The sequence below is a fragment of the Antennarius striatus genome, chromosome 14 (assembly GCF_040054535.1).
Source record: "Antennarius striatus isolate MH-2024 chromosome 14, ASM4005453v1, whole genome shotgun sequence".
Lineage (NCBI taxonomy): Eukaryota > Metazoa > Chordata > Actinopteri > Lophiiformes > Antennariidae > Antennarius > Antennarius striatus.
Window position 1 is genome coordinate 7541064 of NC_090789.1, and position 72089 is coordinate 7613152.

At 39.0% G+C, this 72089-nt stretch overlaps 1 protein-coding gene across 1 annotated transcript; it reads left to right on the plus strand.

Moving 5' to 3' along the window:
* The first annotated feature begins 2437 nt into the window (after positions 1-2437).
* ptp4a2b (protein tyrosine phosphatase 4A2b) lies at positions 2438-25879 on the plus strand. The gene is made up of 7 exons (XM_068332651.1): positions 2438-2592; positions 21029-21316; positions 21644-21752; positions 21835-21927; positions 22029-22159; positions 23723-23797; positions 24725-25879. Exons 2-7 carry the CDS (start codon positions 21312-21314, stop codon positions 24834-24836), a joined length of 525 nt encoding a protein of 174 aa, XP_068188752.1. The 5' UTR covers positions 2438-2592; positions 21029-21311; the 3' UTR covers positions 24837-25879.
* The last annotated feature ends 46210 nt before the right edge of the window (positions 25880-72089 follow it).

Genomic DNA, 72089 nt, shown 5'->3' on the forward strand with positions numbered 1-72089 from the left:
GGGTTTTTCACACACACAATTTCAAACAGTCTAATAATTGTGCCTCTGCAGCAATGTGAATGAATTACAACCATAAGTGAAAAATGAATGTAATAAAATAAACAAAGAAGGGTGACAAAGAAAACTGAAATTAAATAAAAAATAATGAGATAAGAAAAAAATTCATACTAGACATTAATATCTGGTTACCATTGAACATTTTGACGTGACTATAGTGCATATCGATCCAATGGATAGCATAATGGTGTGCAATAATTTCTGTGCTGTACCAGGTCATGAAAAAGGACATTATAGTGAAGTGCGCAACATATTTTATTAATGGGTGAAGTTAAAGAAGAGTTTGGATATATTTAGAAAACAACTCAGTCAAGATTTAAGACTACCTTACACCTTGATGAAATGTCAAAGTATAGGAGGACTGTGCCAAATCTTGAACTTGAGCTGTATGCTGTTTAACGGATGTGTGATCGTTCAAAACAATCATATATTTTACTCTGTTGCTACACATTAACAACTCTTCAAGTTGCTCTAGAAAAGTAGTGCCTAATCAGTATTTTATCATGTGATATAAGCAATGCACTTGATGTTGCCCTTTCAGTCAAATAACACTTAGAATTTCAATATATAATTATTGTTATGTGTCTAGAAGACTAAGGCTGGTTACGTACTGTATGTTGCCCCTCCTCACACTTTTTTGTAGCCTTCTATTTTCAGACAAATGAAACAATGATGTGAGACACATGTGGATATATCTCTCTGTCCTAATGTTTTCAGACAATGTGACTTGCTTGCAGACTTTCCATGTTTGCAAATCATTTAACAAGCGTCAGTAGTATCCATTTACCGCATCAACCACGAATCGGTTGAAAGCGTTTTTCTTAAAAATAAAAAATAAAAAAAATAAAAAAGCATTGCTTCGGTTCTTAAGGGATATTTGTTTTATTTCAATGAATACAAATGGCCATTCCCATTTGCACATGAAACAAATAAAGATGTATTTATACATTTATGATAATTTAATAGGGATGCCAAAACCGACCGACCACCGAAGCTTAGAAAAGTATAAAAGATATTTAACAACTTTGATAACTTACAAGCATTTACAACATGTAGTTAGCATTCTAGAGTTGTTTGTGAAGGATTATTTGTGAACTTGTATTTTCTGTTTGTGTAATGTTCCTTGTATCAATTTAGGATTTTTGCCATAAAAGGCTATTACATTCACTCTATGCAATAGAATTTGGGTATTACATGCACACTTTTGTCTCCTTATACAAAATCTACAGTACTTGATTGTATTGATACCACATCAATAAAAACTTTCTTTTATGTTGGTGTCTTGCTGCCATTTCTGTCTACTGTATTTCTGTGTGGACATCATAAAGAACACATGTAAACACTGGAACATTTAAGACAATTTGTCTTATTATTTGTATGACTGTAACCTATGAGCTTGTCTCAAAATGTGTGCAGATTGGATTTAGCCGAAACCACTTACTTCTAGAAATCAACACTAGAGGGAGATGTACAGTTATTCTAAAACACATTTGAAGATCAATATTTAAAAAGGTTCTTGACACATCTAAATGACAGTCCAGAGCTGCACTCATCAGCTTTAATTTACCAGGGGATATTACTTCATAAGCAATATTTTTGTGGCAATAAAATGCAACTTAAACAAAAAGAGCTGACTTCAAAGTAAAACCGAATGAAGAATACCAACATTTGCTTTGGTTTCCATATTAATTTGTGACCATTATTTAATCACATTCACATAATTCGAATTGCAAAACAACTTCGGGAGGGGAATTACGTGTTATTCTAGAATCTAGATTAACTGTTTTTTCCTCCCGTCTGACTTAATTGTCCTTTTTTATAGTCCTTATAGAGTATATTGACGTACCATACAAATGGATACAGGAAATAATAAATAAGTAATAAACTAACGTTGGATAAATGTAACTAATGTAGACTCACCCTAGCCAATAAAATGTGTACTTTTCCCTCATTCTGATTGGCATAAGACAATGAACATGTCAGTCAGTCCGTGAGGGAAGGGATGATACCGTGCGGTTATTTTCTGGAACTGTCGTCACGATCGTGAGCTGTCATCGTGCACCCGGATTCTTCTTACGTCGTACTGACGCCAGACCTTCCACAATGCATTCATGGGCACCTGATAAACTCGTACATTTGTGAAGTACTAAATAATTGACTTAATGTTTTCGTAATCTGTTTATTTGTAATGGATGTAAAACATGTGTGACGCAATAATAAGGTATTATTCACTAGTATTGACCTCCTTACAAGCGCCACTTCAAAGAATATAAACTCAGGTGCCGAAAGGATAGATTTTCATCTCATCCACACTCTTTTGAGTTGTCACATAGACAAGGAAGTTTCTGTTTTCCCGATGGTCCTGAAGGTGTAGACAAACTGAAGAGGCTCCTCCCCGACAGCAGTTCCCGACCTACGACGAGAATTCAAGCTGCCACATTGAAGAGGAACAAAAAGTCGATCTGGCAGCGGTTTCTACACTCCCTCCACTTTCTCTGGGGTAGTCACGGGATTTCAATGTTCAGCCTGCTGTCTGTGAGTATATTTCAACCTAACTGAATATAACGGACCTATTTTAAGTTCACTCGACTATACGTTGCTATATAATTATAACAACACAGATCTAGTAATACCCGGTTAGAGTTATGGCTACGTATCGTCCGTCGTTTAGGACAACACAAGGGAGCTAACGTAGGTTAAGCTATATGTGTCGTTGTCTTGTCATGAATAGTACACGGAACCAGTGATATGGAACGTTAGCCATGTTTAGGATAGCTCGCAAAGCAAGTCATGGACTGCTGTATTATTGGTTACGTACAATGTGTCAAATTGTTCTGAGAGATATTTTATCAATGCTTACATCAATATTTTCGTACTTCCCAACGTCTACGTAGTCATTCCAAAAATCTGGAGTTATTAGATACCATGGAATGTTGTAAAAATGCTGCTCTGAAATGCAGTGTCGGGGCTGAGCTAGCGTGCTAGCTACGGTTAGGCTATTTCCTAGCCTGTGAAGCAACACATTATCAGGCTAACGTGAGGACCACTTTTCTTAAAGTAAGGACACGGACTTAGATTTTAATTTCGAAGTTCACCATATTGTATGTAGTACAAGGTCGTGTTGCTATTGAAACAAATATACCATCGAATAAAGCCTAAGCTAACTACGTTACTCGTAGCATTAAGCTTAAGAATAAGCTCATGGATATCGAGTGTAGCACTTCTGTAGGGAAGCATCTAGTTTGATGATTCAGTTAATGCTCTAAACCGTGGCTTTTGTTTTTGGTTGTTGACAGTTGTACATTTTATTCATTTAAACATTAATTTGTTTATATTTTCGAATATTTTCCGCCTTCTTTTGGAAAATAGCGCTGGATCTCAGAAGTCTGCAGTAATAAGAAGCTTGGTTAGATATAGATGGCGACTAAGCTAGCTGCCTGCCGCCCTTTGTGACAAATCATTCCCCACAGCACAGTTGACTAATTTTAAAAGCTTTTTGGTGATATAACATTTTAATAACAACGAACTGTTTGACATGTTATTTTTTCTGCGATCGGTATCATATATTATGTCCGTTTATATTGTCGAAACTGTCGTTATTGCTAGCTAGTTGTTTGACTGAAATTCGTCTGCCTTCCATGTGAAAAAGCGCTAACGTGGTTTTAGTTCGGGTGTATTATTGTACAATGTCTGGTAACGCAACCAACCATGTAACTATGCTGCATGAAATGATATGAGGAAATATACTTGGGGAGGAAGTTGTATAGAGCAGCTGTGACACTAAAGGCCGCAGCACATTCCCATGCCTCTCAGTTTTCAATTTATGACCTTCCACTGGTTTCAGTCCCCTCTGAGATAATAAATTCTAGTGGGTAACTAATACAAATGAAAAGCTTTGAACTCCGGTTACTTATTGACTCATCCGCGCGTGATGGCTGGATGAGTCAACGTGCAACAGGTAAGTTAATTCTAAATTCCTGCCTGAGTAAATACAAAGTGACCGCCTGTATAGGTCATTAGATGTCTTAATCAGTTACCTAAAAGAAACCCCCCCCCCCCCCGAGGCAATGCATAAAGGACGTAACAGAAAAGAAACAGAAAAATTCCAATTTTATTCAGGGAGGTAGTGAAAGCAGTTATAAAAGCCATATGAAAGCGTGTAACGTTTTATAAGGAGTAAATAATTGCTTTTCCTTTACTCTTCATCGACTGAGGGGTTGTTTGCTATACTGGTGCACCCTGTTTTGGTGGGGTGAAAAAATTAAGCATTGAAGCTGTGTATTGAATCATGAGATATGTTTTGGTTGTTAAGGATCCACACATGCATCCTTTGCAGCCCAAAGTAGAAGGCTACATGTATTTGAACCAGTTGATACAGTCTTTTGAAATGGGGTGGCCTTGTGATATTCTTGACACATGTTGGTCTACCAATGTATTCTTTGAAGGTTCCAGTCCCCGAATTGAGACAAAGATTAGGATTTCACATTGCATGTTTTGTTGTGAAAGCAGGTCACCCATAACTGGTGGCCTGCTTTATACTATAACTAATTGACACGTGATATACAGTCCAGTCTAGAAATAGCACAGCCGCTCTCTGTCCACTTAAAGCTCAGCCTGCAAATAGCAGCCAGCCCTAACTCATGAGATACCACACTATAAGCCAAACTCCTGCTACCTGTTGGTCCAGTCAATCAAGAGCAATATAACTTGCAGAACTTGTATTTTTTATTGAAATTATAACAAAACCCGTATCCATATTATAAGAACATCATATTGTGTGTAGGATATGTTTTCGTTTTGAAACAAGTGGTCCTGTGCGCTCTTATATGGTGGCATCAAAATTTTAAGTGTTGTTGTGAGTAATCTATCTGGATGCTTATGGGATATTTTATATGAGGAAAAGGGTAACTGTACTGTCTACAGGTGCAATAAACACAGTGCGACAAGTGGGGAAGTTCTTAGTCTTGGTTACTGTAACTGAAAAGCAAGCCCAGTGTACAATAACATAAATCCATTTAGCAAGGCTGTTACTGGGGGAGAAGAACACCTATGTTGTAGCTTTCTGGCTTTCAGCCAATCTAACCACAGGGTGGCAAGAAATGTTTAAAGGTAGGGTTGAAGAGGTCCATTCCACAGTGACTGGCTTAACAGATTTGGCCAATTTAGAATCTAGTTATGTCCCTGAATGCTGGACTGTGGTGAGAACGGAACCCAAACTTTGGTTTTACTGTGTGTTCACTTTCTAAAATTCACTTCTACAGAGCAGTTTTGTTGTGCTGCAGTCAGTCTTAAATGAAAAGCTAGGATTATATGTCCACAATGTTTTTTTTTTTAACCATTAAAGGGGAAGCCATATATAACTATGCATTAGTAACCGTGGGCACTTGGTGTGTTTCTTGTCCTGTGTATTGGTTAATGAATCATGCTGTGCTCCACACAGTGTTCGTTTACTGTTGTTGCCACAGCACTGGGATAAAGCAAAGACATAGTAGCAGGAGCACTGCCGGTGTCTAAAACCATTGACACCTCTTCTAAATGCTGCAGCAACGCATCTTTTTAGGTCTGTAGCAACAGGTAGGAATAAGACTTTTGTTGATTTGCATTTATGGCCACTTTATTTCACCAGAAATAAAGGTAATAAAACAGCTCTTTGTGTTAAAACTGTTGTTTGGTGGTGAAGCGGCTGTCAAATCCAGAATGTGTTTTAATATTGAAACAACTAGTCTTGAAAATGCTGAGTTATCAGACATGAATTAACATAAGTGTTTATTCTGATTATTCTGATCAGTAGAGTGTGGCTTTCTTCTCAATATCAACAAGGCTGTCAGAGACTGCAACATCCTGTGACTTACCCTGACCTACTTCCAGGGTAGGTCTTTTGACCATAGATCAAAGCTAGTGCATAGGTAGATCAAAGCACTAGCTTTGATCTATGGTCTTACTCACTGTGGTCTTCTCCCTCATCTTTCAATCTTATCCGGTTCCTGAGTGTACAAATGTTGAAATTTGACCTTGATTTACTTTTCTCAAGGTCAAGGTCATCATGTCATTTTCATCCCCTTTGCCGCACGAGTAACACGCTTGTTGTTTCATCTTTCTTTCTGCAATGATTGTGAAGATATTTGGTCGACATACTAATGGACGGACAACGGATGAACACACAAACACTGACAATTACAATACATCACCGCTTTGAAGCGGGATGTAATAAACAGCTAATTATTGCACAACTTGACCTCAAAATATTGTGCTGATGTGGCCATACAGTTAGTTGCTACCATGAGGTGATCAATGATGTATTTTATGTCTCTGGTATAGAAGTTGGATTTCTTAGGTTAAAATGTCAGTGGATGTGAGTATTTCTATACTCCGAACCCTGATCCTTTTTTTTTTTTTAAAGTTACATATTTGGATTTGCCGTGTTAGTGTTTTAAGAGAGGACTGTTGTTCTCTGATCACTTCACAGGGGATGCCAAAAGTCCTTAGAGGAACACTCGTTGCTACTGCTGAGATAATTGTTGGTATGGCAACAGGCATCCCCTGATGCTGCTGTCAGAGGACTGAGTTAATCTCCAAATGTCAGAAGAATTGTTGTTGCAGAGAGATTATGCACCTCTTGGCAAAAAAGGTGCGTGAATGTGAGCAGACATTCTCCTGTCCTGGTTGGCCTGTTGCTAAGTGTCAACCTTGTGTTCTGAAACATTAAAAAAGAAACATTTTAGGAAAATTTCTGGTTTTCTTTTTCCCAAATGCAGGCTTTTCATCCTAAACATGCTCAAAACAAACTAGTTTATGCCTTCTGTCTTAGTAGTTAAATGAACTTTGAGTGCATGTGCCAGGGATGTCAGTGATTCATCAGTGCCAGATGGAAAGACAGGCTCAAAAGCTGATCAGTGCTCTTATTATCTTAAATCATGTATTTTATGTAATTTGTCCTTTTTTTGCTCAAAAAGAATTCCAGGAAGCCTAAGATGAAACAGAAAACCAAAGTTTATATATTCTAGCCACACAAATGATTGTAAAGCTAGTATATCCTGTTATACACAGCCAAAAGTGGCCGACGGTTGCAAGAATTTAAAGTCCCGTAAATTTGACACTTCAACATAAAGTGAATGCCCTGTGTTCCCATTGATTTGTCGGAACTGCAGGTGTGCAGATGTTTGCTCTGTCTTCAAAATCTTGTTTAATGACAGTTATGCTTTCTACTAATGTTTATCATGTGGCCTGCCATCATTTTTATATATTTGTATCCATCTTGACTAGGTGATGTAGCCCTAGGGCCTTTTTGAGTATAGTGACACAAGGTTGTGATTTAACAAAGCGTTTGCCCAGAGATGGGTCAGTATAGACATGCGGGAGATTGAAGATTATTTGGGTAGATGTCAGAACAAAAATAATTATGATACACATCCAAATAGACAGATTCACAACAAGCACAGTTAAAGCCTTTTGTATGTTTTTGTGCGTGTGGTGTGTGTGCGTTTGTGTGTGTGTGTGTGTGTGTGTGTGTGTGTGTGCGTGTGTGTTTGAGGATCCACATTTAACTGTGAGCATTTAGAAAAAAGGAGGAGGAGCTGTGACTTCATTGCGACATCTGGCATTGTTGTTCTGAATGGATGAGTTTCAGCAGCATGTGGTGATTCATTGAAACATTTGGGAAATATTCAAACAAATATGAACCAAGCAGGTTAATTTTTAAGTAACTTGTTTTTTGATATGGGATCTTAAATGCATGCAATAGTTTCATGCTAGATCAAAAATTAAGGGCCTATAAACAAAACAATTGATCTTAATATTTAACAAAACAGTCTTTTATGTTGTGTTAATTTGTTAAACATAAAATAATTGTCTTCTGTCTTGTCAATTGTTGGCTTATTGTTATTAACACTAGTTTCCAGGATGTGATTACACCTCAACATAGTCCAGCATTTGCAGTTTATAACCACATGAGCATCGTCCAGAAGATCAGCTTTTGACTTGAGGAAAAATCCTTCACATAATTATCGAATATGTTGAAATAGTTGTTGTAACAATACAGCTGTATGTTATGTTTTGAAAACACAAAAATTCTGACACTTGTCCATATTTGTCCAGCTATATTTGAAAACTGATCCTGTTGTGAACAAAGGAGTTTTCTCATGTTGCACCTCTGTTTTTATTGAAATTACAATCGACTACTGTATGCGCTATGTGTGTCTTTGTTTGTCTTTCACAGATTTGCATTCAGAGTCCATAGCAAAATTTGATTTTAAAGTGTAACTGAAACTGCAACTAGGCCACAGGGAGAACAGGACAAGGTTTTATTTTGATATATTTTTTCATTATCATTCCCCCTTCTGAGGTCCTGAGGCCTGGGCAGTCCTCTCCAGAGACGGAGCAGTCCATGTTCCTCCGTTTCCCTTCCTCGAAGCGCTATCAGAGGCCTTTGATCGTCACACTGTTTATCTGTGCTCACTCAGAGGCTGCAAAGCAGTGTGATAAGTGGGCTTTGACATGTGGAAGCGCATGCGTAGGGGGTGTTGCTCTGTTCGTGGAAAAAGGGGGTTACGTATTCTCTCTCGGACACTAGAGGCCAGAACAACAAGTTCTCTGTTAGAAGATTAGCTTCTGCCCTCTAAGAGCTTGAGTTAGACGGATGATATAAAGACAATGTCTTCTGACCTAAAGGATAAAATATTTTGAGTAGCAAATAAATAAAATTTGGGTTGTCATCTTTCCGCCTCGCAGCAGTCAGCAAAGATGGGTACAGCACCAAACTAATGTTTGCAAGTTTGGGAGGCAGTACAAAGTCTAAAAGCTTTTTACTCTGTGAGCAAAGGACAGGATCATCTGCATTTAGGACTCTATGTTATGAGGCTCTTGAGTCAATTTCAAAAGCAGCTCTATCCGTACACGGGAGCCTGTTCATTTTCGGGGTGTTTTATACAAATCCTCTGAAATAAACAACTTCATATTTTAGAGCAAGAACAACCGCAAATGTGTGTGAGTCATACTGTCTTTACATGGTTCCACCTTGACACAGGTAAACACAGACATGACCAGTTATGACTCATGTCCCAATTATTATTACTACTTGTAGTTGGTTCTGTCCAAAGGGAAGGTAGCCAAAGGTCATTCCTCTGTCCTGTTTTTTACTCATAGAAAATGTGTTGAAAAGTACGCAAGAAGCTACTGTAGAGCAACAAGTTCTCTATGGAAAGATTAGGGCTGTTCTTGGCAGGTCATCAGTATTAGTGATATTTAGTCAACATATTCAAACCAGTGACAAAATTTGGTATTGAAATAAGCAATTTAGCCCTCTAGATCATATAGAAAGAAGAAATGCTCCGCTAAACATTTTTCCCACCTTTAACGTAATATTCTTACCTGTTCTGCATTTTAATGACATTTCCAATTTCTTTTTAAAATTTCTTGATCTTGACTGGCTGGATTATAAAAGCAAATACAGTAGTACCTTGGGATAAGAGTTAATTCATTTTGTGACTGAGCTCTTAAGTCAAGCAACTTGTAAGTCAAACAAATTTTCCCCTTTGAAAATAACTCGAATCATTTTAATCCCTTCCAAACTTTTAAAACAGCGGTAGAGTGGGCGGTATAGCGGGTCGTCCAATGTGCCCAAGATCGGCGGTTCGTTTGCCACTCCCGCCCAGTCACTTCGGAGTGTGAGCTGGCAAGGGGGGGCGTCAGTTCACCTCCCTAAGCACTGCCGAGGTGCACTTGAGCAAGGTGCGGTCCCCTTTACAAGTTCTCATTGGAGGCGCATGCATATACAGTATATATATATGTATATGTATATATATCCATATATGTGTGTGTGTGTGTGTGTGTCTGTGTGTGTGTTACAGGCTTGTACACACTATATACAGTGGTATGAAAATGTTGGGGCCCCTCTGATAATTTTCCAAATTTTCCTTTATAAATCACTGGTGGCTTGGATCAACAATTTCAGTTAAATATATCATATAGCAGATGAACGCAGTGATGTTTGAGAAGGGAAATGGAGTTTATAGGATTTACAAAAACTGCAATAATTATTTAAACAAAAGTAGGCAGGTGCATAAATTGGAGCACCCCAACACAAAAATTACATCAGTATTTAGTAGAGCCTCTTTCTGGAGAAATAACAGCCACTAAATGCTTTCTATAGCTTCCAATGAGGGTCTGGACTTTGTTTGGTTATTTTTGACTATTTGTCTTCACAACACTTCTCCAGTTCGGTTAGTTTGATAGTCGCCAGCATAGTCAGCCACCTTTAAATCACACCAAAATTTTTTGACAATATTCCGGTCCGGTAGTGAGATGGCTATTCCAGAACATTGTACTTGTTCCTCTACATGAATGCCTTAGTACAATTTGAACAGTGTTTAGGGTCGCCATCCTGTTGATGTATCCAGCCCCGGTTCAACTTTGTCTATGATTCTTAAACATTACTTGCAAGAATCTGCTGATACGGACTAGAATTAGAATCTATGCGACCTCCAACCTGAACAAGATGGCGAGTACCTGCACTGGACACACAGTCCCACAGCATGATGGAACCACCACCAAATTTTACTGTGGGTAGCAAGTGTTTGTTTTGGAACACTGTTTTCTTCATCTGCCATGCGTACCACCCCTCGTTATGTTCAAATAACTCAATTTTAGTTTCATTAGTCCAGAGCACATCATTCCGAAATGAAGCTGTCTTGTCCAAATGTGCTTTAGTATACCTCCAGCGACTTTGTTTGTGGCATGTGCGCCAACAAAGTTTTTCCTGCACCGCTCTTCCATAGTGCATCCCTTTGTGCAAAGTGTGTTGAACCGTGCACAGTGACACCATCTGCAGCAAGATGATGTGGTAGGTATTAAGAACTAATCTGTGGGATGACTTTGTTCTTATCTGGCTTTTTTTTTTTGGCTTGCCACTTCTGGCTTTAACTAGAACTGTTCCTGTGTTCTTCCATTCCCTCACTACGTTCCATACAGTGGAAACTGACAGCTGAACTCTTTGAGATAGCTTTTTGCACCCTTTCCCTAAACCATGATGTTGAACAATCTTTGTTTTCAGCTCCTTTGAGAGTTGTTTTGAGGTTCCCCTGTTGGCACTCTTCATAGTAAATGCAAAGAGGACAACAACTTACAACTGGCCACTGTAAATACCCTTTCTCATGATTGGCTTCACCTTTGTATTTAGGTCAAGGGTCAATGAGCTAACTAAACAAATTTTGTGTACCAATAATTAGTGCTAAAGGTATTCAAATCAATAAAAAACAAGAGTGCTAAAATTTATGCACTGGCCTACTTTTGTTTCAAAAATTATTGCAGACTTTCTCAAAATCCTATAAACTTAATTTCACTTCTTGAATATTACTCTGCTTGTCAGCGATATGACATATTTGACTGAAATTTTTCATCCAAACAACCAGTGATTTATAAAGGAAAATCTTGAAAATGATCAGGGGTGCTCAAACTTTTTCATACCACTGTAGATGCATGCAACTACTAACCTGTGTGTAGAGTTGACTTCTGATTTCCCTTTGGGGTTTAATACAGTTAACAAAAAAAGAAAAAAAAAGCTATGAATGAGAGTGAGATGAGAGAGTGAGAATTGTAAAAAAAAAAAAAGGTTTCTACTTCGCGGATTTGGTTATCACAGGTTCTTTTTGGAACATAACCCCCGCGAAAAACAAGGGATTACTGTATGTATATATATATATATATATGTATATATATATACACACGTATATATATGTATATATATATATATATATATATATATATGTATATATGTATATATATGTGTATATATGTATATATGTATATATATAATATATATGATAATTGTATGATTCAATTTTCAGTCAGTCATCTTCAGATTACCACCGCTATATCCACCGCAGCGGGTCATGGGGAGCCGAAGCCTCGGCGGCATAGGGCGTGAGGCTGGGGACACTCTGGGCACGACGCCAGTGTACCGCAGATGATTCAATTGTTTGATTCTGAAAATAACATGAACTGCATAAACAGTTTTATGAACAGTTTGCAGTCGACAAAAATAGTTCTCATAATCAAAATAATACAATTCACTTGAGGTTATTGGTTTGCGGATCAAGGGCGTTGCTGGGGCCTATCCGAGCATGCTACGGGTGAGACGGTGGGTACGCCCACAGATGTGTCGACAGCAAATCGAGGAGCAGCACAAAAGACAAGTCACACACACGCACCCATTCAGGAAGACAATTTAGAGTAATCAATTCACCTAAACTGCTTGGTTTTGGAGGTGGAGCCACTCTTACTTACTTGCTAGGATTACCAATCTCTGCAGTACGCAGTTTTAGAGTCTGTTCTTGCACACTTAAATGGTAAAATGAAGGAAGGGTTCATGTGAAGAGCCTCCCATGAGCGAGTCCTTCCCGTATTGACTGTGAAATGCATCTTATGTGTACTTCTTCGAATGTAACACTGTTCTGTATAAATGGTGTCACATGATTAAAGTGCACCCTCGTTACTCGCGATTAATGCATTCCAGGTACCACACACAATTAACTAATTCCGCAATATAGCGCCAAACTATTTATCTTACTACTTACGGTAATTTAAAAGTTTATGAACCCTCCCCATACTGATATTAAACCACCTTCTATCTGCATTACTTTTTCCCACACTCTTATTAACTGTTTATAGCCCTTTTGTGTCCCACGCAAGTCCGAGACTCACGGAACGTAGTGCACTTCCGGTTGCTGTCAGCCAATAGAATGTGCATACAGTATCATGTGAACGCCTACCAAAAATCCATTGTAGGGTGAAGTGGCGACTGTTGATGCGCTAATGCGCAAGGGATTACATTTTGTGTGGTGTTGGTGGCACCAACCCATTTCTATCTCACGGTGGGTGAAGTAAGTTCACTGTTCTCAGACAGGTTTTGATGATAGAACGGTGATCTAGACCTACATTCAAAGAAATCCAATGAGCTAACTAAACAATCCTATCAGCATAGTGGGAAGTCACACAGAATCTCCTAACTTGATGTGTCCCTTTCAGCAGGCGGCTGACATTTGCAAACCTCAGAAGTGTGCAACATGTGGGAGGTATGGAATCAAATTAAGTTTTCTGTTGAAGTTCAGGTTTGCATACTTGTCTTCATATCTCAATGCCACCTTGTCCTGACATGCCAGTGTATTTTTATGTCTTGGTTGTTACATGAGATAAACTAGTAAGTTTAACCCATTTAGCAGATTATGCTTTTTTGTTTGTGTCTTGCTTGCTTGGCTCCCTTTTAGCTTTTACGAGCTTTGTTAATGGTAACTGAGACCTGTCCGTATTAACTTTTGTGTGTTTATTGTTTGCTGAAAGTTGTGGTGACTTGTCACAGCACTCCATTGACATTATTCAATCAATAGCAGGCTTGTGTTTCTATTGACAATGAAATTCTCTTTAAGGGTTTCAGATGTTGCACAAAGACAATTTTCAGACTTACTATCCAAATACGTTAATTTCTAACCAATGTGTGCTCGGGAAATGTTGGTGAAGGATGTTTTCATTTGCAAGCGACCCTTGGATTTGATTACAGAACAAGTATTTATTGCACAAGAGTATGTCAACTACTTTACACTTGTAAACTGTGTGTGTGTGTGTGTGTGTGTGTGTGTGTGTGTGTGTGTGTGTGTGTGTGTGTGTGTGTGTGTGTTTGAGCTGTACCGTCACAATACAATGATTTTGTTTTTTCGAGCAGTGCAGGTCTTTACCTGATATGCGCTGTAGGTTTTGGCCATAGAATCACACGTTGAGACATTACCTCATTGTAGTGATTATTGCATGGTGCTGTAACCATTCTTGACGAGTGACCACCCTTAACACCCTTTTGATGTGTACTAGAGACTTTTCTGAAACTCTCCCAAATTTTACACCAACTTTTACTTGACCGAATGTACGATTGTCTGCAAACACCTGTTTAAATCCCAAATAAAACCTTGTAGTTCTTGGAGAGGCCTGAAAACCCTAAAGGGAGGCCGATTTTGTAGGATGGCCTAATTTCTGTCAGTTACCGGTAGTTCCCACACCTACCTCCAGTCCCAGCACTTATTTGAAATGAATGAATCATATTTGTATGAATAAACAGTCTGGCTGCAACACAAATTTCTGTTGATGGCTGCTTATACTGTCCACAACAGTAATGACGTTGCGAGGAAGCATCTGGACTAGGTGTGAACTTCTGTTTTTAGCTTCCATAGTTTACCAACCTCTTGACTTTTTTGGGTTTTTACATCCCGCGAAGTAGATGTTTTGTAATTGTCAGTGTCTGTGTGCTTGTCCGTTCGTCCGTTAGTATGTCCACCAAATATCTTCGCAATTGTTGCAGATAAAAAGTTGAAACAAAAAGCAGATTACTCGGGCGGCAAAGGGGATGCAAAGGAAATGATGACCTTGACCTTGAGAATATTAGGTCACGGTCAAATTTCAACTTTTGTACACTCAGAAACCGGCTAGGATAGAAAGACTAGGGAGGTCAGTGTGATTAAGACTATAGATCAAAGCTAGTGCTTTCATCAATGCCAGTAGGTCAGAGCACTAGCTTTGACCTATGTAAGTAGGTCAGAGGACATGAAGGTAGTTGGTGTGAGAAAAGAGGATGTAGAAGACATGGATAAATGGAGGCAACTAGTTTGCTGTGGCGACCCCTGAAGGGAAAAGAAGTAGTAGGTCAGGATGAAATTTTGAATTCAGGGGTGTTGCGGATGTTGCAGGCTGTGACTGCATTGGTTCTAGTTAATTCTGCTTTCTCAGTTGTTGAAATTTTCTTATCCATTGTTATGTCCAGCCAAGATTTCCCTTCACATTGTCCAGAGTTACTGTTCCTTGTTCTTTGCTGTCTTTGACTTTTCTAAACAGATCAGTTATCTTCTATTTGGTATTCACAAAGGCCACTGTAAATGGGACTCTCAGAGGAGATGTGTTTGCATTGGATGTCACAAGCAGGTGTGAGGCAAGATTTTTGGATCGTTTACCTCTATCATGCCCTCACATGGCCTTCCCCTTACTGTCTTCCATGCCATTGATGACAGGAGCTCCTGCCGTTCTGTGACTCAGCTACCACACAGCATACTGGTTGTTCAACTTTTTTGATGTAGGCAATAGTCAAGTCAGGTCCATTCTGAATCAAGACAAAACATCAGCGAGTCTTAGGCTGGACCTCAGACCACTAGACAGGATTGCGTGTAACACTAACATCTTTCACAAGGGGAGACAAAGGTGGACTCAGAAATTCCGCATTTTGTGTGAATCTCGTATTTTTTTCCACATTGCCCTCTCCAGTCTGTACATTTAGTGTCCAGACACTTTGGCTCATTTGCTTGTGTGCAAGTGTGGGTTTATTTTGGTCTAATTTTAGAGTCTGCCTCTCTTCCTTGTAGCAAAATGTTTTGCCCAAGTCAACTTTTGACTGTCACCATGTTTATATCTTGGTGTACAGTGTATGTGGAGTACTGGTGAAGCAGAAGTTATGACATTGACCAGATGGTTGACACTCAACCAACTATTGTGTCAACAAAACGTACCCATGACATATACAACAGTTAAGGAATATCACGGCAGTGAAATTGTCATTGTCAAATATTTCAGTTGTCAAACATTTCGACAGACTGAAAATGATGAGTTAGCAGTTGCAGGAAACCCATGCCCTGATTCCCATTCTTTTTTGCTACGTAATCACCTGTTTAGGTTTGCATGGCCTTTTTTGTTTTGAGATTCCTCAGTCCTTATCGGTGTGCACCGCTCCTCCCTAGTGTAAAAGGTCCCTTTTTTCCCTCTTTCCATTCTCTAGCACTGCTTCATCTGTAGTAGACCACGTGATGAAGAACACTGCACAAGGGAGTTTTCTCTAGACTGCTATGTGGGCCTCTGCATCTGCTTAGTGACCTTTATCCCAGTTTAGTATATATTGTACTTAAACACACAAACGCAAGAGGCAACTGTACCAGAAAAACACAAGCCAAGAGACCTGGTATCACTGCACCCCAATGATTCACTTATTTTCTCACAAAAACACAGAACCAGCAAGTATGGAAGTGACTTTTGCTATTCAAGTTTTTTTCTAAAAATTTTGTATTTTTTGTTTCCATGGTGATATGTTTAAGAGTGGATAAAGGATACTATTGTGTAATGAACATCACAAAGGGATTATTATCTGTAGGTAAAGCTTTTGACGTCTGGCTAATTTAATAAGATTTAAAGACAAAATAGTTGAAAATTGTCTTCATCTAAGGGATCACTAATTTGGACGTGACACAATTTGAATCCAACGAATTCTATCCACACCTAGATTATAAAGGTATGAATCACAGGATTCTTTTTGCAAATAACCAATTTTAACATTTTTAGGCAAACTATGTCATTTTCATTCTACAGTTTGAGTGTTTTTAGATGCAGTTTGTCTTTCCTGTGTGGTTAAACGTGGTTTAGTCTCTGCAAACATAGGCAGTGTATAAGTGTGTTAGCTGCTGTTCTTCCTTCATCTGTGCAACTGCAGAACCAGCTTGTGGATTTCAATATGATTTGCATGTTCAGGACTTCATGGTTGACAGCTGACTCATGACTGAGGCCCAGGTTAGTTGGTTGACTGTTTCATAGTGTTTTAGCATGTCTCTTTGTCTCTTGACAACTCTGCTGTTTCCTACAAGGAATTAACAGAACAAATGGAGTCTCTTTGCACATCTGGGCACCCATCTACATTCCAGGTGCTTTTCATCTTTTATCATCTTTTACCATTGTGCTGTCTTTACTGTGTCTGTGGACTCTTTTGTTCTTCAGGATTTTGCCGGCTTTCCTGGTTTGCCCAATCATTTCACTTTTGAAGGATTAGAAGCACACAAGCCTTTAAAGTCAGGTTACCCCCTTTCCAAACTCTAGCCGTCTACTTGCAGCGTTCAGTGCTGCTGAGAGGCAGTAATTAAAGGTATCACTGAGGATCCTGGCCATCAAACAAGGAAAAAGTCAAGGCAGTTTTTAGTGTCCTTGTGACTGTTGCCAAAAGTAAAAGATAAATGGGAGGAAATAAATTTTTACAAAGTGTTAATGTGTATTTCTTTGACCTTTTCTGTCGCTGGCTTTTAACTGAAAGACTAGTGGTCGCAAGAAGGCAAGCTGTTGAGAGATGAAATAAAATGTGCTACATCAAAGTTTCTGAGTGAGTTGTGACTGGGTGAAATAAAAATGGAGAGTGAGTCAGAGTACAGAGCGTCTTGTGTCGGTGTCTAAGAAGTGAAAGGAGGGGAGGGTGGAACTGTAATTCCAGAGCTGTTTGAAGCATTGACCATGCTGCAATCCTCACCTTGTGACTACTGGCTGTGACATGAGGCTGAAGTCCAAGCCCTACCTCTCCACATCCCTCCACCTACTTTGTGTACGTAGTCAGTGTGGTGATAACAGCTCTCCCTTCCTCTTACGTTACTGAGACTGTTCTAGCCAGTTTGTGGCGGCTGGATTTAGACTGTCAAGGACTTGGCACAGTGTGACTTACTGCCCCCGGACAAGTTAAAGACAGGTGTTACCTGTTCTGTGTGTGTGTGCGCGTGTGCTTGTGTGTGTTGGTGTGCTCCATGCAGTGCACTCTAAACCAAATGTGTAGTTTGTTCTCAGGAAAGTCTTAGCCCTCCTGCGATGTTGATCTGTCACAAACGACATTGATGTTGTGGGGCAGTTTGACCTAGTGCATGTTCATTTAACCAAAAGATGTAGGATTTTTAAAAAAAAAAAAGGTTTTCGACAAGTATTGTTTATATATTATTACTACATTACTAACTATTCTATCAATATGTAGTGCCATGTTTTTTCTTACGTCTCTCAGGTAATAGTTCAATTAGGATAATAAAGAATACAACTTTTCTTATTGTTTTACCATATTATCACTTTTGAAAGACCAACATATAAAACACAAGTCTTACATTGAACATTTAACATAGAAACATAGCAGTTAGATTTACATACATGTTTATGAACCAGAGATGAAAAAAACTAACAAGCAATAGCAATATGACCAAGGTGTGTTTGCATGTATGTCTGTGTGTATTGTCCGTCTGTCTGTTCATCTACAGAGCTCATGAGTGACATGTCACCACACTGTGCTTTGTACAAGTGCATTTGGCACATTTCACACAGGTCATGCTTGTCTACACATCAGCACATGGCCTGCAGACGTGGCTTCTCGGTTACTATTCCCCTAAAAGTAACCGAGAAGCAAGATGAGCATGATTCCTTTACTATGGTGTCCTTTTGCTGATCCCAAGACAAACACAATGCACTCTCATACACTTATACACCCACACACACGGACCCACACACGCACACACACACACTGACCTCACGCACTGGTGTACTAGGTGCAGTCCTCTCCTGGATCTTTCACTGTGGCCCAAAATATAGCCCTGCCTGTATCCCACTGGCTGTCAATTTGTCCCTTGACTTATAGACCCCAGCGTGGATGAGGAGCCCCAGATATGCATCTAAATGTGTTTTGTCCAGCTCCTTCCACTTCCTCCCCAAAACATGCCTCACCTCTAGATTACTCATTTCTCATTTCTGATGATTTTCTGTATTGAATTAGGCTTGACCAGCTCAAAAGCTGACTTGATGTCTGTCAGACATGTCACTGCCATCCTAGTGGGCCCTAGCACTGTCTTTATTATGTTTTCTGCAGACAGTTTTGACTGGTTAGAGGAATAGTAATATCAATTCCCTCATCTGGTTCAAAATCAGAATCATTACTCAGGATTTAGCTCAAGATAGTTTTGATCGTCATATACATCCTACATTTCACCGTCATGATCAAAGATGAGTTCCACAACCTCCTGGACTGTCACCTGGGTTATTTATTACTCTGTCTATCTGGTGTTGGTACTACTTTCTATGTGCTGGTGCTTTTTGTGTGCTTTTTGTGTGTTGTTGTGTACTCACTGTGCTGTGTGTAGTCCGACGGAGAAATTAATATCCCTGAAGGAACCTCCTTAAGGGATCAATAAAGTTCTACTCTTACCTTTTTGCTTCTACTCCTCATTTTGTAAATGTCAGCCTGAGAGAGTGTAATGTTGGTAGGACTCCCATGCAGAGAATCTTATGTTTTGCCCCTCCACTGTTCAGTGTCCACTGAATGTGGGTGGAGTTTCCCGCGAGAACACAAATCGTTCCTGTCAAAATGGTTCCCGTCAAGTCATAACACTTGCACGCGTGTGTGCGTGCATTTGAGTGTGTATGGGAGAGATTGGAGTGAAATATGTCTCACAGTTCCAAAGAAATAAATAGTCCTGGCTGCTGGGTCAAATTGACCCATACAGTAACATTTTCATACTGAAAGAATAACTATTTTTCCTAGACCTTTAAACTTTAAAATGGAACATAGCAGGAGCGGCAACTAAAGCTGTTAGGTACATTGAGTCATGCTCAGCATGTCTGTCCGAGTGAATGTCATCTCACATCTCAATAATGGTAAAATGCATTTTCTGATGTTTTTCCAATTTGAATAACTTTACCAGCTGTCATTTGACAAATACCAAGCAGCTTGGCTATCTGATTCTGACATGAAACCATTGTGTTTTCAAACCACAACCGGTTAGTCTTAATTTATTCTCTCTTTAATCTTGCGTTCTGTGTTCCTATGAAAACAGCAGTCGTGTTGGTGCTTTGAGTTATGAAACACTCAAACAGCCATAGTCTCCTGTGATGCGAAGTCTTCCTTGAATGGGACCCTTTCCAGAAGTTAACACTGTGAACTGAATGATGATACCTCTGCTAAGGTCCAGCAGCAAGCTTCTGGACAAATTTACTTCTCTCTGACGGTAACAGGAACCACCACACCTGTTTCGTAACCATGGTTTCTGTCAGACAGGTCTGAAGCAACTTTTTTTTTTTGGCTGCTTCAAACATCGTCTCATTTTTATGATTACTTGTTTGCTAGAGTTGTTTATGTTTTCCTTTATCTAGGATGGAGAAGTGTGATTTGAGCTTCTTAAAATATGTTTAAAAAATGGCTATCCTGGGTTTCTTCTTTGACAACATGGCAGTGCACTTGGTTTTGATTTTGGGATGGCACTAGTGCTGCCACAAATGATTATTTTGATAGTCGACAAATCATCAATTATTTTTTTGATTTATCAACTAATTGGATCATGCGTAAATTGAGTGTAAAACATACACCTTTATCCACCAGCATGAAGCTGCTCTTGTCTTACCATCATTGGTTTTCAGCTTGATGTGTTTAAGGTATATGCTTAATAAAAATAAAGACAATTAAGATGATGGTTCATTAAACCTTTAACGGAATATGCTTGTAGCAACAAACAATCGCTCTCTGTTTACGCTAATATTAGCAGCTAACTGGGGCGGCATTGTGAAGCAGTGGTTTTGTAGCCGCACATTGTGAAGCAGTTAGTTTTGTAGCCGCACAGCAAGGCGGTTATAGATTCGAGTCCCACTCTGTGCGGAGTTTGCATGTTCTCCCTGTGTTTATGTGGGTTCTCTCCGGGTTCTCCGGCCAGTTTTTCATGCGTTGCAGTTGTGTTGGTGTGGAAGTCATTGCACACTTTTCTCTTTTGTTTTCTTAAAATGGTTCCACACATTGGAACTCTGTTTCTGCTGGGAAGCCATACCACCAGAGCCTGTCTGATATAACTTCTGGTTACATCATGGCTGACCCCGATTACCACTATTCAGATGTGTTTTGTCAAGAACGGAAAGGCAGAAGCAGCAGTGGAAGGTGCAGCAGCAGTTTCGAGAGAAAAACAAAGGTTAAAAAAAACCCTGCTACGTCAACTATTAAATTAGTTGTCAATAATTTTAATACTTAATGGAATTGTGACTAGTTGACTAATTGTGGCAACCCTAGATGGCAACTAATTTAGCGAGCACTCCAAATAAAGTGGTAGGTGTACAGATGTAGGGGGTATTTCAGGTTATTTGAGTCTATTACCACGTAATCTCACTCATATCTTCCTATTTTTCGCAGGATTTCTGTGTTGACTTGAGCTGCACCTATATGGCGTGTGTGAGTGGGGAATTCTGCCAAGCACAGCACCTCACCGCCGTGGAGAAGTGAATTGGCCACCCCCCAAGGGACTACGCCACCCGTAAACCACCCTGATTGCCAGCAAACAAGGAACTGCTGACTTCTACCAGAGAACCCCCGGGATATTGCGTAGCCCTTGGCCTGACTGCTCTGCCCCAGCCAATACGAAAACATTTGCTTTCCACTTTCTTCTTGAACAGTCCATCACAAACAGCTCTCCTGAATGGGGTAAACCGATTGGATGACTCCTGGATAGTCTCTCCATCTTTTTTCTTTTTCTTTTTTATTCTTTTAATTTTTCTGTTTTGTTCTGTGTTAATTCATTTTTACATCCAGAGTACTGTGGAGTAGTTGATCATTTTCGTTATCTTTTCTCTGTGTACATCATCCCGTAGTTGGAACACTTGTTGTCCCATCAATCTCCCAACTGTTGTCCCACATTTATTTATTTTACCCTATCCTGAATCCATAAATCTCCTAGCAGTCTTTTGCTGACTTCTGAGCCAAAAATCGCTTTTGTTTTGTAAGAGTATTGTATTGTAATTGTTTTTTAAGCCGTCTCGCCAACATGAACCGCCCTGCTGCAGTCGAGATTGTCTATGATTGCATGAGGTTCCTCATCACCCACAATCCCACCAATGCCACGCTTAACAAGTTCACCGAGGTATGCTCACATCTGTCTGTTTTGGTAATTAAAGTGGTGTTTCGCATGTCCTGTGTCAAAAAAAAACCTCTTTGTCTGCCAGGAGCTGAAGAAGTTTCATGTGAACACACTGGTTAGAGTTTGTGATGCTACCTACGATAAAGCTCCAGTAGAGAAGGAGGGAATACAGGTTGTGGTAAGTGTTGACACAAAGGGACACATGTGGCATCCTTCCTTTTTTTTCCTCTCTTCAGCCATTCCAACATGAATGTGCTCTCTTCCTTTGTCAATTTGAAGGATTGGCCCTTTGATGATGGTGACCCTCCTCCCACTCAGATTGTGGATGAGTGGCTCAAGCTGGTCAACACCAAGTTTCGAGAGGAACCTGGCTGCTGCATTGCTGTGCACTGTGTGGCAGGGCTTGGCCGGTGAGTGGCTGAACACATTAGGCTCTATATAGTTGCAACTATTTCTCAAGTCAGTTCTGGTTGGCATGGAGGGAGACTTGAACCACTGCCTGACCTGTAAGACAGAAGCCTTTTGTTTTCATTTTTATTTTTATTGATGTAGTACAATAAGTTGCTCTTTTAATCAAATCAAATGTACCATATAGATATATCTGATTTATTATACAGTATATCTTCTGAAGGCAACAACACAAACCTATCATTTGAATTAAATATCAATTTCATATTTGTTACTTCCTAATAATCCAGTAGTATTGCCTGCCTAATGGATATCTACTGTATTGAAGTGGCTGCAAAGAGATGTAGGTCACCAGTAAGTGCTAGAACTCACAAATCAATGTCTACAGGTGTCTGATTTACTCTATATACTTTTTTACTTCCCTCTCCCCCCTTGCCTTCCTTCCACAGTTTCTCTTTCGATTGTCGTCAGGCAGCTTTGGTTTGCAGTGGAACTGAATATGCCACTCTTTTCTAGTTCATCTGTTTTCATTCTTCAATGTGCCATCTTGAACATGCCGTGGTGATTGATTTATTAAGCGATAGTTGTCTACTTCTTTTACTTCTGTTGGAGCTTCTGTAAATAGACAATGAGCTGGGTAGATCATCTATCATCAGTGACAACAGCCTGTTGTTGCCTCTGTGGACTTGGATAATGGGGACGGCAATTGAATTAGCATTTGATCTAACTGTTGGTCAGGAGATTGTGCCAGTGCCGTGCAGAGATGCAGTCACATTCATGTGACTTGAAGGGGACTCCAGCAGAATAACCACAAGTATGAATCCAAAGAAGGCAGAAGCCCATGACGTAGGCTGGCGAGTGTGACAATGTCATTCCTGATTACTAATGCAATTTAAGACAATGATTACCTAATGACATCCGGTGTTCTACGTTGCGGTTCCAGAGATTGTGCTCTTGCCAGAACTGGTTTGACATGCATTCTCCGAATACATCTCTTCTCAAAACTGACGTCATTCGGGTTACCCCTAACTTAACATTCAAACTTGCTCTGTACCAGTCAACACTTTCTCAGAGGAACTTTAAGGTCGGCTCCTGCTACGTGCCTCATCTGAAACCATGTTCCTCCCCATCCACACTATTGCACATTTATTTTAATTATCCTTCATTCCATCTCTTCTCAAATTCTGTCATGCTTGGACATTACTGAGTAGAAGATCTGGTCTGTGATCACTAATATTACATCAGACAATAGTTAGAGAAAGTTCATATATTTATTTATTTTTATTCCCTGGTGAGAAAGGAGACTATCCAACTGTAAGTCAACATAGTTCTGTGTGTCTATGGGTGTGCACACAGTGTCCCAGCAGGAATACAGTGAACCTTTACACCCCCTGTTGATTTCCCACACTTATTTCCCAGGTTTAAGCCCCACGCCCCACCCCTCCTTTTCCGCCAGCTGTATGACAATGGAACCATGTTAACCATGGCATTTAATTTAATCTTCTGTTCTGTTTTTTTCTCGACTGTCTCTTTGAACTGGTCCACTGGATTTCTTCGCCTCTCAGCGCTCCAGTCCTGGTTGCCTTAGCCCTCATTGAGATCGGGATGAAGTATGAGGATGCTGTGCAGTTCATAAGGCAGTAAGTACCTTCCCTACATTTTGAAATGAAGTAGTTTTTAATAAAGACTTTAATCACTAAATTCAAGGTGTGTAAATAGAGGTGAGATGAAAATCAAACAGTAGCGGTCTTTGATATCTTTATTTATGGTTATTAGGTAAACTGTGATTGAGGTTAAATGTTTTGGAGTAAAATCCTTGATGTTATTTGTGTCTCATAATTGGTGCTGAATTTATAATCCAATGCTGCGACCAGAAACAAAGTAGTTTTCATATAGGTTTGCTTTTCTTTTTCCCTTTATTTTTAATTTTTAGGCTTCCTGGCAGGCTACAACAAAAACGCTACTGCTTTCAGTCAGGAAATTACACACAAACCCCCATAAAATATCAAATTGAACAAACAAGATATTGCATGTTAATAATTGATCTATAGAGGTACTGGACAATGGAGGGGTTTTTTTTGCCTTGGACAGAGCTAAACTAACCACAAACATGAGAATGGTGTTTATATCTTGATCTCTTAAAAAGCGAGAAGTACATTAGCCCTAGAGAACCCACAACCATGTATCCTTACAGTAAAATTATGTTGGTTATATCACAGACCAAGTGGACCATAGAGAACACATTTCTGAAGTTTTTTTTCAGAACGATACGTTTTATTGTTATAGGTTTTATTATTATGGTATTATTGTTTTATTACTATTTTGGAGAGATCACTTTCTGTCAGACACATGACTGTCACATGGTCATGATACCAGGATGTTGAGCATACGTCGCTTAGGGACTTAATGAGTTAAAATCCGACATAAAGTTTTACAACAAAGAGACAGGGACATTCAAAGCATCTCGGGTTAAACAAAATGGTGAATTGTTTATCTTTGCTTGTTGCTCACCTGTGCGGAAATCTGTTTTAAATTGATCTTTTGTTCCTCCCCTCTCTTTTTCACAGGAAGAGACGTGGAGCCTTCAACTCCAAACAGCTTCTTTACCTCGAGAAATACAGACCCAAAATGCGTCTGCGGTTCAAGAATACCAACGGCGCCCACTGCTGTGTGCAGTAGGCTGCTTGCCAATGCATCTTTCTTATGTGCATCTAGTGGGGAATCTTCCAAAAAGGGGAGAAAAAAATGAAGAGTGCTATCGTAATTATTGTGATGATTTGTTAACACTGAGTCATGACTAACTGATCAGAGAGCAAGAGAGCGTTTGAATGAATGAATCCAGATCTGGGGATCCACCAGCTGAACCAATGAATGGAAGGTCATAGCACACAGACAGGCCCACCTCCCAGTTAAACTGTTCAACCATGGGCCAGAATTTTGTCAACTCGAGTCCATCCTGTTTTTTCTTCATGTTTTATTTGTAATTTGGGGGTTAAAATTTGAACGTTCACGCAAGTGATGAGAAGATAACATGTTAAAAATATGATTTTATTTTCCACAAATGATCAATATCACAATTGGGCCATAATGTGCATTTTTATAGACTTAAAACATAATATGAATTGTGACTGTCCAGTTTGTTATTGGGGTTGTGTTGCACAAAAGCTCAGATAATGTCACCTGAAAATGCAGTACTATTTTCCTTTTACCCCACACTTGTTAGAAGTCACTTTCTGTTAAGGGGTTCACAGAGTTTAAATGTCTGCGATATTTATTCACAAGTTATGGTATGTGTGACAGTTCAGGAGGAGAAAGGACACTTTGTTATCCAATAGTTTTGTTGCTTGTTTAATCCCTTGAGAGCCATGTCTTCTTTTTTTTTTTTCAAAACTTGTTGGAGTGCAATAAGCCCACCAAACCCTGCTGAGCATCATATGTACATGCACACGTACACTTAAGACACTCTTCCAGGCATTAAACAGGAAAATGTTTAAGTACTACAACAGGTACTACTCCTGTTTTCATTCTTTAAATGGGCTACAATAGGACCTCCCTAATTATGCATATTTAAACTCTTGTACACAGAGCTGAACATGCAGTTTGAGAGATGATGCAGAAAGGAATGAAAATGGTCAGTTGTTTTTTTTTTTATTGCACCCATTTTGAAAACATCCCCATTTCATATTGGTTCTTTAAAAATAAATAAATTGAATTAAAAAGAATGTGTGTGTGTTATATTTGGATTTGTCATGTCTCATAAGTGGACTTGCAAGTCTGTGTGGTTATGGAAGTGTTCTTAGTAAAGAAGGAGCGGTGGGTGTGAATCACCAATGGATTTGATTCCAGCAGGAAAATCCCTTAAACGTTTGAAAATGCCCCCTCTGCTGTTCAAAGTCTATCATGACTCAAACCTATGCATGAAATCGGGTGAGAGAAATGCACTGTATTGCCAAAAGTGTTCGCTCACCCATCCAAATACTCAGAATCAGGTGTTCCAATCTCTTCCATAGCCACAGGTGTATAAAATCAAGCATTTAGACTGCTGTTACAAAGATTTGTTAAAGAATGGGTCGATACTTGTCTGACTGCATTGTGCCACTTGTAAATGCGGGGCGGGCGGGTCCTGTTTGTCAGGATACTGAGAGACTTTGGACAACTCTATGCTCCCAACCTTGTGGGAACAGTTTGGAGCTGACCCCTTCCTCTTCCAAAAGGACTTTGCAAGCAAGATTCATAAAGACATGGATGACTGAGTCTGGTGTGGATGAACTTGACTGGCCTGATCAGTCTTGACCTCAACCCGAGAGAACATCTTCGGAATGTGTTACAGCAGAGACTAAGAGGCGAGGCCATCTCTTCCAACATCAGTGTGTGACCTCACAAATGTACTTCTCGAAGAATGGTCAAAAATTCCCATAAACACACTTGTAAACCTTGTGGTCAGCCTTCCCAGAAGAGTGGAAGGTGTTGTAGCTGCAAGGGGTGGGCTGACATCACCAAGCCCTATGGATTAGGAATGGTATGTCAGTTAGTCCATATGCAAGTCAAGGCAGGTGAGAGAATACTTGTGGCAATATAGTGTATGTCTAACAGTCATTGCATTTACAGTGAAGAAAAAAAGATGCTGAATTTGGTTGGACCAACCAAGTCACTGCCAACGAATCTTTCACACATTAGTTTTTGCTACCTGTTCTGTTGACTTTGGGGCTAATAACCTGCATTTAGTAATATACTGTAAATTTAACCTATAATGAGAAACGCGCACACCGACCTCTAGGAGGTTTTCTGGTAACATCCAGAGTTGTTGATTTCTGTTGGTCTGTGGAAAATTCAACAAGCTATCACACAATCAAGGAAAATGTTTTTTTTAAATACAGTAAAGCAATGCATTATAGAGATACTACAGAAGTGAAGGGTCAAAGCTACAGCTGCAGTAGGTACACTGCCAGGGTTTGGCAGAAGGAACAGGTTATCAAGGGCTTCCGCTAGATTCATGGAGAGGAAGGTGTACCATGACTTCTGACTGCAGAAGACCTTTAGCCAAATGTGACTGACAGACATGACATCAAATAAGGATTTCTGTTGACACAAGGTGTACTGGTGCGCTTCATGCACAAACCATAAGACTTTTTGGGATCCCGCTCTGAAGGTTTTCCCACATTCGGGCCAGAGGAGTGTCAGGAGAAAGTAGATTGAAGAATGAAGCCTATATGCTGGAAAGAGAACACCCTAACTTAGTTTTGTAACTTCCTGCAACCGAGGAAGCTGAAGCTTAGATGACTGGATGTAGCATATCCCTTCAAATTGATCATAACTGTGAAAATACAAGTTCCTTTTGTTTATCGAATATACATCAGTCTATATTTATTCATACAACTACATATAATATAGTTGTATAAATAGAAAATACTGTGGAAATGATCCTGCATTAATTTAAGATCGAGACCAAAAGCATATTACGTACATCTAATCACTGATAAGAAAAAAAATACTATAATTTGGCAATTACATATTACATTATAACAAGTGATTATTTCTGCTTGTTAATAATATGAGCAACATTTGAAGGCAAAGCAATTGTTTCTAAATTGATCATACATATACTGTATCTTCGATACCCGCTTCTTCCACTGTTCTGGGTTGCAGGGTTGCTGGTGTCTATCCCAATGGGCTTGGGCCGTGAAGTACAGTGCACTCTGGGTGTGACGACAATGCACATGCATGCATGCACACATTCACACTTACAGACAATCTGAGACGGGTTAATACACCTGAAGTGCATGTTTTTAGAGGTGGGAGGAGCTGGAGAATCTGGGAAGAGACCACGTGGGAGAACAATCAAACTCTGCATTTTAAATTGACAATATTTTTTTAAAAAGTATGGAATATTCTGTTCCATTCATGTGTATTGACATATGAAATAATTGCTATATCATTGCTACAATCCTGATTCCTAAAGAATACATAATAAAATAAAAAGAACCAGGAGACAGTTGGCTGCATTCAAGTCTTTTTTTTCTTCCTGTTACAACTTGTTTATTGTGATCACTGCAAAATGTTATCACAGTTGAATGTAGCATTCTAACCCTTCAATTCTTCCTTCCCTTGTGAACAAGGAGCAATATCCCTTGACGTTGACTGCAACAGATTTTCTCAAGGGACCATTGTAAGCAGTCTGTGCACTTACTCCTTAAACACATTAGGCGAAAACCTCCTCTTAACTATCTTGAAGCTTTGTGAATAGTTTTTTAACTGGACATCAAAAGCCCAAGGAAAACTTTTATCTGTGCCATAAAGAATGTAAAGGAGAAAGGCTAAGAAGTTTCAGTTTTCTAATAAGAAGAGATTGGTCCCATACAATCCCGCCTTCCTCTATGTACTGCTTCTAGGCTGCACAGCTTAGCAGCTAATGCTGCGAGGCCCCACTGTTAATCGTGGCCCTTTAAAAATGCATGTTCGCTCCTGGCTCTGTATCTTTAATGAGGTGTGTCTGAAATATTTGATAGCCTCTTGCTCATTTGAAAAACAAATACGTTTATTTTCATTAATATTTGATGCAGAAATGAATATATGTAAAACGCATACATTAATTAGTCTGTTTTGATCAATTGTCTCTGTCTATTGCAGACGGAACATTTCCGCTCGGTAACTCCCCGCAGGCTACACTGGTGCATATCATTCTCTGGTGTTTCAGAGAAAAATCATTTAATTTTCGAAGCAGGATTTAACATCTTTTAAGGCTGTGCACACTCAGTGAATTTATCAATTTTCACTGCATCAAGGCACATTTGCAAATTGGATGTTTGTCACATTAGGATGTATTGCTTGAGGGCTGAATGAACAGCAATGTGAAAATCACCAATCCGTCACTGTAGATTGTAACTGTTAGAATTGATAAGCAATTTTCACTTGGAGGCATCAAAACCAAGGCTGCCGGGTCACATGAGGACAATGAAGTTGACTTTCGGGTCTTGAGCAGTAAGTTTTGAAAATTATTTCATAAGCAGATTGCTGGATTAGAGTATTTTAAACAATCAATACGAATATCACTGACGATGATAAAGGATTCCATTTTCTCCATTACAGATCTGCTCCTAGAATACGTAATAAGGCTTGAAACAACATTTAGACTTTAATGGTTTAAAATCTCTCTGACTGAATAATGAAAATGTTTTTCAATTTCTTTTGTTGTTTTTAATTTTTTTTAACTTCTGAAACATACTCTGGGGGTTGAATCTGTTGAGGTGACTTAGATTCATATTTCTAGTACTGACAAAACATTTATTGTTCTACTTATCGGTCATTTCTTTTTGAGAAACACACAGATCAGCTTATAACAAAGACAAAAAAGCTATAAAAGTCTATAGTGTAAGAACCTACAATACAAAATTTTTATTGTGTTTCCTTTTTGACAAAAAGTGACTTTCATCAGAATCTGTAAGGCTAAATGTCAGTTAGTTTTAATACTGCATTTCAGTGTTTCTGCTCTTATATTGTCTATTGACAAAAGCTTCTTGTTTGGCATCAAAAATCTGAATCACATCAAACTGTAGTCCTGTAATCAACTGACGTCTCATTCTAGGTGTACAATGCCTTTAGCCAGCTGGGATAGGCTCTGGCAGAACCTGTAACTTTGGATAAGTAGCTGACGACAAAATGATTTCGGTCATATCTTCTTCAAGAAGACGAATGAATGACCATCAAACTGTAGGATTCCATGCAACCACCACCAATATATCCTGTTATGCTTGTCAGTTTGTGCTTTTGCAAAATAGTGATTGTTACTGATTTTTTTTGTCACGCCTGGAACAGATTGACGTCTTCCACTGTCAAAATCTGAAGTCCGTTGTCAGTTTCCAGACACTTTTTCTCCCTCTTTCCATGCAATAAATCATACATTTGTAACAGATGACAGTGTAATATATCTATTCTCCACCAGATGACGAGAGAGACTTACATGAACAATGAAGTAATGACTGCAATGACCAGTAGGAGGCAGTGCTAACACACCAATCGCTCTGATGCCACTGGTCGGGTGCAGTGGTGAGAAACTTAATGTATTCTCTCCCTGGCAGCACCTCGGACAGCACCAATCTGGTGCGTCATACTGCCATTGCATTCAGAATGTTTGGACTGAGTAGCCGAGGCTGTGTTGTAATTAATGGACACACTTCTACAAGGAAATATGACAAATTGATGCTGTTATCCTTCTCCAGCACTCACCCAATACTGCAAAAACAGTGCATTTCTGATATTACTGAAATAATCACATTTCATGTTTGCCTGAAGTTCTAAAACTGGTTGCAGTCGAGTTTTTTTAATATATACTGCTACCCCAATATGATGAAAAATCTAGTGTTTTTCAATATTAAGTGGCTCTTTCATTGTCAGACATTAATGTTTATTGAAAATGAGCTGAAGACTCGGAGGAATCATTTTGAATCATTTACATTTTGAAAAGCAGTGCAGTGCAGTCATTTGGCATGGAACAGCTTTCTGTGGGTGAATCGTATTGTGCAGTGCTGCTTTTGCCCTTGGCTCCATCTCGGGGAGCCTAGCAAGTGTTGATAAATGTCCGTAGACGGTGAGTGACAGCCGGAGACACTGCCAGTCAATCAGAAGGGTTGTCTTGCCTCTCTCCTTCACTCTCTAGGGGATAAAATATGTCATCCTCCCATGGGGCATCTCACCCGAGCACTACCTCCATTTTTCCTCTGCCAAGTTCTCTTCTCTTCTCTTCTCTTCTCTTCTCTTCTCTTCCCTTTTCTCATCTCTACTTTATACTCTCCATCTCCCTCTCCAAGCGGGTAAAAGACAAAAAGCGTAAGCAAATAGCACATGAAAGGTTTGCAGTTGCTCTTTAGCTGGGTGACCTTCATCTCTGTAAATGAAATGGTAATAGCACAATTCCACAGCAGACAAAGGGGGCTTGGTTGGGCTCAAAGTATTTTCATTCTGTTAAACCACTTGCCAGCAGCCACATTAATAGCTCCAAATATCTGTTTTGACACAGCATGTGCTAAATGGCTGGTTTAACAAGCACATCTTGTAAATGGATTTGCATGAGCTCTCCATTCATTAGAATTTAACATCAAACCCTTCCAGTAGACAGTTGTGCATTCATTTAACGCTTTTGTATTTTTTTTTTAACACATCTTCCTCAAACTTTGTTCTTGCCACTCTCCTAGCTTGAGGAAGTAACTTGCACCACCCGAGCAATTCTTCACTTAATTATGCGTTTAATTACCTCTGGAAAACAACAACAATGTGCAAAAAGTTATGTTTACCCCCCACATACACTTGCTAAGTGCACCCCATCATTGGAATCCATTATTTATTATTATTCACCTTGCAAATAAATAAGACATCATGGAGCACAGCAGGTCTGACCTCTTACTGTTATTCCCAGCTGTAAAGCATTGAAACCCCTTTCTCTGAACCAAATTCTCAGTGGCCTAGAGTCATTTTTCAAGTTGAACGCTCTCTAAGCCACACTTTAAACACAGGTCAGGAAACAATTTATAAAACTCATCCACTGTTCTTTTTCTAAACCTTTTAAACACATTCTCAAACACTAAACACATTGTAATGATACTGATCAGACCAATTAGGCAGATAAAGTCTGTTCAGACTGCGCAGGCAGCACATGTACATCACAATGGACAGAATCATACAGAGGCAGAGGAGGGAGAGTTCACGGCCTCACAGTGGACGAGGAAGATCAAGAGCAGTCATTACTTATGAAATTTGACCAACTATTGTATTATTTCTGTCTATAATAATAATGTGTTTATATTATGTATTCATTAATTAAACTTCCATATTTTTTCTTTTATCAGATTTAGATGCAAATTATTAACACACTGACCCTAAAAGTATTATATACTTGATGCAAAATGTTAATGAATGCTAATGTCTGAGTAGTGATAAGTGTTGCATGAAAGCTCTATGAAGCACCTGCAGTGTGTGTGTATGTGTGCGTTTGTATTTGTCTGTATGTGTGTGTGTGTTTGTGTGTGTCTGCGTGTGTGTGCGTGCACATGCGTGCATATACAAACCTCTCTATCTTAAAAATTAATATGTGCTGCGTGTATTCCTCTGTGATATGCAGGTGTATCCTTGAGAGGGGGTGGTCAGTTGTCAAAACAGTCTCTGGAGACAGCATCAGGATCCCAGGTCTAATCTGTTCTGGCATACAGCTGATCCCTGCTGAGTGAAACAGCTGCCTCAGTGCCTGTTTTGAATGCCAATGCATCCGTCCAGTCTCTCGCTAACAGTGTGAAAGCCAAGTCCATCTCTGGGGTCAAACTGCTAATCACAACAGAGGAATCAGCTATTCTTTCACGGCTCGCAAGTGCCCCGGTACTGACTTACAACCTTGCCTCACAAAAGCGTGCCTCCTGGATGGTCCTTGTTTAGACTCAGCTTTGAAATGCTTGACGCAAATGATTATTATCTCACACTCATTGCTTATCCATTGACGCAGTAAGGATTTCTTTTCAGTGCTGCCCTATTCAACTATCGACTCTTGATGCAGCGCTTTGTTAACTGACTAATGCCAGAGTTATATTCAAGGGAGTGGATGAGAAGGGCTTGGAGAGGTGACCTCACCATTATCCCTAAGATACTCTTCTATTGTCAGCAGATCACAGTGGTATTTACGTAGTGGCTCTGGCTGTGTGAGTGTGTGTGTGTGTGTGTGTGTGTGTGTGTTTGTGTGTGTCACATCTCTGTAGAATACATTACTGGAGTGTAGCAGAGACCATCAAAATTACAGAGTTTACAGGAAATAAAAGCAGACACAAAACATTTTGATGTAAATATACATGCAAAATTTTAGTTCAAAGACCAACTAAGGCGCTGCAATAGGACAGCCAAGCAAAGAAAAAACACAAAGGAGAAGCTGGGGAGAAAGAGGTAGACAGAGGGATGGGAAACTTGCAGCTTGAGGAAAATGTAAACAGTAAACGAGAAAAGTTAGAAATGTTGGTTTATTGAAGGTTTACTTGTGGACAAACATGAACTATAAGCACTGGTTTAAGAGATTCCTTGAGATCGCAAGACCCACCTAAAAGGTGATGGGAACGCTAAAATGTAGCAGTAAGTGAACATGTCGGAAAACGTTTTCAGTTTCACTTCAATGGCTTCAAATTGAATCGGAGTAAAAGCTGATAATAGGAAAAGACCCTGCACTTCATTGTTATTTTTTCTGTACCTATTTACAATGCAAAAGATAGATTAAAACTGTTAATGAGGTCAGGTGGGTATGACGTGATGAAGAAGCTGAAGACATTAAAGTGTTCTAAAAATAATCTGCCATGGGTAGGAAGACAATGCTGTGAAGAAAGTTTGTTACAAGCAGTAGTAGGCGGGAGGTCAGACAGTTAAATGTTACAGTTATCAAGTCTGGTTGAAAGGTTTTTTCATCTGCCGTGGACAGGAAAGACAAAATGGTTATTTCATTCATGTACAGTGCGCCCTCGTTCTTTGCGGTTAATGCGTTCCAGGAACCACACGCGATTAATGAATTCCTCAATAGAGCAACAAACTATCTTATTATTTACAGTAATTTAAACGTTTATGACCCTACCCATATTAAACCACCTTCTATCTGTATTACTTTTCCCACACTCTTTTCGACTGTTTAAAGCACTTTTGTGTCTCACGTAAGTCAGAGACTTGCGGAACCGAGCACACTTCCGGATGCCGTCAGCCATTAGAATGCACGTACGGTATCACATGACTGCCTACCAAAAATCCGCGATGAGGTGAAGTCGCGAGCTTTGATGTGCAGATACACCAGGGTGCACTGTACTCTTACAATGGAATAAATCTTACAAAGTCACACAAATATCAAGAGCACATCAGCTTTAATGGAAACTGGTGAAGTTCAAATTTACAATACAGAAACACAGACTTCTAATCTATGATTCACATCCCTGTAGAGGCAAGTATCATCAGCATAACAGTGAATATTTATCCCATAACTGTGTATACATTATTATGGCTAGTTAAATATGTAGAGAGCAGAGCCATAAACAAAACCCTGACACACTTGATATTCCATCCATCATCCATCCATCTACCCAACCTGGAGAGAGCCCTTGCCGACATAGGGAGAACATACCTGTACAAATGTTGCATGGAGAGGAATTAAACCTGGAACCTTCTTGCTGCAAGGTGACAGCGCTACCCACTACAACGCTGCGCTACCCTGACATTTTAAGCTCTTAAGTTTTTGTTTCATTTTTCAAGCGTTCGTCCAGGCAGAAATGTGAGTTTGGCCACAGAGACAAATTTGGTTTTTGAGGAGCTCTAAGTGTTTGCAGTGATTATATTGTATTAAATGCTGCAACAAGATCTGCTGACAGAAGCACAAAGGTAGACTTGTTTACCAATAGACGTTGTTTACCAATATAGATTTAGCAGGCCTCATATAAGTGCATATCATTAAAAAGATGGTAGAAATTGTGTACCTAAAAGTTTCTATGCTATCTCAAACTTTTTAAATGACAAAAAGGTTAGAAATGAGTCTTTAATCATTTAGAGACCATGGATCATGATATAGGTTCTTAAAAATATATTTTATACCAGTTTCCAGGATGATAATCATCTGGTTGCAGGTGCTTGAGTTTACCCTTACCAACAATGTCTCCAAATGTTCAACTAAAGCTCAGTAAGAAAATAAAATGTTCCTGATTATGTCTCAAAAGTGTATTTCCTGTTCAACTCTATCTGTTTCACTGTAATGCATCGGTTTTCACCTGTTAAGGCAATGAAGAAATTAAGTCACCGCGTTTGCTTTGACATTTAAATCATCCGTACTTTGAATTATGTGCATGAATTAAATGAGTCAATTAAAGAGCAAAGTACACTAACCTACTCAACTGTGCAACTTTATTTAAATCCACACTGTAACTGCCGCGGTTACAAGTGCATGTTGAGCTCATCAGTGTGTGAGATTGAAGCATCTGTAGATGTTCACAGCCACTCACTGTCGCTGGGATCATTAGTGACGTCTGTCTGTTTGGGAGATAAAAGTGAAGGCGATGATGTTTTAATTAAATGACAGACAACATGCATCTGTCTGAAAAATACCTTTAATCTCAGCAACAGATTCTCTGTCATGGTTGCATTGCTCTTTTTCAAAATGGTGCTTTTAGGCAGTAATCCTGTGAACCTGTCGAGAAATATTTCTGCAAAGCCAAAATTTAACAAAAATCACTCTTACAGAATGCCTGTAATTTGAATGGAAATCCTTTCCAATGTGTTGCAAAAGGTTTTGAAGATTCCAGATCCTTACGTAAAGATACAAGATTGTAGTGTTTTAGTTGTAATTTCCCCCCCTACATTTATGCACCTGGGTTGCACAAAAACAGATATGTGTGCATGTAATTCACATTTCAGTGTCTTCACATGTTTTTCACTTTTTATTTCTCTCTGTCATTAGTGCTTGGTTTTCTGTTTGCACGTAGTAGGTCCCTTTCAAGGGAGGGCAAGACTGACATTTGCTGATTGTGGACAGCGAATACACCATGTGCAGAAAGACTTGCATACATGATGCTGGAAGGCTTGGACTTGGATTGCAATCCGAGCTGAACTGAGCGAGTGGGGTGGTGGGAGGGAACAAGAGATATTACATCCAAATTCAACAAGTGCAGCTGACAGAGGGCACCGGAGAAAGGGAGAAGAGTGGGTGAATATGAGGCTAGCATAATTGACAAGTGATTCGATATTACAGACCTCCGACCTCCTCTGCTTTGTTTAGCATTCCCTCTCCACGCACATACTCAGGCAATCTCTGTATGCATGTGTAATTCAACCCTGCTTTTGCAGCAGAGCTTGTATAAAATGTACAAACCTCTTTAGTATTCTGATCATTGACTGTTCTGGCACACAGGAAAACACCCTCCACCGTCAAGATGTTTAACAGGTTTCCTGTTGGTACAGGTAATAGGAACAGCAGGGGTGGAAATCAATGGGTTATGAGAGGTTGAGGAAATGATGAACTCCACGTAAATATAGCAGTGCACTATTCTGTGCATGCTCTCTCAAATTTTTGTTTTGTGAAGTACCACCTTGATGGCAATATATGTATTCCATCTAAGACTCGGAGGCAATCTTCCCAGCAAAAAGGCAGGGTGAGGAAACAAACTGTGGAGTGGACCACAGAAAATGCATGCCCATTGAGTGTTTGTGAATATATACATGAATGTCGCCCCACAGTTCCAAGCGTTCACTGTTAAATAGCTATTTTACATTCATGGCCAGGAACCCAAGTCTTTCTCTACAGCTGTCTCCAGTAGTGAGAGTATGAAGAGAGGAAAAGGTCTTGCGAAAGGTCTGCTGAGGGCTTGGCCTCTTGTAGCTAATCAGACTTTCACTCCAGGCTGCTTGTCCATTCGAGGCATTTGCCTCAATGTGACTACAAGACTTGTTCAGATATAAACTTTGGGTGACAAACTACTGTTACCTTGGGCAAGTTCACATGGTGGACTGTGCATAGTTTGTATACTCAGTCATGCTGAAAGTCAATGGTTTAACCAGTGTACTTTTTCTTTACTGTCACGCAACCCTTTCTCTCGTACCTACCATTGATAATGTTCCTAGCTCTTGCTGTAAAGGCTAAAATGTCTATTCTCTTTAGCCTTCTTTCTCCCCGAGGCATGCAGGCTATCCTCTTGCCTCATCACCAGTGAAGTCGCAGCAGCATAGTTTAATCTTAAGTGACAGGATTCAGAGGCCTAGTGTCCTGAAATGCCCTTTGCTGAACAAAGGGTTGCAGTAGCGTAGATGTTGGCTTGATTGAGTGTGACTGTGACAACTCTAACTGTTTGCTGACAAGGTGGAAATCAGTAGCTTTAAGGGAGCGACTTTAGAGGAAAATGTCCAATTCAAACTTGCTACATGTTATGTTTTGCAGGAAAACCCTGCAGGGAGTTTCATGCTGCTGGACCTCACATAAGAGCTATCTGCATTCAATCAAGCCTTGTGAGAGTGAAAATCTAATCGAAACCAAGTTCAGAAATGGGGAAACACAAAACATAAAGGTCTCCTTTGCACCACTGTTGCTTCCACAAGTGCTGCAGTCAATAAATATCTGAGACAATCTCTCCCCTCCACCCTTTATATCAGACAGACACTAAATCCAGTCCTGGATACATTCACTGCTATCTGATCCCTTCTGTCACATTCTCTTCAACACACACACACACACACACGCACGCACGCACGCACGCACGCACGCACGCACGCACGCACGCACGCACACACACACACACACACACACACACACACTTGCGCTGTATTTCATAATGCATCATGGACCATTGTGAGATACAGTCCCTGATTTCATTTATATGTAGCAAGGGTGGCTCTCTTATCTGTGCCAGAGTGAAATAGCAGTGGATCCAAATGCTTAATACGTCAATGTCAAACTGATGGACTGATGGTGTGTTTACATGCTGTAAAGAACCTACAGTGGAGCTTTTTGAGTACAGGCAGTTTTACAGAAATGCACTAATTCCTTCTTTTTGCATGCTGTTTTGTGCTTATGTGGGTTTGATCTCCTGGTGTTGACACAAAATACGAGAGATGATTTAGTAACAGGTAGATTTTCATGTGGGCCAATATAACAAGTAAAAAAGGTTGTCCTTGACATTCAGCTTTCACATTAAAAGAAGAGATTTCATTTCAATATTATCATTTTTCTGCATGACTGATTGAAACCTTGGCTTTTGTCAAACTATTTCAATATTGTATTTGTTTTAGTTTTCATGTTTTATTAAAACAAAACTTCCATTGTTTTTCTGGCCATTCTCGAAGTTGATATGAAAATATTTTAATTAATATTTCCTGTATTTAGAGTCCAACAACATTGGTCATGGTTCACAATCTGGTCGGTCGGTCTATCTATCTATCTATCTATCTATCTATCTATCCATCCATCCATCTGCCAGCCAGCCAGCCAGCTCACCCGGCAGTAGAGGTACCAGTGCACCTCCTGAGCACTGCCAAGGTTCCCTTAAGCAAGACATCATTGGGACAAACCATGACAGAGCTGCCTGTCACTTCTGATTTGCATGCTTACAGGCCCTCTGTGTGTGTGTGTGTGTGTGTGTGTGTGTGTGTCACACGCTTGTACACATATACGCTAAGCATATAATTTAACAACAGACTCATTCTAGAGTGGACAAATAATTTCTCTTTGGGAATTAATAAAGACTAATAAAGTTGATTTTTTTCTTTCTGTCTCCATCTCTCTCTCTAAATGTTGTTGAAGGTTTATGGGCTTTATGCTCAGCCGCTGAATCCAGTTGACCAGCTGGATACTTTCTGAGGAAGAATAAGCTGAGCTGGTGGCTTATAGGGATATAACAATATGATAAAAATGTGTATAAGGAGCTACATTGATGCCTCTGCACTATATGCAAAGCTCAGTTTAAAAGACCTTTTGCACCCACTCTGTGTTTCCTTGGCATTAGACTTCCCTCCATTCCTAAGTCCCATTCCCTAAGGGTTAAGTAAACTGTGTAAAATGACTGAATACCTGATATAGAGTTTTAACATTTGAATTTATTCCATAATCCTTGACTAATGCATGACTAATAGTATTCCTGCTCTCTCTGTCTTCTAGGCTAGCTCTTAGATTCAGCATTTACTGCTTCTCCCTGCAGTTCGTTGAGAGACGTGGTTAAAAAAAATTGGAAAATTGAGGGATAAAAAGCTACCACTTCGCCAAAGGAAGTTTTAATTGGAGCCCAGGGGAGAACTGCTTCTCCCATTTTTTTTGTAACGTCTCTTTGCTCTTTATGGCAGAGATGAACAGCAATCCAATGCCCAATAGGGAAATGGGATACAGTTGCACTGACAAAATAAAAGAAAAGTAAAGGATGTCTGCACATTCATAAGACACCCGTGTGTATTTTATTCATAAATGGCAGAATGGCTTTTTCTGTCTTCCTAAATTATGTGGCACTTTGGAAAACAGTTCCGATGTCACTCAAAATTTTCTCACGCAGTTTTAATGTCTCAGAGGACTTGAATGGGGTTAACGTGAAATAATATGTTATGCATGTGAAAAAAATTAAGACATTGGAGTGAATAAACCAGGGCAACAAAGACTATTCTTCAAGTCATTGACAGTCATTTCATCTCTGTGTCATTTCAAAAGCTGTTGTCTCAGTCCCTCACCCTTTGTTGCTTTCTTTACTCCTCCCTCCACCTCTTTCTCCAAGTTCATTTCTACAACCACTGGTCCATATTGAGTTTCTGTCCGAGCGCAGCCACAAACTGCCAACAACGCTTGGCATAAACTCTAAAGAAATGTCTATCAAAAGTCAGGCAAGCAGGAGGAGCAGCACATAACAACAATAGTGGCGGGATTGACCCCCTGACAGAATGACATCCCCAAGAGTAATTGCCTGTCATGTGCCGTACTGTTTCACATTTCACATAAAAGCCCTCTCTGTTAGTCGTTGTTGAGCTAAGGTGGCCGAGGTCGTCGCACTTGTGCCATAAAAAGAGGGATAATTGAACACCCCACCTTCTCTTTGGAGTGCTGTGGAGAGGCACTGTCAAGAATGACTAGAGGTAAATAATCCAGGCATTAGAATTTGGACACAGCTTACGACGTTGGTGGTGATGGAGTATTTACACAGTTGTATTTGAGCTTAAGGTGACTCTATCTAGCTTATCATTTTCTGGAAGTCTCTCTTACCATCCCTTGTCCTCCTTTCCCTTCTAATACATTGGAAGCCAAATCAAGTATGAGGATTTCAGCCCTGTCTTCTGACTTTTTCACAAAATCCACTGATTTACCTGGAAAGGAGTGTGATTTTTGTCTTATTTTTGTTCAGTGGTCAATGCTCCCCATGATTTGCTTTAACTTCCAACTGCAAATACATCATTGTACTACTCCTTAAGTGAATTTTCTGGAAAATGCCGCTGACAGCTGCATTAATATCCTTTGTTCCTTCTAAGCCTTGTCACCGTTTTCCATTGATCGAGCCGTGTATCCACTTGAAATCATTGCTATACACTCACAAAAATTATACTGCATGTTACTTAATTCAATCAGTGAAACATTTTACACATACAAATATTGAGTAAATATGAAAGCTCTCAAATCTGTTAAAAAAAAACCTGAGTAATGAATAAATCTAAGTAATATTTTTAAATACGTCTGAATGAATTGATTTGGTTCAATTACCACATAAATTGAGTAAATGTAACTGAAATACTTTTTTTTAACCATATGGAAACCTGAGTAGAAAGCTCCAAACAAACTGAGTAAATATAATTGAAAACATTTGTAAACGATACTTGCAAATTTGCAAATGGCTTACTAAAAAAATGTGTTGTACCGACTGATTTTTTATCTTATTTTTTAATGAAAAATATTGTGTACTATAAACCAATATGACCAAGAGCTCACAAAACATGAAAGCTTTATTTTTAAAAATTTTTCCATAATCTACAGCAGCACATTCGAAGCTGTTACAGGAAAGGGAATTCAGGATACCAATGATCAAATGCTTCTGAACTATAATGCCTCTTGCGACACAGCCATAAAAAAAAAAAAATCATATTATTGCAAGATGTAGTATTTACCCTAAACATATTGATGACTAGTAGCTAGACTTATAACAGTTTGGAACATGAAGGCGAAGATCATCTCCAGTAAATGTGGCTTCACGTGTAAATGTGACAATACAACTCTTGTGCTTTTTAAAACATACATTTCTCACAATTGCAAGACTTCAAACTGAATATACAAACATAGTACTTTCTCCTTTAGAAGCACAGCATTTCAGTCACTTCTGGTGAAAACTTAAACTCTAAATTAAAATTTGAAGCCTCCTGCCTCACATGAATTATTAAGAAAATAAAGGGCATTAATGCAAAATGTAAATGTGTAAACAAAACATCAATTGGGGATGAGTCTTTCCTGTGTTCATCTACCTAACAGACAACAGTATCATCACATTGTTTTTCAGTCTTTCACCTTTGTTGACAGTTTTCCAGCATCCACTTTAAGAAGTATCTTTTGAAATACCTCAGAAGTGTACAGTACTTTAGAATTTTGGAGTATTTGGAGTATGACTTGTCCATTTTCAATTCGCACAAGGCACAGAGCCATCATCTGTGCTGCCAGCTCTTCTTCCACATTGATTGCTGAATCATCAGAAGTCTGTAGACATTGTAAAGTGGTTAGAGCAAGCAAACGGTAACCAGAATAAAATAAATTACCAAACTACATAAATCAGCTCTACAAATATCATGTTCTAAGTTGTATTATTTTATCTAGCATATACAGTAATCCCTTGCGTATTTGCGCTTCAAGATGCCCAGCTTCACCTCATCGCGGACTTTAAGTAGGTAGTCACAAAACCGTTATCTTGACGGAGGAGTTTGTTAGGAATGTCCTGGAGGTAAAAAGAGTGTCAGATAGAGTGATGAGTCTGAAGCTAGAAATCGAAGGTGTGATGTTCAATGTTGTTAGTGGGTATGCTCCACAGGTAGGATGTGAGCTGGAGGAGAAGGAGAAATTCTGGTTGGACTTTGATGAAGTGATGCAGAGCATACCTAGAAGTGAGAGAGTTGTCATTGGTCCAGAATTCAATGGACATGTTGGTGCAGGAAACAGAGGTAATGAAGAGGTGATGGGCAGGTTTGGTATCCAGGAGAGGAACGCAGAAGGACAGATAGTGGTTGACTTTGCAAAAAACATGGAAATGGCTGTAGTGAATACTTTCCTCCAGAAGAGGGAGGAACATAGGGTGACCTATAAGAGTAGTGATAGGACCACACAGGTAGACTACATCTTGTGTAGATGGAGATCAGTGACTACAAAGTAGTGGTAGGTGAGAGGGTAGCCAAACAGCATAGGATTATGGTGTGTAGGATGACTCTGGTGGTGAGGAAGATGAAGAGGGTAACAGCAGAGCAGAAAACAACATGGTGGAAGCTGAAAAAGGAAGAGTATTGCATGACTTTTAGGAATGAGTTAAGATAGGCTCTGGGTGGTCAGGAGGTACTTCCAGATGATAAAAGTGTCAGGTGTGATGTGTGATAGAAGAGTTTCAGCTAAAATGAAATGAAAGGTGTATAAAACTGTGGTGAGACCAGCGATGTTGTTTGGTCTAGAGACAGTGTCACTGAGGAAAAAACAGGAGACAGAGCTGGAGGTAGCAGAGAGGAAGACGCTGAGGTTCTCTTTGGGAGTGACCAGGAAGGATAGGATCAGGAATGAGTACATCAGAGGGACAGCACATGTTAGAGGTTTTGGAGATAAAGTCAGAGAGAGGGGAGATAGTGAATATATTGGTAGAAAGATGCTGAGTTTTAAACTGCCAGGCAGGAGGCCCAGAGGGAGACCAAAGAGGAGGTTTATGGATGTAGTGAAAGAGGACATGAAAGTAGTTGGTGTGAGAGAAGAGAATGTAGAAGACAGGGTTAGTTGGAGGCAATTGATTCGCTGTGGTGACCCCTGAAGGGAAAAGCCGAAAGGGAACTCACGATACCGTACACATTCTATTGGATGACAGCATCTGAAGCGTGCTGCGTTCCGAGACTCACGAAACGCAGCACATTTCCGTGTATTAAATAAACACTTAAAGGGACTTTAAACAGTCTATCAGAGTGTGGGAAAAGGTAATACAGATATAAGGTGGTTTAATATCAGTATGGGGAGGGTTCATAAACATTTAAATTACCATAAATAATAAAGTAAATAGTTTGTATTATGATTTCAAAAAGAATACATGTAAGCCACAGTTGACACGTCAGTGTAGCAGTTTTCACGACTACACTGCCAAAATCAAACAACATCTAGTGAAGCAGTTGGTAAATCATTGCAATTGATCATATCATTCAGCCCTTTTTTTCAAAAGGAAGACTGAAAATTTAAACAATGTATTTAAAGACATTTGGGGTCTTATCCAAGTGACTTCATCAGTTCACTCTATTCTATTCTCCTTGTTCCTCTCCTCCTCCCTTTGTTCTCTCCTTCTCCTCATGCATGAGGCATATGATCTTGTGTCGAATACAAGAGTACCGAGGTAGTAAATTAGGTTCAGAAGAAAGAAGACCACATTGGTGGGAAAAAGAATTGTCTCAACAGAGGAGTAAACTCAAATACCTGGAGTAGAATATTCAACTCTGCACGATGCCTCTCTTCAGCAGCACGTTTCTTGGCTTGGAAGATGGCAGGCAGTTTAGGGGTGTAGTGGTCCAACATGAACATGAATTTGGCCTCAAAATTTACAGTGGCAATTCAATGGAACTCAGCATTGACCTGAAAAAACAAACAGAAAAAGACAAAAGGACAGGGCCCTCTCACTCTCCTTTAACCCTTACAGCCCTGTGATCACGCTCCCGTGATCAGATCACATGATGTTTTTAAAACATTCTTAACAAATAAATTCTGCCACCTGGATTGCTGTGCATAAGTTTACATGACAGTATAGATGTGAAACTGTCTTTCGGTTTTTATTTGACCCTGGAAAACCGGAGATATGATCGTTTACATTTGATCTAAGACAAGAAGTTCAAACGGCTCCTTATAATCAGATGTAGAGGAAAGATCTTAAGCCCGAGCCCGAGTCTAAGCCCTTCGGGCTGGATCGGGCTCAAAATGTTAATAATTAAGTTCAGGTTGGGTCGGGCTGGATATTTTAGGCCCCGATCTTACCTCTAATCATATATTCACGTGATGTAAACATGTAGTGCGATTTGTCCATTTTGTCAAGTCTTGCAAACTTGTACCGTGATTGGTGCATTTTGTCATATGATGCAAACCTCTATGTGACGCAAACGACAAAGCGCACGATTCGCGCATAAAAATGCGCGAATCGTGCGCTTTGTTGTTTGTCTTTGCGCTTAGTCTTATTTTGAAAAACTTTGAAGAGTGGCATAAGTGACACAAACTGTATATAATTATGTTAGAAGCCTATGGCAACCTTTTTGGAGCTCACAATCAATTCGATGAGCATGTTTTTGGTTTTTATCTGCAATAAAATACAATTTTTCCATTTCCGAATTTGACTGTGTGTGTCTATTTTGCCCCAATATATCAATATAATAAGTTATAGGGAAATAAAAACTATCTCTTCATATAGCTGAAGTTGTGCTGAAGATAAAAAAAACCAAGCATGGGTATGTTAAATCATTTTTAATGTGGTATATAGAGACAAATATCAAAAGTAACTATTTGAGTACATAATCATTTGAATAAAGTAAACTGGGCTTACACCATGGCGAAAGTAAACTACACATACCAATTATTAAAGACTTACCCCAAAATTCAAAATCCAGCAGAGACGAACGAGACGAGACGGACATCCACCTGCATGGTGACCCAACTCCAGAGTGAGTGACCAGTGCCCCAAAGTCCTAAAAAGGCGGCATCGGTTCCCTTCTGTTTACTTGATTTTTTGTTAGTTACGTCTCCAATAAAATTGAGTTGACTTGTTTAATAGTTGTACTTACTAAAACTAACTGATATTTGTTAATATATTCTCAAAAAAGTTGGTGAAACATACATTTATTATTACAAATATTTAAACCATGTAATCTGTGAGTCAAATAATACTTTATCTTAAGTAAGTAAACTTAATTTACATGTGTCTACTTCACATAAATATTCCTGTTGGAATTTTACTAATTCATTTTGATGTAGTCAAATCAAATACTCATCATAATAATATTCAGAATTTTTATTGGGCATGCATACCTATATATTACTGTCACATTTACTAGGTCCTTGAATCATTTTTTAGACTGTACTATTCCATATTAATCTTGTCCACTGATAAACATGTCAGACACAAATGCAATGAAATACATTGTGCATTGTCTATCAAAGTGTACCCTAAATTCATAATTACACAATAAACTGCAACAGAACTATATAAGTAAAAATAAATCAAGTATTTTGTGTTCTGAAATTACACAGCAGACCCTCAAGCCATTAATCGGCATTTCAAGCAATCAAGACCAAACAGTGAAAAATGTTATTTGCCTACATTGCCCTGTAGCAACATTTGTGTACATTCTATGGGCCACTCAGGAAATCATTGCGAATGCCAGACACTGTGCACTCCCATGGACCTTGAAACTGTCCACTGATCTTATAGAAGACACTATAGAACACTATAAAAACAATCAATCAATTGGATGCTGTGATGCTGCCTTGGAAGAAGGCTAAATAGATCTTCTCCCGATTCCCAAGTAAGAAAAAGACAATTGCCCTTCATGATCACCAACATTTAATTGAACTCAGTTTGATCTGTGTTTTAGGAAACACTTCCGTTGAACACAAAGAAATATAGGACTTGGTCCATTGATCCAAATTAAGTAGTTCACTCTTGTTCATTTAGTAGAAAGAAGAGAATTTGAATGTTTCCATCCATGTCAGTGGACATTTTACCCGGACATGTGATCTGGCTGGATAAAGAAAAATACTTTATGCTACAAGGTATATCCAGAATGCATTGTGATCAGAGGTACAATTCAGTGGTCACACAACATGCTATCAGACTCACATTGTAGAAGCTTGCAAGTACAGTATTCCCAATGATTCGCTTGTCTGTCAAGATCACAGTAATTGAAGAATCTGGGCCACAATAAAGAGTTAAAAAAGCTGGCTGCATGTGCAAAGTCTCAGGAAGTTGTTAATGGAAATTACATTAATACATCATCATTCACAGTCTTGACTAAGTTATTCTCTAATGTTCCTCTTTTTATGAAGTTATTTTTGCAGTGTGATGATAGAAAGGGAGCTGATCGGCGGAAATAGGAGTGAGCGACGTTAGTAGACGTCCTGTGATAAAAAATTCATAGTTGAGCAGTGCCCAGGTCAGCTGGGGCTTTTGCAGCCTCCCTGTATAACTAACTATAACCCAGCTCTCTAAGCAGAGGCAGGAAGTGTGTGTGTAATTTTGACAATCTGATAGTGAATTTGCATCAGTATAATTTAAAATCATACAAACTAAAACTAAAATAAAAATTAAAAACAAACAAAGGAAGACCACATGTGGCGCCTTCTCATTAGGCTCCACATTTAACAGCACCAAGTGACTCTCCACACCAATAGCTCATAAACCAGTGCATCCGACAGCGCCAATGAATATGTTACCAAGTTCTTGAGATTAAGAGAGACAGGCAGAACACTCTGCATCAAATCAGGTAGAATCCATTTCCACCTTCTGCTATCCATTTATCATCTCATGTCAGAAGATTTTTCCCCTCTCTTCTGCTCCCTCACACTGTCAAAACAACACCTTTGGCATCTATTGGATTTCATGTATATTACTCTTTTATAATTCACCAGAGAAAAACACAGAATTATTGCAAGGGAAGAAATGAGTGATCTTATGATGAGCATGATGTGATTCATTATAAGGTGTTCCAGTGCAAAGACCAAAAAAGAAGTTTCATTATTTAACTTTTTTTTCTTCTAGTTTCTGTAATGATGATGTATTGCTAACATTACATTCCTGCTCTGATTTGACACTAGCGTGACAACTGTATTGAAAATTGTTTTCTGGTTCTTTCCCTTGCAGTGATGATGGGAAAAAAAAGAGGAGGTGGTGGGTGGTGGGGGTGCTTCACTGCCAGTGAAATTTCTGGGCTTGGGTGTTATTTTTAGGCCGACAAAGCTCCATGTCAGCCGGAAGAAAATGTCACAGGTTTTTTTTGTTGTTGCCATTTGCCGTGAGGAAGAACACAACCGGCGGCTGGCAGCGCAGCAGAGCACGTTGAAAAGTTGAGTTTGACATATTTTGATTAGATGGAGGTGGAGTACTGCTGACACTAAAATGCATATCAAAATGATTCAAAAATGAGCATGCATTTGTGCATATGTACTTTTTTTCAAGGTAGATACAAAAGCTGCAGAAATAGAACTTCACATTTTGACGTGTATCACAAAAAAGTGTTTTGAGTATGCACATGTGCTCCTTCATGTGTTTGTAAATTTGAGTTAATCAGTGCATATATGTGTGTGCTCCTCTGAGCGTTTGCATATTGCATCCCTGGCCATGATCAAATATCCATAATGCTGACATTGTGCTGTCACTTTTGATTATGTTGAAAGCTCTTTGCGTTGCCTGAAGCCCTGTGCCTGCTCTGGTTCCTGTGTTGCTTTCTCCCACTCATTGTCTTTCTCTTCATTACTTTGCAAATTGTAAGCTTCTCTTAGTGGATCTGACTTTGCTCGTGTTGTTCTATTCTTACTTGCTGGGTGACAGTGAAGGGAGAAGTTGCAGACAGAAGCTTCTCTTACAGAAAATATGGAGGACTTTAATGATCATGATGAGGATTAGGAGGGATAACCGGGAATGCACATTAGCTCACAAACTAAGCCAGACAGACAGTGTTTCATCATGCCGACTACATCGACTGTATATAGAGGTGGTACGAGCTTTTAAAAGAATTGTTCTTCATACACCAGATGACTAGACAGACGTATAGATTTGAACTTATCCTCAAAATGCTCAAAGACGTAGTTAACTAACAGAAAAGCTGAAGCACGGCTGTCTCAACATTTCACAAGTACACAAACATTTGTGTATTATCATGTGGTTAATTTTTCAGATCCTGAAAGACAAACAAACTTGTATTGTCAGTACATAATAAAGAATGCACATAACCTCATGGTAAATTGCAATGTTCTGAAATACTTCTGTACCTTGATTTTTATGTTCTTGGACTAGATGTAGAACTTTGAAGATGCTGCTAGCTGGATTGTGTTAGTCACAGACAGAACTAGGCCACATGTCCTATTATCTCTAATGATTTAGCGCTCTAATGTATTTTTATTTCCAACAATTTGAATGTATATTTTATTCATTCATAAATGAACAATTTAAACTGAAAAAGTATTGAAAAATGCCAATCAAATTGTCTTGCTGTTGACATTGACATCTTCACATTGCTTATTTTGTCAAACCAAAGATGTTACCTTGCATCCATCCATCCATCCATTCTCTTCCGCTTATCTGGGGTCGGGTCGCGGGGGCAGCAGCTTAAGCAGGGAAGCCTATACTTCCCTCTCCCTAGCCACTTCGTCCAGCTCCTCCGGGAGAATCCCAAGGCGTTCCCAGGCCAGCCGGGAGACATAGTCTCTCCAGCGTGTCCTGGGTCGTCCCCGGGGCCTCCTCCCGGTAGGACGTGCCCGGAACACCTCACCAGGAGGCGTCCAGGAGGCATCCTAACCAGATGCCCGAGCCACCTCATCTGGCTCCTCTCGATGCGGAGGAGCAGCGGTTCGACTCTCAGTCCCTCCCGGATGACCGAACTCCTCACCCTATCTCTAAGGGAGAGCCCGGACACCCTGCGGAGGAAACTCATTTCGGCCGCTTGTATCCGGGATCTCGTTCTTTCGGTCACGACCCACAGCTTGTGACCATAGGTGAGGGCAGGAACGTAGATCGAACGGTAAATCGAGAGCTTTGCCTTTCGGCTCAGCTCCTTCTTCACCACGACTGACCGATACAGAGTCCGCATCACTGCAGACGCTGCACCGATCCGCCTGTCGATGTCCCGTTCCATTGTACCCTCACTCGTGAACGAGACCCCAAGATACTTGAACTCCACCACTTGGGGCAGGATCTCATCCCCAACCTGGAGAGGGCACTCCACCCTTTTCCGACAGAGGACCATGGTTTCAGATTTGGTGCTGATTCTCATCCCAACCGCTTCACATTCAGCTGCAAACCGCTCCAGTGAGAGTTGGAGATCACGGCTTGATGAAGCCAACAGCACCACGTCATCTGCAAAAAGCAGAGACGCAATACTGAGGCCACCAAACCGGACACCCTCAACGCCTTGGCTGCGCCTAGAAATTCTGTCCATAAAAGTTTTGAACAGAATTGTTACCTTGCAAACAAATGAAAATAAAAGTCCCACAAGAACAAAATAAAAAGCTGTAACAACTGACTGTTGGGCATTAGGAAAGATGACTCGTGTTAATCATCATATATCTGTAATTTAATAAACAGTTCCAAACTGATATGAACTAACCAGTGGTCCCAACCTTTTTCACACCGGTTTAATGTCAGACAATATTTTAACGGCCGTTAAGGTATAGCAGATAAATACAAAAACATAAAATAATGCGACCAGCATAAAAACTGGTATTTTGAAGCTAGAGTTTCCTTGAAGTTGTAGGTTCTTCCTCTGTCTCCTCACTGGATATTTTACCCTGCGCAAAAAAACTTTTCAAAGATGTTTGTTTTTTGTTCATTTTGTTAGCTTGGGAGCTCAATTTAATGGTCCAGCGCAGGGGTTGGGGACCACTGCTCTAAACCATTGTCATTAAACTGACTGTTAGCTCAACAAGACCTTCTTATTTTACTCACACATTTAAAGTTTCCAATACCTTCTGAAAAGAAGTGAAATTATGAATCTCAGAAAATTCCAAGCTCTTTAAGGGAATATAAAGACACAAATATGCATGTTTATGTTCATATATGTAAGGACAAAATACACAAGAGGGCAATGTTTCATTTGAACCACAACTGATACATAACAAAAACATTTTTTAGGTACTTTTGATGGCAAAGCGAGGCATTAATGACTACAGTATGTTTCCACAGTAATAAAATTGCAGTTTCTGGATGTGGTTATGGTAATTACTCTTCATGAGAGAAGGAAAAAAAAACACTTTGATATTGATTACTCTCATATTTCATTTTTATCTTACGAGACATCTCTGTAGGGAGGGAGTAAAATATGCTGTCAGCAGTGCGTTTTGAGTCAAATGGTTTTTCGGTAAACTTAAGATAATAGATCTCTGCTGCTGATTAGTAGAAAAGATTTGCTGTTTAGCATGTACTCAAAACCAAGACATGCACTCACCGTGGAGCTATGAAAACTGGCATTCTAAGAACAGCAGCAATTTTTTGTCCAGTCGTAGCTGATAACCTCATTTGTGAATTCGGAGTCTGATACTTGATACTTGTTGGTTATTGATCTGTCTTGGATGATTAGTGAGCATTACTTGTCAAGAGAATGTGAAAAAGGTCAGCTCCATCTATCCATCCATCCAGGTGTGAAAATGTTGTGGCATCAGAGATGGATATTCTTAACAAGAAATTGATTTGAAACAAAACATTCTTCTAACTGTATTAGTAATATATTATCTCCTACTGGTCTTTCCCACTCCTGTCTGCAGATGTCTCTCAGTACATCTTAGCAGGCGATTTATCAGACTTATTTCTGATTTGGATACTTCAGCTTAGAAGTAGCTCTCATGCCTCTCTTCCTGCAGTGTGTAGCCATCATCGCTGCTTCTAACAGTAGTAGTTTTTATATCAATTCCCAGCTTAATCTCCTCATCAGGAATAACAGGTATTGTGATGTCTCTGTGTCGTCTGCCTGCATATGATATCTTTGAGCTACCACAGTGCTCTGACACATTGGAAAGGATATGGATTTCTTCAACACCCTAGTCAAGACTATGAGATATAACTGAGAGCTCTGGAATGTTCTCAAATGTCAAATGATACCTATTTCTGGACATATTCCACCCATCAGTCATCCACAGTACCCAGCTTTGTCCAAAAATATCAAATCCCCTTACTGAGCACCCTGTCAGGTGCATATATTTTTGAAATTAATCTTTACTACACTCTAATATAAGCTTTATCATAATCTCTTCTGTTGACTAATTTAATGTCTTAATAATTCATCATATATTTACTGCAGTTCTTTATGTCAGCCATGTCTAGAGACCATATGGAAATATCTTCTGATAATGTTGAGTCAAAATTTTCAAAAAGGGTTAAAAGTTTCACATAAAAAAAATAGAATTCCTACAAGTATTAGTAGTAGGCTTTGCTAAGAATTTCTGACAGACAATGCCACTCGAGTAGGAAGAAGAAGATCAGGGACTATCTTGAGGCTGAGGGTTTTTACCTTGTAGAAACAAAATGTGACAGAAAATCTTCACATTTCAGAAGCAGCCACAGTTAGGTATGGTGATTTGAGTTCTAAATCAATATTGTGAAGAGTATTTAAAAAGTGTCTGTGGTGGGAAAAACCTCAATTGCATTCTATTTGTGTGGGCTTGTCATACTACAGTATATGCCACAGGGCTTTTAATACTGAATCAGACTGAGATAGCACTGAATTAATGTGTACAACAATGTGTAGGAGGATCCATCTGGCTTTTATAGGAAATATATGACTGACTACTTTGAGGGTCATTTGCAAAAGTATAGTAGCAAAAATGCAGCAATTTCATGGCTTTCCATTAAAAATCTCTCTGAAATCCATAAATGTCAAGTCCACTGTAATGTATAAAGAAAAATTATCAAATAGGGTACATCATGTGGAAACTATGAATGTCTGCACAAAATTGTTGATCAACCTTTCTAGTTGAAGCTGGAGATCAATGGAAACATGAACCTGCTGGAAATGAAAGATATGAAGTTTTGAATCCCCAAATTATTAATGATTAGAATGAATTCTCTTGACATCACAAATATCTGAACCAAATTTAACATGATTTATCCAAATGAAGCTCATTCGAGATAGCAAATCTGTAACCGGAGTGTATGTGTGAGATCATGTTGCAATCCATCCAATAGTTGTTGAGATATATCAGTCAAAATGAAAATGGAGCGATGGCCGACTTACCCCGTCGTCCTCAGAGTCACATCACTAATGCTGGAAAAAAAAAACTGAACAAATTTGATTCATTTCCCAGAACTGACTCTAAAATAACAAATAACAAGCGACTGTCAGGCTGCCTGGAACTGTGTCAGATGAGATGAATCACGCTGACATGAAGTTAGTTCTTGTTACAAACCCCATTTTATTATGTGATTCTGCCTGAACCATTCGGCTGCACACTTATGAAAACCCATGTTTTTCAATGAGACACTCATAATCAAATGAATTCCATGATTATTCCACCACAAAACAATCGGGGCTGATAAGACCATCCCTCTAATCTACAAAGTAGTTGTGCCCTCTTTCCTCACTCTTTCTGTTCCTTCTTTTTCCCAATACATCTACCTCATCCTCTCCCCATTTTTTAACATTTTGCCTCTGAAAATGAGCTTATCTAATGGATGACTAATCTCTGACTCACAATTGTGTTCTTCCCTCCATCTCTCTACAGCTGTCTGCCCTCTCTCTCATTCCCTTTTTCTGTCTCCCCCAGATTTCATTATTAATTCATGTGATGCAGTGCAGCAGAGTCTCAGTGAGTGATACACTTCAACCATAACAAACAAGCCTAAATATCTGCACTCAGCAGGAATTATCTGCATCAAGTGAACAGGGAGAAGAGAGAGATCAAGATTTTACTGTCCAAAATTAGGTTTTTCATTTTCAGTCATGTCTTGTTTTGTGAGATTACCCTTTGATTTTGAGGAAAATGATGTTAAACAGAATATTCAAATGTAATACAACCTAAAATCTTAATGTGATGACTGCTGTTAAGGTAACTTACAGTTATGGAACATTAGACTCAGTTCTATGATTACAAACAAACTGCAAATGAAAATTAATTCATTAATGGATCTGGACATTTTTAAGTAGAGTGATGAATGATTAAAAAATAAATATTAGTTTTGCAATGATAATGTTTTGTTTTCACATTTGAATTAATTGTCTATCAACTCCATTTGACAACCAAGAAGTGTATAATTTTCTCAATTACTGTAAAATAAAATTTTTTTTGTCAGCTTACAATAATAATAGTCATTATGACAGATACACACATACAGGATAGCATTTTTTCAGTACAACCTGCTCATCAGATAGAATAACAGTTTACATATAAAGATTAACATCAATTTATCTTTCTTTCTCGTTGACTTACTAACTTTGGGTCAGGGTTTTGTCTACAAAGTTGGCGAAAGCTTAGCTTGACATTTGTAGCTCTGATTTTCAGCATGTTAACAGAAACTTGTCCTTGAAGTTCTACAGCCTTCTAAGTATATTTCATCCCTAGAAAGAAGCAATGCCCCTGTGCAGTTTTTATTGGCTACTGCCCTCTCCCTGTGGATGGACTAGTCATGGCAAGGTGTTTGTCAAAATATCACAATATTCATCATGTCTACAGAAATGATTTCAGCCAAACTGAACGACTTCGTCGTGAAACGATTAGCCAGTCGAACATGAGAGTGTCGGCATTTGTCCCTGCTGTCTGAAAAAGAGAAACTTAAAACAAAAACTGAACTTAAAACAGAACCTAGTGCAAAAACTAAAAGGTCAGTGAGGATTTCCTCTGCTGACTCACTATCTACAGCCACTTCAGATATTTTTCTAACATTTCCCACCATACCCCAGGCTATAGTCTATACAGAAGTCATCCTTGAGAGAGGATCATGTATCCTTGAGCTTTTAAAAACCTCAGAATGTAGGTCTGCAATTCAAAAATCATTGCTTTTGGATCTACTTTTTTGGTTTATTGTTCTCGGTATTGATATAGAAAATATTTAGGAACAGGAATACCTTATTGACATACTGTATGTTTTCTAGTTCATAAATGATGAGACTGTTATAATATTTCAATGGTACAAAATAAGATACTGGTTGAACTGCATATGAGGGTGTAAGCCACAATAATTGTCTACACTCAATCATGACTATCTACACTCATGCATGACAGCATGGTTAAACTGTGATTTTGATGTCGTAGGATGAACTCCCACACTTCTGGTCAACTTTTCTTGACAACAAGAGGCTTATTGAACCTTAAACTTTTGCTGTGTTTGAAATGTCTGCCTAGTTACCTAACAATGTGGGATGTTAAGATTGACATCTGCCATTTAACCCATATGAAGACCAAGAGGTGAATCTAGTTTAATGGGAAATCTTGTGACAACTGCATATTTAGAGCTGTTAAAATGCCACTCATTTTATAATTATGCTCACAACTTGCATTCATGTCTGACACCGTTTCCATGAATGATGCATGAACATTTTTTGGTATTGGACAAATGAAATTAAATTTTCCATCCATCCATCCATCCATCCTGAAGCAGGAGAACCCAAAAAAACCCGACGCAGACATGGGGAGAACATACAAATTCCGCACAGAAAGGAATCAAATCCACTCAGAACGTTCTCGCTGTGAGGTGACAGCGCTACTCTCTGCTTCAACGTGCTGTCCTAAATGATATAATATTAATTGAATATTATCCGTGAACAAAATCAATAGATGAATCTATTTTAATCAGACTTCTATGAGGTACCAGTTGATGACTTAGAAATCAACAAAAAAAACATTATCGATGTGGTCTGTCTGCATACATGATTCATGGAGATTGTGTTGTTGTAATGTTATGGTGGGTTACTAAGAAATCTTGCAGTGCTTTGTTTGCATAATGTTAATTTTTAGAGCCCATTTTTGGAAAACTAATTTTTTAATCTGTTCTGCTAACTATACCAGTAAACTAACAAGCGTCTGGCAGGAGTTTCATTGTAATGTTTCTTTGTTTCAGTATCAAACTCATCATTTATCTAATACAGTATTAAATGATTCTGTTAAGTGCTGAATGTTATTGATCACTAAATCAATTAACTGATAATATGGCTTTGGAACATATACACCTATACTAACAGATGTATCGACCAACAGCGACGACTGATGTGCATTCTAAATATTCTTGTTACGCTGCAATGGGCTGACCTTCTCTGTGCAGCTGAGAAGCTGTGCTGTGACGCCCTGCCAAGGGAAATTCCCTTTGGATTTACTCAGTAGTCCCATGCTAATGAACGATAAGCTGTTTTCCCTACTAAAACAGCCTTTAGGCCAAATAGAGAATTGTTTCAAATAAAGTTAACCTCATCATTAACTAAATGCTTGGAAGAAAGATGTTGAAGTCAAACATGTGGGCTGACCCATTATCTTTAATACATTTGTCTTCTGGTCCATTTAATACTCTCCATTGGAAAGTGTGCTCTATCTACATTTTTCTTCCTCCTCTTTTTGTTTCTAAACACACATATTTTCAGTAAGCAATCAGCCTAATCGCCCATAAAGAAAATGATTGTCCCGTCCCTCAGGAGAGTTGGACCCTGTGCAGTGCGTTTGAACAGTCATTATCTTAGCTTCAAAACAAAATGCTCAATTATCCAGTGTGCATCCTTGCATCCCTATTTTTTTTTAACCTTCTTTAAACGGTGTTCAAGCTGGCACAATGGCACGGCGTATAGTGATTCTGCCTCACAGCACAAAAGGTCCTGAGTTCAGTTCAATTTATATGTGTTCCCTATGTCTGTGTGGGTTCCCTCTGGGCTTTCCGGCTTCCTCCCGCCACTAAATGCATACAACTTATCGCAACTGCGATAAATTGGTGCCCTATCCAGGATGTACCCAGCTTCCACCCGTGATCACCTGCCATAGGCTTTGGATCAGCGGCTGAAGACAGGGAAATTGTAATCGTTGACAAGTGGATGAATGAATGAAACAGTGTCTGTGTTCCACATGCTGGCTTCTAGCACTATATTCAGTGCTACTTCAGCCCTATAATCATATAATCGTATGAACTCTGATAGACAGAGCAAGGGTGCCCGTCAGTGAGTTGATGCATAAGCAGTGCCTTATTATGATAATGAAGACATGTCACTATTGTCAACATTTCTAAAACGTGTATGTGTCATTTTGCAAACTGCCTTTAATCTGCCACAACAGTGCCACTGGGACCAATGATGAAATAATTGAATGAGACAAAAATAATGATTTAATATAAATGCATTAAAAAGCTCCCTCTGTGAAGGAAAAAAAATAGCAGCTTGATTAGTCAGGACTAATTTGATTGAAGGGAAACTGTGGGCAATTGCAATTAATATTAAACACTGAATATTTTCTTCAGTTCATAAAGTTGCTGTACTTTTTCATTGCGAGAGATGACGAAGGGACACCCAAATATCAATCAACGCTGTGACTCAGTGTTCTTGCTGCTAGAAAATTACAAATTGTTGAATATTGGTACTAATGATAGAGTAAAGGCTGTTCATGATGTGTTTTCTGGGAACTGAATGCATACTGAATAGACAAATATTATGAACTGTGTCATGTCAAAATTCATGTGCAAGTCCAAATTCTTTACTCACTCAATGTCAGCTGGTGAAAATAAAACATGGAACCATCACGGTGGACACGGTCATCTCATTTGATCTACTTCCTATTACCCTCTACAGTACCTCTGCAGAAAATATATTGCACAAATGTTAAAATGGTAAACAGTAAAATTCCAACAATCACACATACTAATCTTTAAAAATCACAAAACAACATGTTTTACGTCCTTCTCTTGTTTTCTGAATGGTTTACAGTGCACACAGTTTCTGTGGCATTGTCTGTGTTTGGAGACTTTTGTCACTGCTCCGTCTTTATCACCATTATCACACAAAGCCCTGAGAGTGGCTGCACTGAGCAAAGAATCGAAACTCAGAAACAGGGTCTCAGATAAAGAGCTGAAGGCGACACAGCATTCAGGATTGACGAGGGGAACTGGAAAGATTTTTGTATCATCCGCAAGCAAGACAACCTTCGTGTCTCAAATGTCAGAATGATTTGGTGCCAGACAGCGGTATCTTAGGGGTATATTTGTATTTGTTCCAGCTCGTCATGACATGGTATTTAATTGAATTTGTGCATGTATGTTAACTCTATGTGAGTATGTAAACTATGCATGTGTGTGTGATATGTCAGTTCTCTGATTGGTGGGAGGAAAGATTGTTGGGGTCAGTGTATTCATGTCTCAGGTGCACAACAGGAAGTAGAAAATGAAAATGGTAAAAAAGAAAAGGGGGTGGGTAGATTTGAAGAGCAGTTGTCATATGAGATGACAGCTGTTTGATGGGAAATAAAAAATGTAGTATAATTTTCCATGTTATTCTGATCAGAAAGGCTCCAACAAGAGCTAGCAGGGATACTTGAACTGGCACCTCACACTGCCACTTCACAATCCAAATGTGTTTGGCCCTCCTGGGTCTTGAATCGACGACTTCCGTTCCCAAGTCCAAGACTTGGCGGACTGAGCTACTTCCGCCCCCCACAGACACGCTACATGTTAACACGTACATGCATATTTTCTCATAATGTACAAAGCATTCAAATAGAAAAACAATTTCGCTACAGTTATGTGCACACACACATACTCATATTTACATGTGTGTGTGTGTGCGTGCGTATGCCTGTGAGTTCTATACTTGACAATATAGCTGTAATGTTTTCTGAATGATTAGAGTCGATACGAAATATTGATTTGCCAAATGAAGGAGGCCTCAAAGGATAAGTATATTAGAGTGATGGGTTGCAGGAAACAAAGAGAAATTGACTGCGAGTGGCGCAGAAATGTTTTCCACATCTTAAGGCAACATCATATGTATTAAGTCAAAAAATAAAACAAATTCTTACATTTGCATTCAAATTGACATATTAACTCAATCCTCTGTGGCACATACATGTCAGAAAATGCACACACGTGTGGACAATCACTGGATGCATTGCATTTTCATTAGCCCTGCGGCCATCAGCTGAATGCAGGCAGCTGTGAAGTGCAGGCAAATCAGTCACATAATAGGTACTCAAATAAATGGGAGTGTCCATGTACGCTAAAAATCACATGTCTGATGCTGTCTACTTGTTACCAAGGGTATGGATTAGCATTCTGGGCTGTGTCAGTTGGATATTGCTTTCCTCAGCGATAAAGGTCAGCTCACATTTCTTTTCTAATATCCTCAGGTCCTCTTCTCATCTTTTAAGGCATTCACTTGTCTCCCCCCCTCCATTTCACGTGCATTAAGTGCTCACAGGGGCAGTTGCAGCGTATATGAGCTCTTAAGGCCTCTATTGTTAGATCAATTTCATGGCTGGTTTCATCGTGGCTCCACATGTTTTATACATCAGCTTCGCCATAATGTAGTCGTAAGAACACAGCGGCTGTCAGCAATAGCGGCGCACATGCGGACGACTGCAAGCTCTCACATGGATGTACAGTTTTGAGCCCCTGCGTTTTCGTCTTCACTGTCCCTCCGAACTGTTTTCTCTCATTTGTACCCTTAGTTTTTAAATCCTCATAAATTAATTTCTTCCTATCTTGCCTTTGATTTAGTCTTATTTCTTGTTACGCTGTTTCTACTTCAGTTTGATGCAATCCATCCCTCTGATAACAGGGGTGTTGTTAAATATTAAGACTTCTTGTCAGAGACTGTCTGCTTTCTGGCCTCAAGAGTCGAGCCTCTTTCATGATCTGAACCTGTGATTTGAAGAAAAACAGAATAGGAAAGAGATGGAAAGAACAAACAAGACAGTCGGAAGGGGTTACAGCATGTTATCACTCTGGCTCTAACTGGAGATATCCATTAATTATTTAGACAGATGCCTTGTCCTAACATTTTACAGTCTCTTACATGTCATAAGGGTCGGCTCAATCCGCAAGGCAAAGAGAGATCGAGGACAGGAGCCGGCGTGGTTCCCACTTTGATTCCACCATTGATTCCATCATGTAGAGGAAAGTGTGAAGCTCAGCCATCACACACACAAAGGCTTCAGCCCAGGATATCACATGGCAACCCTACTTACTGACTTACAGTGCTCAGTGTTTTGAGTATACCATTCTTGATGCTCAAAAAGTCATTTCTTGTGGACATTAATGAAAGTAAACCAAGGACAGTTTATCCTCAGTTGGAGGTGTACATGCAGTTTGCAGAGGGTAATGTGTTGTAGACTGACAGTGTAGACAATGTTGTAGGGTGATAGAAGAACAAAATGCACGTAACAGTCTTAATGTTGACCTGCCATTAGCCGTTTTAGGTTTTTCATTGGTCTTCTGATGACAGAGTGAAACTACATAAAAACTGATAGAAAACAAAAATAAATGGGCTTTTCATTTTATTTCAAGGGCTAATTTCAAGAGGTCCAAGTATAAATATAATAACAAATAAAGTCAGCAGCACCACTAAAAGGTGTCAAATGAAAGGGCAGCTGTATTAACACCACCTCTTCTGGAATCTTCTTACAGGCTCCATTAACCTGCACCTCATCGATTTGCTTTTGCCTGTTTCGAACGGGTTGCATCCCAAGGTCATACGTGCCATTTGTCCTTGAAATACGTAACGGACTTTACAGATAAGTCAAGCCACGAGGGTTCGTACTTTTGCTCACATGTGTTAGCTGCATAGCAGAAAGGAGGAGAAATAAATGGTCAGGGGTGACTGGTTTGGTAATTTACAGCCCCGACTGCTTTATGGAACAAATTGAGTTCGAAATGTCATGTGTGGTTTTTTTATTTTTTTTATTGCATGGCTATTTACTTTCTCTCCATCCATGGTCTTAACCTCTTTTTCTTTCTCTTTCTCTACGTTTCACATGAGCAGACTTCACCCTGTTTGATAAACGTCTTTTTAAAAGTCAAGGGAAAGTGTTTGTGTGGTGTGTCACAATTATTCGTAATGGCATGTGTGTCTGAAACATTCTCAGAGTCATTGAGTTTGTAAGTATAACCTCAGCCATGAGCCAAGAATCATGTACGTATAGGACACCTCCTTAAACATCTATTTTTCACTTTTTTTAACCAACATTCACTCAAATTTTACAAGTAATGGAGCAGTTTATTACTTAAATTCTTTTTGACTCAACATCACATCAGCAGAGACATAGTCGAGGGAATCTTCCTTCCCAGGAGCCTTTGATTAAGAAGTTTAGTTTCTCTTCATGCTTCTATTGTTTTTCTGCTAGTTTAGTTGTACTTGAGACTCATCAAATCCTCTCTGAGCAGATGAAAGAAAAGAGAACACCTAGACAGAACATGTACATCTGACAGGATTAAACTGCAACGCGTTTGGAGATTCGCTGGTGTTCCTATGTGTGCTGTAAATCTGACGACATTTACACAGCTAAGAATCATAGGCTCAACTTTGTGTTGCAGCTGCAGATATACAGAAATAGATACCGTCCTAAAGCATAGACTTTCAATTGGTTTTGTCACCACTTACTTGACACATTCCCCCAGCTGTTGTGCAGAAGCTCTGGCAGTGTGAATATTTTTTTTGTATTGGTCTCATGTTATTTAGCTTGGATTTTGAACAACAGTGTGCTATGAAAAGAGGCTGAATGTGGATAAAAGTTATTGTTTAGTAAGATGACTGAGTGTAAATACCATTTTGGATTAGATGTCTGATTTTGAAATAAAGACAACACTTAAAACGCTTGAAAAGAACATCAGGTCAACGATTCATTTTATTTGTTCACCCATTGTTTGATTTACTTGAGGTCTGACTGCTACGAGGTTGTGTTTTTATGATTTTGAACTTCAAAGCCTTCCTGAACTGTCAGACTGGACCTCACATCAATGTTATGTAATTAATATTCATTATCCAACATTTTCCCTCCAATCTTGTTTTATGATGCATCATAGTAAAATTCATTATGATGGATATGTGATACCATGATTTTAAATTTGAATAACTTGGTTTCTACAAAGAGGATTCATTCTTTTAGCCAACAACATCCCATTCAGTTCACTTCAGTTCAGCTATTTTTTATACCAGATGGGAAACTTGGCTTCCAGTCAGGAGCACAATAAAACCACAACACAAGAGACAACAGAAGTACAAAAAAGAACTCCCCCACCCGCCAATAAAAAATGCAGTAAAACAATAAAACGCAAATGCCTCCTTAATGCGTAAAACAAACACAACGACAACAGAGAAATCTCTTGAATGCCAAAATTATATGTAGGGATTTGAGCAGGGTTAACTCACAGTTATTACGCAGTAAACAGAAGAGTTTTTACTTCTACTGCACTTTAACCATAACCATAAATATCCTGAAGGAGTGTAGAACTCAGTTAAGAAGTCCAGTACACACTTGGTTTTATGAATGATATTCTGGTCGAAAATAGCTGTTCATACTATCTGAGGGATCATACCAGCTAACTTCACAACATAGCTCAAATAGGTTTTTGTCCCTTTGACAATTAGGTTGCAATTGCAAAGCAATCATGGAAGAAAAGCAAAACCAGTTTCATTAAATCATGACATGATATCTTTAAATTTTAGGAGGAAGCACATTCAATGCCATTCCATCAAATCTCAAATTCAATCTCAATCTCAATCACATACCAACTGAGTTCTCGATGACTATTGCAGAAAGAATTGAATATCCCAAAACTGGAAAACAATCAAATCTTTGTATGATATTGTTACAACCCTGCAGAATGTTGACTACAGTATGTGATGAAATGGCAGTAACATAAACAAAAACCCCAGAAAATAATCAAACAGGAACTTGAGCAGCTGAAATGTCAATAAACTGGAGCCAACACAAAAGACTTTTCAGTTGCAACTGGTGATTTTATATATTTTAGGACAAGACTTTAACACAAAAACCAAACTGAAAATAATGTCACATTGTCTAGGGGAATGGATGTTGTCAAAATTAACAAAATAATCTAGAACACAAACACAAACTAGACAATGCAGGTAACTAAACAAGAAAATAATAACCCTGCCTAACTAAACTACTGAGACAGTCGGAAACTGACCAAAAATACAACAGAAAGACAACATCCTCCTAACTAGTGTTTCTAGACAAAGGAATACTAAGGGTGGTAATGTGTAGAGGCCTCTGTCTAGCGACCCTAGGCCATGGACTAACAACATACAAATAACTAACAAAGAATAACTAAACTAAAATGGCAGTTACTCACCACACAGAACATGGAGCAGAGATAGACACATTGAGAGCTGAGATGGAGATTCTGAGAGATGAGACAGAGGTTCTAGATGTAGCTTTGAAAGATGAGATAGAGAGTCCTTGATGTAGCTCCTTTCTGAATGGCAAACAACAGACTTGTATAGGGGGTGTTTGGGGTGGGGTATGCAACTGGCAGGTAATTGGCAGCAGGTGGAGTGATCAGCAGGGTAACTGGGAGCTCCTTGTTGGACAGCTCCAGGCAGGCACTGGAGCTGGATTGGGTGATCTGGGCCTAGAGAAAACAAAACACACAGACACACCACGCCCATCTCTCCCAGAAACACCCGCATGCACATTCACACCTACACACAGTACACACAAAATACACATGCTGGCATATGTAACAGATATAATAATTGCATGGTTAAGGTGTGGTTGACTGGTGAAACTAGTAGGCATGAGTTAGGGACTGACCTGATATGACTATATCATTAAGCTTTATCTCAGACTTATGTCATCCTCCATCATATCACTTAGTTTAAACTCCCATTTGCAGTTTTCTAAAGATAGCAAGAGGATGTCAAGGACCCTGCTGAGTAATTTGAGGTACATAAGCAAATTCAGAAAGAATGGTTTCTTTCATCGTCGTCCTCATGTCTCTCCTCTTTTCATCTCCTTGTATGAACTTGTGAGGAATTGTGCAACATAACCTCCTGCATTATGAGATCCATCAAGTTCATTTACACTTTTACATCTCACGTTTCAGTCATTTATCTGATACTCTTATCACAAATGAACTACTACAGCAATTTAATTCCTACATCACTCATATTATGAGCAATAAACAGTACAGTCACACAGCCCTGGCTGTGCAATAATAATAAAACATTTACGAGAAATGATGCCAAAATTAGAAATAGATGTGTGTCAAAGGGTAGATGATGATTAGTATTATGCTGTAGATGGAAGAGGCTATCTCATCTCATTGCAGTGTTTGGTTATACAGGGGCAATTCACCATGAGCTGGAATGAATGATGCCTTGCTAAAGGTTAAGGGCAGCTGGATACATGCACAGAGCCATCACACAGTCTGAGGAAGGTTAACCTTTGCTTCTGTCTATTGATTTTCTTCTCCAAAGAATCCACATTGATTTGCCCTGTGCACCTTCTGGGATCAATGACTTTCACGTAAACAGAGACTGCAATTCATCATTGCACACATGTTCATATGTAATATTTTTTCTGTTTGTGGTTGATATGATCAGTATAGTTTGTGATTATCACCAGCAGAAAATAAGCTGTGTCTTGTGACATTTGCTACATGTTTTTGTAGTTGTAAAGTGAAGCTGATGGCAGAGGAAGCAATGCTGGTCCTGTGAGAGGCAAGATGTGTGATGTGAGCATGTCTTTCGGAATTGGTGTAAGATTGACAGCATGAGTGGTTGCCTGAGCTGTGTGTCTGTATGAGTGTGTGTGTGTGTGTCACTTTGCTGGACTGATGCGAGCTGCATCTTACTGTGGACCATATGACAAAAGAAATAAAATAAATTGAATGTCAGCAAAACTTGGTATCTCATGTATCCAGCTTCTGTTTTTATGCCATTCATCACTTCAAAAATGATAGATTGATATATTATAGGGAAATAGATGTCTGTCTGCAGAGGCCTGTTCAATTTAGATGATGATTTTTCATATTTGACTAATTATACCGTTGCCTCATTTGAGCTTTATTGTGTGTTCCACCAGGAGTTGGAGGGGATTATATGATTCTTTATTACTTTGTGAGACTGGTGCCACATAATGCAGCCATAGGACATACATCTAGTTTACATTTTAGCATTAATGTCTCTCCAGTAATAACAAAAGTTTATGCTTGATGTCTATTGATTTCCAAAAAGTATTGTAGCTCCTTTTTATTGCACTCAAGGAAAATATATTGATTCCTCAGACAGTCATTCACAGTAAAAGATGCCTGTCAGAAACATAGGAATTACTAAAAGCTTTGCGGAAGCCAACAAATTGGACACTTTTTAAAATATAAAATGACCTATAATTTACTGTTTAGGTCATGATAACAAAATCCAAGTATCATTATGCCACTTCTGCAAAGAAGCCAACTTTTAACCTCTGCCAGCTCATCAATGGATATCATCTGAAATAAATAGTGTATGAGAGACCACAGTGATCTTATATTCTCTAATTAAAGGTTTGATTAATTCATGGTGATATGCACTTTCCAGTGATATACAAGTGAAATAAACAGCATCTTGCTGCCGTAGCAGAAGTTCCCTTTCGTGAACTCCCCAATAAAAAAATAACTGTTTAATAAAACATGATTAATATCTTCCTGATTCCCCATATATTATAGTGGTCATGCTACATACATAAAAATTTAATGTTTTAACTTTTAATGTATACTGTTGCTTTTTGGATATCAGATGTAACCACTCCAAGATGCATGTCAAATTTGCATACCCAGCATGCACAGAACAAAACAGCTGCCATAAGACCAAAATAAAGATCAGAAAGCTATTTTTCTCTGGAGACCGAACTTTGTTATGCTACTTTTGCTTCTGTTAATGGCTAACTTACACTTTCTACAAAAATAGCTCTTGCTCAATTACATTGTAAGGCCCATATCGTAGACATACTGTTGTATCATCTGCATACATGAAAGCCATGAGCTTACTGGGTGTGTAGGTTCTCCGTCATCCAGGTCAAAGAAAATCAAGAACAGCAAAAAAGAATCAACTGGATTTGCTAAGGTTGGTTGAAGACTTTTCATCTCTCATCTAAGAGGCTTCTATAGTTCTGACTGAGTGGTAAAGAGTCCAGATACTACACACACACTACACATACACATATGTATAAAGTGAAACATCTTCAACCAACCTTAAGCAGGAGTTGTTTTTTTGTTGTTGCTCTTCTTGATTTGCTTTGAGCTGGATGACTGACAGCCTGCATAGACATTGAACAAAATTAGGGGTAAAAGTCCTCTGTCTGGTACAGGATTATGAGAGAACTTCCAGAAAATTGGCAGCTATTAGGAGTATCAGTATTTGGAATCTCTACAAGTCACTTAAAAACTGAAGAAGCCTCTTGAATGAGATTGAATGAGCGAATCTTAAGCAAGTCCAGTTAATTCTGTTTTGTTTCTCTTGAGCTTGCTTTTACCATCTATCATAGCATCATCAGATGTAGACTATTTGAATCCATTTAGTAAAAAAATAATAATTGAAAGATAAAAACATTTAAAATGAGTATTGAGTGTCCCTCAGGATGTTCATGTGCAAATATATGATCAACCGTACCTTGTAATATAAACTAGAAGGTGTTTCCTTGACAATCTTGCTAATTTCACATATTTTTATCCAACCTTTCAATCAGTATATTTGCAAAAGAAATCAAAGAGTAGTCTTCATTCTGTCTGATAGTCTCCTATCCTCTGAATCATATGACAAACTCACAGCCCTGCCAAATTTCCAATTTATTTTATTGAGGAAAATTAATTTTATCTTTTCCCATGACTGGAAAAATAAGACCAATAGCATTGTTTTTAGACATCGTCCTGGGACTAAGATGAGAAAAGGTAATTTTCAATCAAGAACTTTTCTGTGGGTTCAAATTCATGTCCAATAAATATAATCCATTTCCCTTGAGCTCACTCATGTGTTACATGCTTCTTTGTGAGGTAGTCAAGGTCGAATGTTATATTTCAGAGGGCCTGAATTCTCTATTATTATTATTATTATTATTATATTATTATTATTATTATTATTATTATTATTATTATTATTATTATTATTATTATTATTATTATTATTCCCCTATTATCCAGATAGACTGTTTCCATTTTAGAAACAGCTGCTCCTTCACCATCATACATCCATAACCTCATTTATCACATCCCTAATTGACAAGTTTGTGTGGAGTGGGAAGGTGGGAAGGTGAGAGGTGCTGGTTTAGCGAGAGCTAAACCAGCACCTCTCACATTAGGTACTCGTGAGCACCAGTCCTCTAACAGGATGCTGCCATGTGACCATCACGTCATTATCTATCTCCAAATTTACACATCCATAGGCTTTGTGTGTGCGTGTATGTGTGTGTTCGTGTGTGTGTTTCCAGCCAATGTGTGAAAAGATATATTAAAGTGTAAAAAATAATTTCACCATTGACACATTCATAAAATCCTTCTTCTAATTTTTTATGGGGCAATTCACTCTCTTCATGGAATATTAAATTATAGAGACCAGGAAGTGTCCTTCAGAAATTCTGTGACACTACACAGTGTATCCATATATTTAGTTATTTTCATTCAGGCTTTATGAAATAATTCAGTGTAAGACATCAATTCGGCAGAGTCTCTCCTTCTTTAAGGTTGACCCAATCAAGGTGTTTCTTTATGTCAGCTACTCATTTGTTGGTAAAAAGTATCCAGTTATCTTCAGGGCCGTCAATCCATTGATTTCTGGGTAGATTTTGTCATTCTGGAGAGAGAGAATTAACTTTACCGATCCCCCGGAGGGGAAATTATTTTTTCCATTCCAGTCATTAGTTTGGTAGTTATCATCACACGTGTATACAGTATGTCTGTACAGGCCCAAAACACACACACACACACACACACACACACACACACACACACACACACACACACACACACACACACACACACACACACACACACACACACACACACACACACACACACACACACACACACACACACGCAATCTTTACACATGCAGACAATAAGAGGTAGAGTAGCGGACCGGTCCTTCTTGGTTTGCTCCTATGAGGAGCTTGTAGGGGGACAGTGCCTTGCTCCAGGGCTCAGGATTTGAGCTGACACCTCTCTACTGCCAGTTCACACGTCAAGTGTTTTTGGTCCACACGGGCCTTGAACAAGCCACCCTCCGATCCCCAGCCCAGAACCCAGTGGGTTGGGATACTAAAAATGAGATCAACGCACATCAGAGCTCAGGGGTCACATGCATCATAGGCACGAAGAATGATAACCGGTTACGTTAGCTGCCTGCTAAAAAAGTCTATTTCTCCATTCTCCCCTTTCGATCACTTTCATGTGTTCATTCATTATTGCAGTCAATCTCTGGGGCTTCCAATCCTAATATATCTTGTTCTCACCAGCTGATCAGATCTTTCCAATACCACAACGACACAACCTCATTTATCCTGCCACCACTTATTTCAATTAGTTCCTATCTCTGACTGATTTGTTCATGCTACCTCTGTGCACACCCTCTGGTTTCCTATTACTCCCATTTGTTTTCATTAACCTCTAGCTATCAGCCACTAGAGATTCATCAGCCACCACCACCACCACACTTAACCAGTCAACATGGGGAAATCTATCTTTCTGAAACTCAGGACAGACAGACGTGATTATCTATGAATTCTTAAACATCGCTGATCATTTGTAATGATAAATACTTTTTCATACATAATAAAGAAAACATTTCTATGAACTTCTAAAAACAAAGCTGAAAAACGAGCAATGCAAGTAATTTTTTCTTGATACAGGCTTTCTCATTTGGAATGAAGGACAGGAACTGATGCTAAGTTTAATTAAAAAAAAAAGTTTTTATATTGCATTGCTTACTTTGCTTAACATCTCTTTGGTTCTGAGGAAATACTATATCATTGTTGTTAAAAATAATAGCTTTCTCACACTTGACACTCTATATTTCTCATATTGCTTGGTAATGATAATACTACAAACAACACACAAAATACAACTTCAGCAACACCACAAAAATTAAACGTATATGCAGCCTGGTGTGACAACATGAAAAACACAACAAGTTTGAATCCACCCAGAACTTCTGTCTAAGCACTGCTGAAGTATCTGGAAATTTATTATTAGATTAATGTTATTAGTTCTACTTAATGTAAAATGTTAGGAGGACATTTGAGAATAATCTGTTATCCAATTTCACAGGCAGACTAAAAACAGCTTTTTGAATCTCTTGTGTCTAAATCTGCTCCTCCTTCATACTCTAATCTCCTCTCCTCCAGCTGGAGCCCAGGGAACGAGGGAACACCAGTGCCACTCTGAGGAGGGCTAATCTGAGCACATGCCGCCCAGGATCGCTGCTCTGGTTCCGAGCCAGTGCTCTTGGCTAGCTCCCTGTCCAAATCATGAGGTCCATTCTGCTGGAAGCTTGCTATGCTGGACGGCACGGTGATGCAGTGGTGGATGGAAGGGTCAAGGGGAGAGTAGAAGGAGTGGAGAATGGGTGGGAGGCGGAAAAGAAATAATAGAATGGTGATGAGGAACAGCAGAGCGGCAGCGGTGAAGTGAATGTATTAATCTTAAGAAAAATGTAAAAGTAGGTGAGAGGGCCTGAAATGGAGCCATTAGAGGGGAGAGCCCAGGCATTGTCAAGGAGAAGAAGGAGACAACTGGTATAAAGAAATATATATAGAGATGCTAATGGCTGACGGGTAACAACCATCCCTTCATTCAGCTAATTAATTCCATCAATTGACAACTGATCATTGCAAATTAATGGTTGCTAGTAGACTGCAAAATGTGCTATGCATAACAATTTGTGTGTCATTAAACATCAGTTAGGATGCCTTGATTTAGACACTCATATCTATATGAGCTTGTTCGTTTCAAGCAAAGCCTTGACACATTTTACATATGTATATATTACATGAGAGGAAAGTTATGACATTTCCCCAGATGAGTGCCACTTTGCTGAGTATTTTCTATGCCATCTTGCACTAGTGCTGCACCAGTGATGTCAGTGATTTCTCTACTAGAGTGAACATGTTTCCATGCTTTAACTCATCTGAATAACCGTGCAGTTATTTCATTATCAGTAACAATGTTTCATACCCTTTGTGGAAAATGTAAATTTCTAAATGAAACCAAATGTATAAATGAATCATATTCTCTACACATTAAATATGAAATATAAAAATGCTAGATGTCAGTGCTTTGCATTTAAGTTGACTATATAGTGGCATCAAAGTATGCATATCAACCAACAACTATCACAATATTAAGAGAAAAGAAATTATGGTATATTTGAGGTAATGATTAATGTTTGCGTACACTTTTTCAAAACAAATCTTTCAATTAGTCAAGAGTAATAACACTTTTTAAAAAAACTTTTTGAGAGCCATAATTTATTGCTTTTTACTTTGAAATAAAGATTTGATATCTAAAGTTGTTTGAAAATGTAGGTTTTGATGTGAGTAACACCCAAGTGAGTGCAGAATGGTAGGCTTTCTCCAACATATCATGGGGATGGCTTCACATAGACTCTTATAATAAAGGTTTCCCGAAGCTTCTACCTGGGAAGCAATATTCTATCTTTAGGAGAAGCAACAAAAGGCATCATTCACCTTCTACCAAGGAATACAGTGGTTGGGACCAGGTTTATCAGGGTGTGTGAAAGCATGCATTTGCTTTATTACAATAAGATTGCAGATTGGCAGTCTGCAGCACAGAACGCTTGCACATATTTCCATACATGCACACATTCCTTCAATAAAAGCACCTCTTAGAACAGTATTAGTCAAGCAGATCAGGAAGGTCGTAACATTGATCGCATGAATGAGAGTGAATACATTACAGCAATGATCAAAACCTTAGTGCATCACCTCTGACTTCCTTTCATGAGCTTTATTTATTTGTGGGGTTTTCACCACTAAGGCAGTGTCACACTTTCATCGTGCAATCAATACGGAGCAGCATCTCCTGGTGTTTCCAAGAAATCAGGAAAACCTGAAAATCAATACGCTTCTTCACAGATATCATTACAGATGCTGTTACTCATCTTTGCATCATGGGGGGCCTGTCAAAATCCAGGAGCCACACGGTTGCACACTGAAAGAGAATGCCATTTGCTTATATATGAGTGTTTTAAAAAGTCACTGTCTGCAACACATTTTGAATTAGAATTACATACTGCTTAATTAGGAATGATTGATTTTGAACAACTTCAACCTTTGCTAGTAAATGCTGGCATGTGGCACTAGTACAATGGTGAGATTTGCATTCTGAGAAGTGATTTCAAGAAGCTCTAAATTTAGTGAAAAAAACTGCATAAAACACAAAGGCATTGTTACTAAGAATCTTTTACATCTTTTTGGATTATACTTGAAGCAAAAAAAAATGAAACAGAAATAAACAAAATTGATGTTGACAGAGTTGTTTCTGCAAATGTCTATAACTGGTGGTTCTTGCCAGGATTAAATTTATGCCACATCCTGCTGGAAAAGCATCCAGGGCTTCTGGATGGATTTGGACCAGCAGCTACTCTGTCACTCTCAAAATCAATAAATACATCTTTTGATTTTGTGTTAAATGTTCAAAGTCATTTTTTGACTTTCTATGGAAAAAAACATTTGAATGAAAAGACGTAAGAAGAAAAAAGGTCACATACGACAGCCATGAATATTTGATCACATCATATTATTAAACTGTTTTTATATGGTTATTGGAAGACGGTTTATTGTAGGAGGGGAGCCCACTTTCAGTTAATTATATGCTGTTTTGATTATACTAGGGATCTATTCCTGCTTACGATACATGGGGGAAGGTTGACTTTGCAATAAACATCTCAGCGTTGCCTATTGTATCAGGTCATTGTTCTCTCCAGGTCAGTAGGGTTAAATGACATGTATGAACATGTATGATGTTGGCATTTGATGTGTATGTAAAGCCCTGTGTGTTTGACTGCCAGAAGGTCCATTTGTGTGTTTTGAACATCATTCAGGAAGTTTCACTTCTTCGGCATGAAGGCTAGCTTAGTTTTGCTTAACTTAGCTCATTGAGCATTTGTGTTAAGTGTGTCTAAGACTTGATAAATTTCAGTCTGTTTAGGGCTCTGTGTTTATGTGTGCGTACTTCATAATGTTATTAGGAATGCAGAAGGTGAATGAATAAGAGAATTCATCTCGTGTGGGAATTCAACTTATTTTTTGTAAAATATATATTTCTTATGTTTATAGGTATGGGTTTTATATGGATGTGTTAACAAGATAAATGTGAAACTGTTGAAAATCGAAAAGTGTGAATTCAGTACAGCAAAGAGGTCAGTGCAATAAATGTCTCTTCGTTTCTGGTCATGTCACTTCATTGTTCTCTTAGAACTCGTTTAATATGACCACAGGCCTCAAGTTGAGGCCTCAAGTTGAGGCCTGTTACTTTGATGGCATATGAGGTTTGCATGTGTTTCGCAAATGTATTGTGCCCTGAAATGATCAGAATTAGGACAAATCTCCAGGAACATCGATGTAGAAAATCTTCGGACACATTAGTTGAGATTAACTAAAAAGGGGCTATTATGTACATAAAATATTGGGGTTTTAGGACATGTCCACATTTTGTTCATACTGATACTGTTTTTAAAGGACGGCTTCCCAGTCTCTTTGTGCGACCTTGACAAGGTATTGACATTCTCTTTGTTATCTATACAACCTGTCTGAGCATTGAACTTAACGTGAACTATGAATGAGTATACTTGTAGCACTGGTCTTGGTTCATCATTACAAAATACGATTTATTAAGATGTAACAAATGTCATATAGAATGCAAATACGAAACAACAGAATAATTATGGTCAACAAAGTTCTTTTCCAACTCATCCTATAGAAATTACATTTATAGATTCTCTCCTTGACCAAAACTATGACATTCTTTATGGAGACAATGGCAATCCCAGCCGACATGTACACGTTTTGGTGAAATTGTCACTTTCTCTGACATTCTTATTAAGCAAAGACATTCATGCCACCTAACTGAATAAGATGTATGACCAAATGCACATGGGATAAATTACATCTTTGTTAGCTGCTAATTGTCATCAGTATTGTCAATAAGATTTATAGTTTTCATATCAGATGATGGTGAACATTTCATATGCTGAACAGTTGCCTACGTGTGCCAATGAGAGGGTAATGGCTGTCTCTGGAATTTGATTTGTCATACACGTGTGAAAAATATGTTTGCTAATTATGTGTTATATATTAATGCTGTATTGGTAGCAGTATGCCTGGAGCAGACATGTAATCTCATTTGCATGTTTCAAATATATGCATCCCGAAACTCTTTCAGGAACAAATAGCTGCACCATTGCTTAAACAGCAAGGCAGAGCTTTCCCTTCAAAGGGTCCCTTACCCCCACTTGTTACAGTCCTATTTATATGCAACACCTGTATTTAGATTTCCACACTGAAAACATTTGGATCCATCCTTAGCTTTTGATGTAGAAAATAGTAATTTC

Coding starts and splice junctions, on each gene's coding strand:
- ptp4a2b (XM_068332651.1), top strand. Junction 21,753..21,834: donor CGCTTAACAAGTTCACCGAG/GTATGCTCACAT, acceptor TTTGTCTGCCAG/GAGCTGAAGAAGTTTCATGT. Junction 21,928..22,028: donor AGGAGGGAATACAGGTTGTG/GTAAGTGTTGAC, acceptor GTCAATTTGAAG/GATTGGCCCTTTGATGATGG.